This window comes from Lathyrus oleraceus, chromosome 2, assembly GCF_024323335.1.
Source record: "Lathyrus oleraceus cultivar Zhongwan6 chromosome 2, CAAS_Psat_ZW6_1.0, whole genome shotgun sequence".
NCBI classification, from domain to species: domain Eukaryota; kingdom Viridiplantae; phylum Streptophyta; class Magnoliopsida; order Fabales; family Fabaceae; genus Lathyrus; species Lathyrus oleraceus.
Window position 1 is genome coordinate 471,164,590 of NC_066580.1, and position 72,089 is coordinate 471,236,678.

The 72,089-nt window shown below is 35.9% G+C and overlaps 1 protein-coding gene across 1 annotated transcript; it reads left to right on the forward strand.

Moving 5' to 3' along the window:
• The first annotated feature begins 19,270 nt into the window (after window positions 1-19,270).
• LOC127120508 (receptor-like protein 44) lies at window positions 19,271-20,517 on the forward strand. Its single transcript, XM_051050958.1, has one exon. The coding sequence runs from the start codon at window positions 19,647-19,649 to the stop codon at window positions 20,472-20,474; it is 828 nt and encodes a 275-aa protein (XP_050906915.1). The 5' UTR covers window positions 19,271-19,646; the 3' UTR covers window positions 20,475-20,517.
• Window positions 20,518-72,089: the final 51,572 nt, after the last annotated feature.

The following is a 72,089-nucleotide window of genomic DNA, read 5'->3' on the forward strand; positions in this document are numbered from 1 at the left end:
AATTTCAGCCTTAATTAATAAATATAAATGTTGATTAACACCGGTAGAAGTTAAATCATTAGAGCCAATCTACCATTTAGCTTTAGCCAATCTACAATAATTTATATGTATCCATTTACAGGTACGATATGGTACATTAATATGAAAGATAATTATCCACACTCACTAGATTTTAACAGTTTATTTTAAGGATATAGTAACATCTAGTTTAGTAGTATGGTATTGTCAAATATGGAACTGTCACCTATACAAGTTTTGTTTGATATTGTCATAAACTTTTGCCAACCATGCATTGGTAAAAAATAACAAAACACTATTTTATACAGAGCACTTTTTAGGGTGTGTAAAGGAAAATATTTCAAAGGTTTAAAGGCTTAAAATTTATCACGATCATAAATATTTGTCATGATTAAATTACACTTAAATAATTTTTTTAATTATTTTATTATAGTAAATTGAGTTTATTATCAAACCAAAATAATCAAACATAATACTAAGTGATATTAGATCTATATCAGATGAATATAATAGACTCTAATCAACTATCAAATTTTTAATTATTTATTGACAAACCATCTTAATCATCCTAACATAGAGATTTATATGAATCAGATTAAAAAGAATACATCAATATTTCTATTGATGGACTATGCTAACACATGTCATCAATCATCAATATTTAATTATTTGTTTTATAACCAGTCATTAATAATTCATTTATTCTAGGCAACAAATTCAAGTGGCAGATCCTAACAGTTCTGATAAAAATGAAATTCTACAACATCAAATGGATTTCAATTTAACCCATATGTGTCAAGAGTGAATATTTTATTTTAACAAAATATCTATCCCTCCCACCATTATCTTTAATAATCCCATGGAACATAGCTTTGTTAAACCAAAACCAGATGCTTGAGAATTCAATGAAAAGATGATGCCAAGCTCTTCAAGAAATGGGAAACAATAAACTACCACTACCATATGGCTATCATGAAGAGAAAGACAATGCTTAATCAAAACAAAACCGTCAATTCTACACATGTAAAGGCATACCGATATAAAGTAAACACACAGCAATTTTGAAGGTCTTGGTCAACTGCATCATTTTCAGTCTGTAAGAGAAAATCAAGAAATAATGAAAAAACAATAACATGACACTATTTGTTAACCAATAACATAACACTGTTAATTAACATAGCAATTGAGTTTTTCACATTCCTTAAGCATCAGACTTATTCAAGGAAAGTCATCTAAAAAGTAGAAACATGAGAAAGAGAATTGTACTTGAATGAGTTAAGCAATATGAATATCAAATACGGAGATAGCTTCAAATATTGCAGTCCTTCAAATATTTCAGTCCTTTTATCAAACACAACCTGCAAAAAAGACATATTAAGAATGTCAAACATAAATCACTTAGAACCGTGTAAAATCCTAATTCAATCAAGTAAAAAATCCTAAACTTGTGTTATTCAAAACAGAAAAGAGAAAGGGGACAAGAAAATAACCCTACTCTAACAGTAAAATTATAAACCTTCTTCATAACATGGAGAGGGTGAATTTAGATGAAGTTGGTTCAGTAAAAAATGTTTGATTCAAAACGAAAATGAAAATGAAAAAACACTTGATTCAAAATGAAAATGAAAATGAAAACAGGAACTGAAAACACGAAAAAAAGAAATGAGACGAAAATCATACATACACTGAAAAATGGAGAATAGTCGTGGGATGGCCTCTATGAACAAGACACAACTGAGACGAAGATTGTTGGTTATGATTGACGGCGACGCAAAATCGCAGGTTCGTATTTTGGGTTAGGATTGAAATGAAATTCTAGAAAGCAAGGAACATGAAGAAAGAGAGAACAAATAAAACAAATGAAGAAAAAAAAAGTTGTCGTTTAGGATAAAAAGTTATTAAATAAAAAAATAATAATTACATGCGGGCGGGTATGGTTACCCGCGGTTTCAGTTTCTTGAACCGGCCCGCTCCTTTAAGCCCAAACAAAACCGCGTTTTGGGCCCGCCAAACCGTGTAAATCCGACCCAATTCGTGTTTTTTTTCCAGTTGGTGCGGATTGGGTCGGGTTTCGGGTCTCTGTCCAGCCCTACATACCGGTATTGCTTTCTTAAGCACATGAGAACGTTCGTATTGGACCCGCAGTAGTGTGCATGCATTGGTATATTATAATTAATATAAAATTAAATATAATAATATAAAAGAGTAATAGAAAACACACCGAAAAAACATAAAAACTAAACAAAATAATAAGTGATATAATAAATATAGAAAAATAGTGAAAAAAGGAAAAACAAAACAAAACAGTAATAAAAAGAAGAAAAAAAAGGAAAATATAGCTTTGAATAAGTTTCCGATAACATTCAACAAAATCGAATTCGACGAGTAAATAAATTGTTAGAATCAGAATTTCACAAAAAAATCAAATATATACGGTAAATTGCTAAACAAGTTACGAATTATACCAAAAAAGCAGCAAAGACAGACGAAAAATTCGACTAAAGAATACGTTGGTTCGGTTGAAATATGCATCGGAATAAAAAACTAGCTATATATTCATGATCAGCGCGAAAAATCGATTCAAATGGTATATGACTTTGCACAAAACGATTAAGGTATAATTTTGATATTTTTTCGATTTTGACATAATTACGGTTGTGTTGTGGTTTACTCTGTTTTGGTACAGGTTTTGACTTAAATTACGATTAGATAGAACATACAACATCAATGGATTGAATAAGATAAAGCATTACCGACTAAAGTGAAGCAAAATGAGCGGATTCGCTAATGTAATTCTTTAGCTACTTGAATTTTTATGCTACTTGAAATTGGATTTTTTCAGTTTGCTTAGGATATAAATAATTAGGGGGCTGTTTTGGATCATGAACGGTTTGTTGGTATCGAAGTTCTCTAATTTTCTCTATGGTGCATGATTAAGTTAGAAGAAAGGGGAAGGAGAAAAGAACCACATAGACACAGAAAGCTCAAAAACGGTAAATATGCAACGAATCAAAAAGGAGTTCAAGGCTTACCAACGGAGGGGAGGATTCCTCCAATTATTGTTGCAAAGAATCGCCAGCGAATTTATCAAAGAGAAATCCGGAAAGCTTCAAAGTAAGCTCCTTTAATTCAATTAACATTTGCTTGATAATTATGGTTGAATAATGAATGTAGAAGATGAATCTTGAATGTAAAATATTAATGAACATGTTTGAATCTTGATGAACTTTGAATGATGATTGTTGATGATAATGTATAAATTGTTGAATGTTTGATTGATGATATGTTGAAATTGGGTTGTGGTTAAGTTTCACCAAATTTAGAACTTCAATGTGAAGTTCTAGATGATGATGAATATGAACTTTGGTGATGGTGAGGGAGTGAAGAAAAGAGAGAATTATGAGAGAACTTGATAGAAATGGTGGAAAATGGTTAGAGGAGTTAAGTTAGTTTATCTAGTTAAGTTCGTTCAAAATTGTGAGAAATTATATGTTTATGTAAGTTTTATAAATGAATGGGCACCTTTGGATTGTGATCTAAATAAAGGGTTTATCAATGGTTAGAAATTAATTTAAGCTTTAGTTGCGGATCACTAATCTTAACTCTTGGATTGATTGTTAAGAATGGTTAGGATTGAATGGAAAAAATGGAAGTTGCGATTTGTGTTTGTTTGGTAGTTTTTATGTTAGTTTGCTAGTTAGAGTAGTTAAAGATTAATTGTGTAATTGAATTATTTCTGGATGCATAGGTAGTTAGTGGTAGAAGTTTTGGAATTTTGAAGAAGTATCAAGTTAGGATGTAAGGCAAAATGTCATTAGTAATTAACTTGAATTTAGATGTTTTTGCCATTGGTTTTTCACCACTTTTGTCTTGAATATTTGGGTGAATTAACCCATGACTTTAAGTGCTTTTGAGAAGTGATTTTGTGTTGAAAATAAGAACTTTTGAATGGTGTAGACTCATGGATCAATTTATGAATTTTTGGGCATGAATCAATATTGGGAAGTGTTTAAAAACTAGTATTGAATTTACTATATAATATAGAATTTTTGTGTAGTGCATAATTTTTTTCATGACTTTTTCATAGCATTTTGATGATTTTAATCCATGATATGAATGTTAAATTTGATGTATATTCTTCCTTGTAGCTTAGTGAGCATTGTAGTGTAAAAATAAACTTGAAGCAACATTGGAAAGTGAAGAACAAGTCATGGAAGTGAAGCTTGATGGAAGATATATTTTGTAGCAAATTAGCATTTATAACATAATCATGACATAAATCATTTTGATGAATAATGAAGAATCCTTGGATCAAATGCTTGTAGGATATGTTTAGGAAAATTCAGTAGTGAAAATCGAGTCAATGGTCAACCGTTGAATAAAACCCAACAATTGACCAAAAAGTCAACTCTACCCAAAAGATGTAGTTGTTTACCCTTTTTCCTTGTAATATATTCTTTTGATTTGTATCTCAAGCAATATGCATTGTACCTTAAATTTCCAATAAAAGAATGGAATCTTCTGTTTATTCCAATTTTGCCATTTTCTTTGAATTCAAGCAATCTTCTAAATTAAGTAACAATCATTCCAAATCCCCTGCTAACCATGAATCTCGAATAAAGAGATGATCTGCACCAAAAGTAATATGTGGAATAAATACGAATAATTAACAAATAATATCCGCCTTGAAAACTCACTTAAACTGGTTAACTACGTTATTATCATTGAACATTTAGCCCAATGACGAATTATATGAAATGTAATGAATGAAACGCTAAAACGAATGACCTAATTGGATAAATCGATTACCATGCACACAAATGATTTAAGTATGAGCCAAATGAAAAATTCAAAAAGAGAGGCAAAATTGGGATATGACACTACCTATTTTCAAATAAAAGAAAAATCTAGAACATAAATGATCACATCATAAGCTCATTACTTTCTTTAGATTATGCATGAGCTCATTACTTTCCTTAATGAGCAAAAGAATAGGTGGCATGTACTAGAATAATCTACAAAATAATTTTATATTTTTTTTCTAGTAATATAAATAGGGGAGTCACTACCCCTTATTCTTCACTTCATTCATCCATTAGAACAAACTAATTTTATGTGGTTAAAATTCTTTTGGGTGAAATTCTAAATTAGCAAGACTCCAGTAGTATTTTTCTTCGTTATCGATAAGCCGTTATTATTCATAAATTTTAGTATTAATTTATTTTAACTATTATTTTATTATCGTTATAATGTTCAAATATTTTTATTTATTTAAAATGTTATTAAGATCATAGTCTCGGTAAATTTATAAGTTGTAATTAATTAATTATATATTATTATTTTCTAACAACCCGACGATCGGCGGAAATTAGGTTCTTTTCAAGATTTAAAAGCGTTGTTGAGTAAATTTTTGCAACAACAAAAGGTGGGGGGAAAGATTCCGTACACGTTGGGATGATTAGCGTGAAATAGTTTAATATATATGTGTAGTGGTGATCCAAGCCCTACTATAGATAAATAATTAATGAGAGCTAATGATTTTCACAAATCACTAAACGAGGTTACATCCACCTTAATTATTTATCATAGGAATAATCTATGAAATATTGAGATTGTATTGTGCTTGCATTATTTGATTAATTTTCTAAATGTTTATTCATTGATACTTGAATGATTTTGATTGTTAGACTAAGAAAATGATCTATTACTCCTTGAGGCAAGAAACAACAACATTGTTAGATATTAAGTGTTAGATTCCATAAAAGAGGAGAAGTTGGAACATTGAGTAGTTGTATTCGGTTGGGTTTTGGCTAAGGAAAGACTTGGTCGACTATATCCTTTACCACCCGCCTCTCTTTCCTGGGAAGTCAATCATACTTTATTCATTGTACGGACTGAACTTACTAGGTATATGTAAGGTTGTGAGATGAATTAATAATAAATACATTTTGAGGTTGTTAATAGTAATTGGAACTTATTGAATGCGGTAAAGAAGCAAGCAAAAGTAAGTATTTTGATTTTTATCGTCTCCACAGGGATTAGTGTGATATCAATGTCGTTCAATAGTCTCTACGATTTTAAGCTTATGTTTGTATGATTTGATTTTAAAGTTATGCTATGTAAAATGAATGAATAAATAAATGAAGCTTCAAAGAGATCTAGAAGCTTTACATGATTGAATTTCATCCACCATAAGAACATGTAATTTACCAACCAGTTATGCACAATCTAAACATTCATTAATATTATCATGTATCACTCATGTGATACGGTGAACTGACTTTGTGTTTTTGCTTTGAAAAGCTATGTTGCGGATAGCAAGAGTCGCCACCGACTTTTCTTTTATCCAATAAGGAAAGGCGGAAAAGAACAGGAAAGACCTTGATTAGATTTTGGGTTCGGGAGGTACATTATACAAAGGGAAGGTGTTAGCACCCTTTGTATCCATGGTTATCCATGGGCTCTTAATTGCTTAATTCACTTATGTTTTCCTTGTTTGAGAAAGTGTTTGAGAAATGTGGTGTGTTTAGAAAATATTTTGAAAGGAGAGTTTAACTTTGTAATGATTCTTGTACGAATGTATATAAAGTGTTTATCTCGTTTGATTTTGAAAGATGTTTAGAAAAATATAACTCGGCGATGATTCTGGTGCGAATGTATACCAAGTGGTGATTTTCTAAAAGATGTTTTGAAAGGTGTGAGGTGTGAAAAGTATTTTAAGTTGTGAGCAAGCATTTAAGAGTTATACCTAATCAAGGTCTTTATAGGTATTTCCTATCCTTAGGAGGGTAAAACTGTCCTTCCTATTGAGAAGTAAGTAGTCTTATCCTTTGGATGTAAAGGGACATCGTGGGGTCAACAATTGGTCATTGAAGGCAATATTTGTAAGGATACCTTAGCATTTGAAGGGACAATCATCATTTAATCATAGGCTACAACGAAGGGTCATCGAGGGACAAAGTCATATATTCAAAGGCAACGTTCGAGGGACAAGGTCATATATTCGAAGGCAACGTTCGAGGGACTATGATTTATCTTGTAGGGACATTGACCTTTTGATCGAAGGGACTATGACTTATCTGTTTAGGGATGATGATGATTTAATCGATAGGGTCTTTGCTAAGGGTATCCCCACATTCGCGGGACATGACCGTAATATCGTAAGGCAACAAAGAGAGGGTTACCCTAGAGGTGCAAGTGTGGAAATGATTGGATTCAGATATATTATCTTGAATTAATGTATCTAAGTTCGATTATTTATCTTTTCATGCAATCCTATTAGCATACATGTAGACAGTTATATTCACAGTATGGAAAAATTAAAGTGCGAAAAATAAGACTACGCTATTACATGGCTTCGGGATGGGGTACATAATTTAAAAGGGGATATAAAATATCTAAATCTTAATTAACGAGTACAAAATTAAAAGGGCATACAAACTAATAAAACCTAATTAAACTAAAAAGAAAGAAATAAAAAAAATTAGATTTTTATTATTCAAAATAGCCCATTTTAATTAATTAAGTGATATATGAAAATTTAATTAATAAATTAAATTAAATTATATCCTAGTTTAAATAACTAATATAATATATTAATTAGAAAATTAATTAATAGGTTTTATTTTAATAATAAAAAAATAGTGGTGAATTAATTATAGTGGAAAGGGAGTAAACATAGTAAGAACACTGAAAAGCTAGGACCTCTACATTGTAGTGAGGGGGGAGCTACCAACGAGCCATGTTGGTCCATTCGTTATTTATTCGCCTTCATTAAAATATATATTAATTCTATATGGATTTTTCCATTTTGACACAACACCACCATGAATGTTACAACTTTCTCTCTTACGGCAAGCTACTTTATTTTTTCTCATGCTGTTTCTTTCATGTGAATATAACAAACCTGTAACTTCATCTTATATCAAACCACACACATAAAATAAGATCATATGTAGTCATCATGCAATAATAAAAATAGTCATGCACAAATCAAGAAGCTTATATTATTTTACTCATGTATTAGCTCTCTTTACTGCAAGTGATAATGATAAAACAAACCTTACACATACATGTTAAAAACAACCAAGAATTTATATTATCACTATTATATCATCATCATCATTATTATGTAATAACAGTATGTGAAATAAACATAGTCATACTAGAAACAACACTCATATAATAATAATTAAATGACAGATATAATTCTTTAATCATGCAAACAGAATTTCTCCAACATGCTATGACATATCAAGAACAGATGCATACTTGAATAAAGCAATATCAACATCCACCAAACCATGAATACATCATCTCAATATATATATATATATATATATATATATATATATATATATATATATATATATATATATATATATATATATATATATATATATATATATTAAACCAATATTATTCATGCATGAATTAAGGAGTTTTGCAAGGTAATCATGCTGGATGCAAATTCCCTAATGAACACTTACTGGGGATTTGATTCTTCTAGCTTACTCAATGTATGTGTGTTGTTCTTATTCAGGCTATGAGTGCTTTATGGTTGCTTCTCTTTTCCCTGCCCGTGAACCTTCTTGCTTCTGCCTTGCCTTGTGTATCTTCTTCTGTTGTATCTCTCCTCTTTTCCGTCTTCCTTTTCTCGCTTCAGCCATATGAAGTATTTAACCTTGCTAAATATTTGGATCCCTTCCTATACTTTAGGATCTCACCATATAATTTATGAGAGTTAGCTCTAACATTTTGCACAATTAAAATTTAAATTTTTGTTATTAAATTAGAGCCAAAATTATTTTTATAAAACAAAACCATCATATGATAAATAATACTATGATTATTTATATATTTTTGGTTTGGATTTGGTCTTAAATATCTATTATTATAAATAAATATTTATACAAATATTATTATAAATAATGAATAATTTAAATGACTTTTAACAAATAAAAATTAATTTAAATTTTAGTTACATAATTGAATTAAAATTTAAACCTATTTCTATTTTTACTTTCATCATTTAAAAAAAATCAAAATTATTCTTACTTATATCAACCAAAACTATTTTATAATTTATGGGCTTTTTTTTAAAAAATGTTACTCTTATAAATAAATTTTATTAAGTAAAAAACGTGAATTACTAAATAAATACTATTTATAAATAATGAATAAATGGAACATGAGTCACTAAATTATAAAAAATAGTTATTATAACTTAATGAGCTTTAACAAATAAAATTAATTTAAAATTTTAATTATACAATTAAAATTCAAATCTATTTTTATTTATCATTAAATTAAAACTATTTTATTTATATATATATAATTTATTTATATCATACAGATAACCAAAATCATTATTATTTTTTATATCTGTATCACATAATAAATAAATTAAAATTTATAATTTATATGAGAATGTATGCTAATGAATGAATGCAAATGTGAAATGAATGTCATGCATGAATCAATTTATCATAAAAATTAACAGGCAAATTTTGGGGTATGACAACTCACAACAGAGTTCATGTCTAAAATTTCGTCGAGAGTTCTACCGTATTGTTTAATCGATGATCTCTTAGCCTATCAAGCAATACGGAGCATTAAGATTCGATACTCACATGAATATTAAATCTAAATCTATGTTTAGAGTTTAGTATCTAACAGATGATTATCCTAGATCTATATTCTAAGAGTATTTCTCAATAACAATTCAAATCAATAGATAAATACGTACACAAGGATAACATCAATATAGATTCTTGAATAGATTATACATAACACCATGATTAATAAAAATACATATTATAAAAGTGAACTTACATACAATCCCAACAAGAAAGAGATTACAAGGAGAAGAATGAAAATGAACAAACATTCACTGTGATTTCCCAACGGTAGAGGCAAATCCAACTCCAGATCTTCAAGAAGCACCTTAACTTATTGTTTTCTATGTATCTATCTCTCCTAACTAAAATAATGATGTTGATGGAATTTAGGTTAAAATTTTCCAAAACCATACCTAAAAATTTGAGTTGGACCTATTTATACAAAATTGGGATTTTACTGTCTCGCCCGGCGAGCAGGATCTCTCCCGGAGAAATCACCTTTAAGTGCCTTCCACCTGGCTCAAACGCAGCAAACCGTCATTGGGAAATATCTACATTCGCCTGACGATCAAGGTCTCCCCCGACGAACTCAAAATCTCAAGCCCTCGTCGGGCGACTAGCACAAGTTTTACCCCTGGAATCCATTTCTATGGTCTCGCCCCGAGCTCACCAAAGCTCGCCCGACGAGCTCACAAAATCTCACTCGGCGAGCTCGCCAAAGCTCGTCCCGCGAGCTCGCCAAAGCTTGTGCCGCGAGCTCGCTTCCTCTTCGCTAATGCTCGCCCGACGGCCAAGTCTTATTTTTAAAAAATTTGCTTTGCTCCTAACTTCTTGGTTTTGTGCCTTTATTATTTGGTTTCCTACACGCTTAGCATACACATCAATAATACCAAAGCCAAATTCAAAATATATAACATTCTATAAAAAATTGGGGAAATTAATCATTGAAATCGTAAATTATAGCTGAAAATGCCAAGTTTTTATGTGCAAAAATAGTCAAAATTTGCACTTATCAGAACTCAACATAGGTGTTTAGCATATGTAAGAATTGATGAATCCTTGAAGATTAAATTGCTACTTGGGGTTAGAGTTACCATAATCGGATTAAGAGTACATGTAAATTGCATTTAGGAATGCATAAGTCCACTGTCGTGTGTATGGGCGCACGAGGTTGATCAGTTGCCTGAATCCTGACGAGGATTATCACTATGCACTTGGCAAGATAATTAGATCTTGGTCTGTTTTCTTAGGGGAGATAGACTTATAACACTTGGGCTCCATGTGAACTCAGGTGACATTGCTCTTGGTAAATGGGGGGGTGTTGGTGGCATGTGGTCTTGTGATATCTGATCTTAGTAAATGGGATAGATATCTTTGACAATGTTTGGCCTAAGTCAACATATAATTTAGAAATACATCAGGATAGATATAAACATTTGAATATGATACACTTGATTGATTACTTATGTATGACATATATATTATTATTTTACACCTCATTCCCACTTTTAAAGTTGTACGAAAATATTAGCCCTACATTATTTTTATCTTGCATCTTTGGATTGATCTATGGCGATCAGATGAAGAACTAGATTCCCTCTTACATTCTAATAGTCCAATAGTGAAGGCCAAGGGGTGACATGGAGTTGGATTACGACGACATCAAGATTAAGGGTTGCTAGCATTTTGTCAAACGCTGATCACATCTCTACTATTACGTGATATTATGTATAGTCAGTATAAGTGTCAGTATCGTTGGACTTAGGAGGTCCTTTTTGTTATGCTTTCTTTTGGTTTCTTTTATGTACTTTTCTTTTAAGTTTTATCTACATGGTAGTTCCACTAGTCTTAGTTGTGTCAAACTCTATGTAAAAATTGGAAGTATATATATATATATGAAGCAATATGTTTTAGTCAGTTAAATCTTGTTATTTAAAAGTTTCAAATTTTTAGTATGGTTATAAAGGTTTCTAGTTTTTTAATTAGAATTCCAATAATGAGACATAGGTTGTCTCAGGGTGGGTAATGGTTGCAGCTCCAAACAACTTGGTCACATCAAGCTGTGATTTAGTGCCAAGGACATCTGCAGCAATGCTCATTTCATCCTTCGATTCAGGTCTTGCCTCCTCAAGACCGTCCTCATTTCTTGAAGAAGTATCCTCAAAATCCACAGATTCTTCAGAATCCTCTGAATCCTCAGAATAAACATCTGTTTTCTCCCTCTTAGAAGTTGTTGGACCTCTAGTTGAATCTTAAGCATCATCATATTTGTAGGAGTCTTGATCTTCTTCAGGAGTTGGCACAAGGTTGTTTGCTGGCACAAAGTTGGTCACGTAGTCACCGTCTTCACCCACATCGTCGTCTTTTTTGTCCTTTTTGGGTTCAGGATCATTTTCTCCAGTCATGGTCAGATGCACAAATTAAGAATTGGTGTTGGGAGTCATTGACTAATCGAAACTAGAGAGAAAAGGGGTTTTGAGATCCTTATCGGGAAGAGGACCCCCATGCAATAAGAAAGAAATTAGTTAGTCAATACAACTGAAAGTTAGCATAAAAATACCTTGAGGAACCCTAGACATACCATGGTTTGAGAGGAGGAGTCATTGGAAGATATTTTTCTTAAACGTAGTGTTCCCCAATGGTATCGGGAAAACGTTGGGTCTAACTTTAGTACTACCTCCTAAAGTATGGGCAACACCTTTATCTTGAGTATTTGATTGAGAAATGGTGCCAAAGCCAGAATGAAAGGCTTTCTTGAGTTTTTTTTTCTTCTTCTTCTCGGTCAGTTGAGACCCAGAGGCAACAACAGAAGTCGATTTGGGTGCAAGGACTTCCTATTGGGTAGGTTTTAGGGATGACTTGGCGTCATCATCTTCCTCCATCGTTTGGGTTTCCTGGAAGAAGAGGGGAGATAATTTAAGAACAAGTGGAGAAGCAAGAATTAGAGGGGGAACATAGAAACAAAATCTCAAAACTGAGGTTTCTTCGACGCTTCAGCATACGCATCCTTCTTGGCCTTCTTTGATGGAGGAGGAGCAGATGCAGTAGTCACACGCTTCTGACCCCGAAGAAGCAAAATGTTTAGTCACATAAAGAAGTATATGAGCTTCGAAAGTATGAGTAATGAGATGATGAGAAAACATGTGTTGTTACTTCCTTTTCAACAACAACTTCTACCTTTTTCTTTGCCTTCCCTTTGGGGGCAGCAACAGTCGAAGTAGTTTATTTTTTATGGCCCTCTAAAAATAAAAGTTAGACGACTTTCATCAAATTTCAGAGGTGAATAGGAATGTTGATATTACTTGTAGTGTTGGGCCAGCCTGGCCGCTGATAGTAACATCCTTTGTGTTTTTCTTGATGGGGAGAGTCGTAAAGAAAATTGACATAGCTAAGCAAAAAGACATAAAAGGAAAGAAAGTATAATCCAACGGACCTTGATGCCTCACCATTAGTAATGTTGCATAAGATTTCGATATGATTGATGTCGATATGAAGGTGGCCCCGATAGCTATGTATGTCGAGCATGGTCGGAACCACTCTCTGGGAAGGTTTTTTGTAAGAATTTCGTAAGTCATTTAGAGAGTTTCCACAAGTGAACCATCTTGGAAATTTAGGAAAAAATGCCATGGCCATTTCACATGAAGGTAAGGGTGAAAATTTTGGTTTGTAAATAGAGCAAAAAGATATCTATCCTTTACATAAGGAGTTATATTTACTTGTGGGAGTTTTTCAGTAAGCTTTTCTTTTAGGGTAACAACTACCTTAGAGATGGTTCGACGAAGATCAAGAGGGTTTTACAAAGTCTCGAAGTAACGTTAGAAAGCAAAAATTTCTTTAATGTGTGTGCTGGTACCTTTTTAAAATTTTATCTACAAGGAAATAAAATCCACTGTTAGATGAGTTGCCTTGGTCATCACGTCGAATAACTTGTCAGCTGAATAATATTTGCACCAAGAGTTGAATTCATGGGTGAAGTAGAAAGACCTTTGGAACTCGAAAGGGGTAAGCTCCAAGTTATTTTCATCAACAGTTTGAAATACGTCTCCTCATTTACTCCAACAATGCTTAAGCATAAGTCTTTCTTGCGCTGGAAACAAGAGTTGGGTTTGAATTGGAAAAGAATAAATTGTCGAGCCACAAGGTTGGGTTGATACCAAACAAAACCTATTTAAGTCTTCTTGGATGAAATTCTTGTCGATAACAACTTCGGTGTAAGAAAGGCTTTCCTAATTTTGTTGGATTTAGCTTGATGAGTGGGGTCGCATGCAGGAAACTCTCTTTTAAACCATGCAGATCCATGGCGTCTATCCGTGAAAAGGGCCATGGGGGTAGCAAAGTTGTACCTTTTTGAAAACCTCATATAATATTAAGCGAATCTCTCTGATGTCGAAAGTCCTTTGTCAGCAGGCATAAGTAGGGCTAGTTGATTTCCTTCAATAGGCCAGTCTTTAGGTCTCCAGCAGGATGATCAATTTTGTTAGTCATAAAAGATTGCTCAAAAGTGGCATTAAGCCAGAGTTGGAGGAGCCAGAAATGACCAAATAGCAGAAGTGTGCCTTTGGGATTGTTGGTCGAGCTAAATGTTTTCATGGCATCAAAAGCCAAAATTGAAGCTTCATAAAGTGAAGCCAAAATGAATTGGCTTAGGCAGACGTTCCTTCTAACATGGAGTTGGTTGACAAGAGTGATAGGATTTTTCCACTTGCAAAGAACTCAAACAAAAAATGAAGTGTGACAACCATAAAGATAAAAAGGCTACATGTTCTTTGTTGAAGACTTCTATGGTGGCCCTGCCTAAGTGATCAACAATAAAGTTGGTGAAGCTGGCTCGTTTTGATTAAACCCAATAATGTCATCAGTTTTGACAAAAGGGTCGAATATTTCTCCTTTTGGTCGAAGACCAGTGATGACGACTATGTCGAACAATGTTGGCGTAAGCATGCCACAATGCAGTTGAAAGGTGTTCGTCGAACCCTCCCAAAAGTGGAATGCAACTAACAACATGTTCTGGTTATATGTGGGTTCTACCCTAGATAATTGAATCATGTCGGAAAGACTTGGATCCTTCCAAGGTACTTTCTGGGACTCTTCCTTATTCAACAAATTAAGGTAATTCGATTAGTTGGTGTAAGGGTCATAACGAAAATTACGAGTAGTCATATAAGTAAGATATAGGGGTTGGTCCATGGCTGCTAAGGGTTTTATTCTATGGTAATAGGGGGAAAATTCATTAATCCTATCTGCTCAAATCAAGGAAAGATCTAGAGAAAACATGCGTAATTTTAGCAATAGTGAAAGGAATCAATTCCTGTGATTTCAAATAAACGCTTTTTCCTCTTGAAGTGGAGGCTCAGGAATGTACAATTGTTTCCTAGTGAGAGTGGGCGTGATGATGGATGCAACTACATGAATATCTGGTTTTGAGTTTGATTTGGGAGCCATTTGGGCAAGTAGAGTTTGAGTTTCTCAGAAAGGAAAACTTGAAAGCTTTGTTAAAAATGGAGAAACTTGGAAGAAAGTATCAAAATAGAAGAAAGAGACTATTTATAGTTTAGAAAAAGAAACTGCTCAATTTCTTTATTTTTCTTTAAAAGAAAAAAATAAAATTGAACTTTTTGACAAGTGTCCCACTAAAAATGATGAAGTGGGAAGTTGGACATTCAGCATAGCCTACATCTTCTTGGAAACTCGAAGCCATGATGACTTTTCTGAACCCACACGTCTCAAAGAGACATTATAAGGAGTAGCCATGATGACGATGACGTCAGTGCACAACCTCGAATAGTAGTGGACTTCAAAAATGGCAACTGTCTCTCAAAAAATGAATCAAAAGTGGCATTTGGGGGGGGGGGGGGGGGGGAATTTGTTAGCCAAGAAATTCGATGGAGAAGCCAACTGGAATTTCTACAAACATAAGGCAAGGTCAAAATTCCTTTCGATCAATGACCTGAGAAGAAGGAACAACAACACTTTAATGTGGAAGAGCCTGGTTTGTGACTTAGTAAAATTTTAAGAAGTTGGTCATTCATCAAGTTTGATAGGTAAAGAGTTCGACCGAAGGCATATTCAAATTTCAAACTGAAGTAACTGTCTTTTGGTCTTATTCAAAATGCTAAAGACACATGGAGATTAATTAAATTTCAGTCACGCATGCAAGGATGACGTGTCGAATGAAAGGGAATTTGAACGTTGAGAGATCGTTAGTTCATAACACTATAAATATGAGTTCAAGTGGTAGGATCAGGGGTGGGAAAAAATATTGTAAACTTTAATATATACTCAAAGTACTCGCGTACAAGATAGAAACAAGTTTTTCCTGAAGAAATGTACTTGTCTACCACTTTTACATTTATGCAAATAAATCTCTTTTCTGCTTAAGTTATCCTTTATTTATTTTTCCTTTACCATTAAAGCAATTGATTTCAATATAGACGAAATCACGTAGCCTATTTACTTTTTAGACTTGATAATTTTACTAAAACATCCAATATTCATTGAAAGCAATCCAAGAACAATAAATGGATACCTTTTTCCCTAGAAAATTAACACAAACTTGCCCTAGGATTTACTAGTTTGATCTTTCGAGCAATAAACTTAAAACTACGTGATTGTTTACAAAAAAAATGGTGAAAAATCTCCTAACTAGATTGTCTTTAGTTAGCAATCTATTATGAAGGGTCCTCCATACTAGACACGATACTTTCGACGGTACCTCTTTGTGCCAAACTTTTGACCAATAAACATTAGATTGAGGATTATTTTCTAACAATAATACCATGTAACACTCTTTAACGGAATAATTACCTATTGATGTAATGTCACCTATATCCACGTTATGAATTGTTCTCCACCACTAGGAGCTATTATTCTCTCCTAGGCTCAGCCTACCATCGACCTCACCATATCGATAAGACAACGCTTTATACCGTAAACCCTTCCCCTCAAACCTGATTTTCCACTCCCATTTACTCAATAGAGCTTCATTAAAAACCCTCAAATTTTTTATTTCTAAGCCTTCCTCATCTATAGGTCTGCATATCCTTTTCCATTCACCCAATTGATTTTCCTTCGTCCTCTTCCCCACTCTAAAAGAACTGTTTGAACAAAAATTCAAGTTTAAAGACAATACCTTTCGGAGCTTTGAAGAAAATGTATATAAAAAAAGAGAAAGTATTAAATAAGATGAATTAATTATTAAATTAATTAATGTAAATTTTGTTGAAAAAGTCAATAATATGTTTGGCGTATTGTCACTATCTTAGAGCTCACATTTGCAGGTCATCGCTCCCCACAAACTCCAAAAGCCCCACACCACTCTCCCTACTTCTTTTTCACTTACACTCACTCCGTCAAACCTCTCCCCACCCTCTCACACACACGCATGCACGCGCTTTTACCTTTCCTCTCATAACGCTAAAGCATAAGTCTTTCTTGCGTTGGAAATAAAATTTGGGTTTAAATTGGAAAAGGATAAATGTTGAGCCACAAGGTTGGGTTGGTACCCAACAAAACCTATTTAAGTCTTCTTGTATAAGATTTTTGTCGATAAGAACTTAAGTGTAAGAAAGGCTTTTCGAATTTCGTTGGATTCAGCTTGATGAGTGGTGTCACGTGCAGGAAACTCTTTTAAACCATGCATGTACATGGCGTCTATCCATGAACGGGGCCATGAGGGTAGTAAAGTTGTACCTTTTTGCAAACCTCATATAGTATTTAGTGTATCTCTCTGATGCTGAAAGTCCATTGTCAATAGGCGTAAGTAAGGCTAGTTGATTTCCTTCAATAGGCTAGTCTTTAGGTTCTCCAGCAGGGTGATCGATTTTGTTAGCCATAAAAGATAGCTCAAAAGTGGCATTAAGCCAGGGTTGGAAGAGCCAGAAAGGACCAGATAGCAGAAGTGTGCCTTTGGGATTGTTGGTCGAGCTAAATGTTTTCATGGCACCGAAAGCCAAACTTGAAGCTTCATAAAGTGAAGCCAGAATCAATTGGCTTAGGAAGACGTTCCTTCCAGCGTGGAGTTGGTTGACAAGAGTAACATAGGATTTTGCCACTTGCAGAGAACTTGAACAGAAAATGAAGTTTGACAGCCATAAATACAAGAAGGCTACATGTTCTTCGTCGGAGACTTTCGTGATGGCTCCGTCGAAGTGATCAATAATAAAGTTGGTGAAGTTGGCTCATTTCGAGTTAAACCCAATAATGTTGTCAGTTTTGATAAAAGGGTCGAATGCTTCTCCTGTTGGTCGAAGACGAGTGATGGTGCTTATGTCGTATAATGTTGGCGTAAGCATACCACAACGCAGTTGGAAGCTGTTCGTCAACCCTCCAAAAAGTGGAGTGCGATTAACAACATGTTTTGGTTATACGTGGGTCCTACCTTAGATAATTAAATCAGGTCGAAAAGACCTGGATCCTTCCAAGTTTGCACTTTTTGGGACTCTCCCTTATTCAACAAATTAAGGTAATTTGATTAGTTGGTGTAAGAGGCATAACGAAAAACATGAGTAGTCATATAAGTAAGATATAAGGGTCGATCCATGGTTGCTAAGGGTTTTGCTCGATGGTAATAGGGGGAAAATTCACTAATCCTAGCCACATTTGTGCTCAAAACAGGGAAAGGGCTAAAGAAAGCATGCATAATTTCAACAATAGTGAAAGGAATCAATGCATGTGATTTCAAATAAACGTTTTTTCCTCTTGAAGGGGAGACTCAGGAACATACAATTATTTCCCAGTGAGAGTGAGCGTGATGATGGATGCAACTACATGAATCTTTGGTTTTGAGTTTGATTTGAGAGCCATTTAGATAAGTAGAGTTTGAGTTTCGCAAAAAGGAAAACTTGAAAGCTTTGTGAAAGATGGAGAAAGTTGGAAGAGAGTGTCAAAATAGGAGAATGAGACTATTTATAGTTTAGAAAAAGAAACTACTCACTTTTTTATTTTTCTTTAAAAGAAATATACAAAACTGAACTTTTTGACAAGTGTCCCACTAAAAATAATGAAGTCGGAAGTTGGATCTTCAACATAGTCCACGTCTTCCTGGGAACTCGGAGCCATGATGACTTTTCTAAACCTACACGTCTTATAAGGAGTAACCATGATGACGATGATGTCAGCGCACAACCTCGAATAGTGATAGACTTCAAAAATGTCATGTAACACTCTTTAACAAAATAGTGATATGTTGATGTAATGCCACTTATATCCACGTTACAAATTATTCTCCACCATCAGGAATTATTGTTCTCTCCTCTGCTCAGTGTACCATCAATCTCACCATATCTACAAGACTAACACTTTATACTAATTTTTCACTCCCATTTACTTAATAGAGTTTCATTAAAAACCCTCAATTTTTTTTATTCCCAAGCCTATATCATATAGGTCGGCATATCTTTTTCCATTTCACCCTATTGATTTTCCTTTGTCCCTTCTCCCACACAAAAAAAAAAATTTGTTTGAACAAAAACTAAAGTTTAAAGAGAATACCTCTTAAGAGCTTTGAAGAAAATGTATAAATAAGAAGAGGAAGTATTAAATAAGATGAATTGATTATTAAGTTAATTAATGTAAATTGTAAGTTGTTGAAAAAGTCAATAATATGTTTGGCGTATTGTCACTATCTTAGAGCTCACATTTGCAGGTCATCGCTCCCCACAAACTCCAAAAGCCCCACGCCACTCTCCCTACTTCTTTTTCACTTACGCTCACTCCGTCAAACCTCTCCCCACCCTCCCACACACACGCATGCACGCGCCCTTCCCTTTCCTCTCACTACTGCCCCTTCCTTCCCAAACAATCCTTCCCACTAAATAATTACTAACAATAATCTCCAAATATTCAAACCATATAAAATCCGTTTTCTCTCTCACCCTCCAATCACTCTCATTTTCTCATCCCTCTATCAACAAAATGAAGAAAAGGGTTAAATAGTAAATACAACAAAAGATCCTTTCCTATTTCCACCTTCTCTTCCATAGAGAAAGAAAAAACTGGAAAGAGATTTAGATGGATGAAGAAAGACTAGTAAAGCTACTGTTATTTCTTTCTATCCTACTAAACGCTGCGTTTAAACAGTGTCTATCAGATCCAAGCGACGAAACATGTCTAACAGAATTAAGCAAATCATTACAAGACCCAAACAAATCACTCCACAACTGGAACGAACAAACCTTCGCTAAACCCTGCAACGAATCAACCTCAAATCTCCAAGGCGCAATCTGCAACAATGGCCGAATCTACAAACTCTCCCTCAACAACCTCTCTCTCCGCGGCACCATTTCACCTTTCCTCTCCAACTGCACAAATCTCCAAACCCTAGACCTATCTTCCAACTTCCTCACCGGACCAATCCCGCCGGATTTACAATCACTCGTCAATCTCGCCGTTCTGAATCTCTCGTCTAACCGTCTCGAAGGTGAGATTCCACCTCAGCTCACATTGTGTGCTTATCTCAACGTAATCGATTTTCATGATAATCTTCTCACCGGTCCGATTCCTCAGCAATTAGGTTTATTAGTTCGATTATCGGCTTTCGATGTTTCGAATAACCGACTCTCCGGTCCGATCCCGTTTTCGTTGTCGAACCGGAGTAGTCCGAATTTGCCGAAATTTAACGCGAGTTCGTTTGAAGGGAACAAGGATCTTTACGGTTATCCGTTACCGCCGATGAGGAGTAAAGGTTTATCGATTTTGGCGATTGTTGGAATCGGATTAGGAAGTGGATTAGCGAGTCTTGTTTTGAGTTTTACTGGTGTTTGTATTTGGTTAAAAGTTACTGATCGGAAAGTTGCATTAGAAGAAGGCAAAATTAGTCATCTAATGCCTGATTATTGAATGTTAATTATTATTATTATGATAGCATTTACAATTTTCCAAATCTAAGGTGTGTTTATGTTTGATTGAATTGATTTTGATGCTTCAACTGAAGAAAAAAAGTACAGTACCTGGTACTTTTTTTTTGTAGAGTTGTTGTTGATAAGAGTGAGGGTGTGGGCTAGCTTTATTTTCATATTATTGTCTTTTATCGATCACGGGGGTTATGTTTATTTTTATTTCTTTTAATTTTTATTTAGCTTTTAATATTTTATAATCTTTTCCCATAAATTAGTTTAAAATTTTCTACGTACCTGATTCTAATTGGTTTAATTATCTTATTAGTATAGTTTCTATTTTAGCTGTGTGTAAAATAATAAATTTGAATGTGGTTTTTGATTTTGTATTATTCGGTGGGTAATTGTGAGTTGGCAGTATATGTAGGATAGTAGGGTAGCTATGTGAAATGCTGCAATGCGCCGTTCAACTGTTGAATTTGTCTCGCATTATGCTAAAAAAAAGTGATTATTTAAAAAGTGTGTAGTATTGTTTTTTTTTATATATATTTTAGTGACTAAAATTCATTTTTAAAAAATTATTTTTATATATTGGTTTATCTATATTATTTATATACCACAAAAAAGTGCCTCGTTTAATCAGCTTCTCGAAGAAGTAGTGTGCTTTGTTAAGTTGAGCTGGTGTAAGGTGTGGTGGAAGACACCAATACTGGTAGTACACAGCACCCACGCGGATAATCGCTTTTTTTTTAATGAACACCTTAATTAATGAAGTCGCTAAGTGCAATCAATTACTACAACTTTACTATGTGTCAAAATGTTAATAGTCATTAAATTAGAGTAAATTGGAGAGATGGATGCTAAATCTATAAATAATGCTATTCAATTGTTAGACCAAGCTTCAAAGTAAAGATGTTTGTTTGTGTTTTTGAATTATGGTATCTATCCTTAATTTCCTCCTTAGCTTCGGATCAATGTTGAGAATGAATCAATATTTTAATGGTACCTTAATAAATGATGATGTTGGAGAAAGCATGAACAGAAATTAATATTTACAGGCATAAAGCAACGAGAGTTGAGCGGTTAACGTGAATGTAGTGCTTCCCATAATTATGGCTAGTGGGCTACTTGTTTATTTCTACTCATACTTTCCTTCTTCTTCTTCTTTGGCCCGTTTTTTTTTCCTTTTAAAAGCTATGTGGGCCTATTCGTCATGTTTTGGGTAGTTTTGTAATTTACTGTTATGTGTGCTGGAATCATTTCAAATGCTTCCTGTTCTAGCTAACGGACACTGCATTCTTGTTTTTTAACGACTTCACTGTATTACTAGGAAACAAGAAAGAAGGAAATAAAATGACAGTAAAAAGAAAGTAGTTTATTTGATTTGATTAATGTTCTAAAATATGAAAGAAAGTAGTACATTGATTATCTTAAACATCAACGAAACACTATAACGTGGGAGGTAATTTTGAAAATAAATAAATTGAAATTAGGGAATTACAAAATTAGTTTTTAAAATAAGGATCAAAACTTTCTTTTTAAATATAAAAGAATAAAATATTCCTTTGAATATTTTATCAATGTTGTATATCAATTTAAAATTTGTGAAAAGAAATATATTGTGTAAGTTGCATAGCATCCTAATCTTTATATGGTTAAACTATACTTTATTGCTTATTTTTCTGTCTTATTACAGGGATTATGAGAATATGAGTTTTGATTGTTTTATTTTAAAAATTAATTTTTCAGTTGTAATGTCACTTTTTTTTATAAAAAAATGTACACTTCATTTCATTTTGGAGTAATTTTTTATGGCGTGTGATTAATCTCTATTTTTATTAGTTTTATCTAATTATTTTAATTAATTTATTAATTACTTATTATTTTTAATTATTAATTATTTAAGTTTTCAAATAATATTAAATTTTTTTAAATGATTTAATGATTTTTTTTAATATGGCGTGTTGGTGAATTCTGACCTAACTTATAGGTCATAACAATCTATGAAATTGTCAAAAGAGGATAAAAAACAAGCTAGTGTTAAGCGTATGTATGCCCTGCCCGATACAATACGGCTTGATGAACAACAATTCAGAGCATACATACGCCCTCTTAGCATACATACATCCCACACTTTTGGTGAAAAACGTAATATGCAATAGATCGAGTGTGTACACTAATTCAATGGCAAGCAAGCTCTAGGGACATATGCAGGAAATTTCATTTTTCATAAGAGATTTAGATTTTGGATGGCAAAAGACACGTTTGTGAGCAATAAAACATATTAGAAGTTATGGGGAGCAAAAATTAATGGATTTCTAGATCAAAGTTTTCTCATTCTTATATAATTGTAACACTTATAATTCATTCATTATTAGAGTTTATTGATCGGATCATGGACCTCCCACCATTAATATCCACGCACCAAGTTCAAAAGAGTGATGAACGTGAATGGGGTATATTAGGAAGATCCTAAGTCTCGCATTGATTAGACATAGAGTTTGAAAAGAGTTTATATATAATGGTACTCATCACCTTACAAGTCAGTTTTGTAGGGATAAATTAGGCTAAACTACACATAATCTAGGTGATGAGGATCACAAAAACTCAGTGACCGATGCATGTAGGTAGTCTCGTGAATATCATCGTGTAGAAAGACATTCTAGACATCTAACTGATGAATGAGCCAAGATCGGGAGAGAGCAATGGTGAGAATAGTGTGAATGGTCGTAGGTTTCACCACAGGGATGAAAGTCTCATTACAATTCACTCCCGCAATTTGAGACTTGCCATCATCTACAAGATAAGCTTTGTAACGCTAAAAAACAGCCATTAGATTTATTTTTATGCTTGAAAACCCGCATATAACAAATAATGTTAACATCACAAGGTCGAAGACCTAAATCCCACATATTATTTCTAATAAAAACATTAAACTCCGACTGCATTGCAGATTTCCAAATTAGGTTAGAAAAGGCAAGTTTATACTTTTTGGGAAGAGGCGAGATGGTCAGATCATCAATGGTAACAAACATGTTAAAGAGTTTCTTGGGTTTGTAAATACCCCTATGTTGCGAGTGGTCATGGTCCGGGTAGGAGGTGCAGATTGGGCCTATGGTGTAGGTGAGGGAGATGTAACTAGATGATTCGAAGAGGAGAAAGAATTCATGGATAAGAGAGTGTCTGGGGAGGCTGGTGATATAGGCTGAGGGTCAGGTATAGGTGACGGTATGAGAAGGTTATCTGGTCAGGGTTATAAAGATGAATGAGTCTATTGATGTATAATAGATGGATCTAAAGCATTAGTGAAGCAATCATGTGTAAGGGTAGATGGGGAGGACACGCATGCAAAGGGAAACTGTGTCTCATCAAAGATGACATGCCGTGAGATGGTGATTTTTCTGTGCGAGAAATCAAAACATTTATAACCTCTGTGATTAAGGGGATACCCTAAGAAAACACATGAAGTCGAGCGGGTTGTAATTTTTTAATGGAAGTGGATGGAAACAAGGGATAACATAGACAACCAAATATTCAAAGATATATGTATGAGGGATCACAATGATACATAAGTTTAGTAGGAAAGATATTAGACAAAGTTTTTCGGGGAAGAACATTAAGAAGATATGTAGCCATTTGAAGCGCATGATGCCAAAATGAGGGAGGAAGAAAAGCGTGAGCGATAAGAGTGTGATCATGTTGTTAATGGTGGGTATTTTTAGTTCCTCCTTGCCAATTTATGATGAAGTGTGAGGGCAAGAGAAGCAAAAAATAAGGCCATTAGTAGTACAATAATTAGGAAAAGATATACTGTCATATTCTCATGCATTATCACATTGAAAACATTCGATAGTTTGAGAAAATTGTGTGCGAATTTGATTTGAAAGAGAAGTGGACATTTCAAAAACTTGGGATTTGTTTGTTAGAGGAAACGACCATAGAAAATCATCAAAAAATAAATCATAATAACGATGACTAGCAAAACTCAAAACCGATGATGTCCATAAATCACTATGTAAAATATCAAAGGACATCACAATAAAATTATTGGATGAAACAAAAGGAAACATAACATGTTTTCCAAGCACACAAGAAGTATAAACTGTCCTAGAATTCAAATTTGTATAAGTAATGAACTTATTGATATGAAGAGATTGCAAAGCTGAAGAACCGGGATGTCCAAGACAACTATGTCGGAGACTATAAGCAAGACTAGCAAAAGGATAGGAAGTAGTAACTGGATAGAGATTGCCAAGACTATCACATCTCATGATTGGAATCACGTCTGAAAGTCATTGATCGAAAAGCCAAAGGGATCAAAAGAAACATAAACATTATGTAATTGCATGTCCATACTTCACTCAGGGATATCTTATATCCGGGGGGTTTTGCTTGTCTTATCGCTTTCATCTTTGTTTTTATTTAGGCTTGTTGAGTCTCCTTCATGATTGCATTTCTCGGAATCGAGTTTGATTTGATTCATTTTTAGCATGCATAAAACTTTGGTTAGATTTGATCTTGATATAAATGTTCTTTGCTCAATAGCAAATGTTAGTGGAATGAAATCATTTTGTGTTTTGGTTAAAATTTGATTCAAAAATAAAATCTCAAAATGCTTTTGAAATTTTGAGATTTTACAAGATTGATTCGAATCATTCAGTTTTACACTGAACTTTTGATCCTGATCAAATTGGACAGAAGTGGAATTCGGTGATTTGATTCTAATCAAATTTTACACTTGATCCTGATCATTTTCTTGGGAATAGATTCTATTTGAGTTAATTTGAATTAATATTCGTGCATGATTTGAATCAATTTCTTTTAAAAAAAATTCATGGCCAGTTTTATAGCATTTGATTCGAATCAAATTTTAAACATGATTCGAATCATGTGGAATTTGATTTGAATCACACTTTGTCTGATCCGAATCAACTGACAATTTTTTCAAAAAAACTGTTATTTCTTCCATTCCACTTTATTTGTTCATTTGATTCAAATCATATTTTTCTCTTGATTCGAATCTAACTAACTTCTTCAACCATTTACGTGCTTAATCTCAAGCACATATAAAACCTTTTTGTTACCATCTCTCATATAACATCTATCATTCTAAACATATTTTTTAGTGTGATTTTTAGTGAAAATCAATTTCCTCTGTTTTGAGTGTTCAAAGTCTTGCAACGAAATTATTTTAATCTTCAACTATAATTGAGTTCAGATCTTGATAATGAGAGTTCTGAGATTGATTGAAGGAGACACGGACTTGAAACTAACCGTTCTTGGAGATCTTATTTGGTTTTTCAGATTGTTATCAAGATCGAGGGATTGTCAATGGTGGTGACAAATTCCATTGAAAAGAAGTAGGTTCTTCTCTCCAACATTGCCTTAGTAGTAACTGTGTGGAAGGATACATATAAGGGGAAGTTCTTCTTAGATCTTCGAAAAATTTCACCGCTCAAGGAATCAGTAGGATCATAGGGTTGATTTCTACACATGAAGTCTTGGAGCAGAATTGATGTCATTGGAAGATTCAAGAAACGTATTCGAGTAAAGATTACGTAGAAGAGTTTGACAAGTTTGTTGTATACAAGTCAAGATCCAAATTAGGAGATTTATTTTCTCAGTTATATTGTAGATTGGTGATTGTATGAACTCTTGGAAATATTTTTCAAATAATAAGGAACTATGCAGATTCCAATGATAAACAATTGAAGAGTGCACGTAGGCAAAGCGAGGGCGAATGTCGAAGCACTATAGATCTCGGTGTCATCTCTCTCTCTCTCTCTCTCTCTCTCTCTCTCTCTCTCTCTCACTCACTCACTCTTGCATTTATATTTGTAGTGATTACATGCTCAGGCTTTTCAATTCCTTCGTATTATATCGTTTTGTTCTTGATAGAGATTTATTACATAAGCATTAGGTATTGTTAGAATTGGATAACTTGTTAAGCAAGATTGTTGATTGATAAATTTGGAAACGAATTGAATTTAGAACTCCACAAATTAAATCATTGTGTACACTCCTTGTGACTACACAAATGAGTCAATTCATACGAAGCATTTTATCATTATAATCTATGATATTTATGAAACAAACTATGTTAGCTTGATCATATTCAACTGTATAATTTTCTGATTTGGAAAAACAGCGGTTGAAATTTTTATTTATGGTCTATTCACCCCTTCTAGATCGTTTTTATACTTTCATATTCACACCTAACATATTATTGTTAGTAGTGAGTTGTCGCACATAAATCAAGTTTTTAACAATTTATGGTGTGTGCCAAACATTGTTAAGGTTCAACGACCCGTGTTTATGGGAGGCGGGTAAGGTTGTGTGTAGGCATGACAACGAGGTGGGTCGGGGACGGTTTTTACCTCCCCCAAACCCAAACCTGAATCCCCAAACCATTCTCGTTCCCCGCCCCAAACCCAAACGGGGGTGGAGAATCAAAACCCAAACCCGTCCCAAACGGGTTCGGGTATCCCCGCCCCGCCACCATTCATTTAGTGAAATCAATTTTTTTAATAGAAATATTTATTTTTATAAAATAAAATTACATTTCAAATAATAAAATAAAACATTCTAAAAAAATTCCATACATACATTTCAAATACTTTAAATAATAAATTAAAATTAAAATATCAAAACATTGACCATATATTTAATATTCTAAATTATCAAAAATAAATAATAATGTACATAATAAAATAAACGAGGCAGGTTCGGGGACGGGTTCGGGGTGGGTACTAGTGTCCCCATTACCCGGTCCGTCCCCATATTTTAAAATCGGGGAAAATCCAAACCCAACCAAAGCGGGTTTTCCCCGTCAACTTCGGGGCGGGTTCGGGTTGGTACCCGCGGGTACGGATTATGTTGCCATGCCTAGTTGTGTGTCTAGAATCCTGAATTGGAATACCTTGTCCACTACCAACAAACAATTTCTGATTTAAGTGACTCAAATTAAAATAAGACGAGAGATAATCTTGTGACGCCGCTATGTGGGACGAGACACCCATGTGCATGTACCATGTGGCGTCCAAAGGAGTGAGAGACATGGTGTGCGTAACATCTACAATGTCAGTAGATACTGGTGAAGCCGTGGAAACGTAAGCTTGAGGACGCTGACCTAGAATGCTCGGTTGCTAGGGAGGAGCACATGGGCGAGTCCATAGAGAGGTATGATACGCGCACATAGGCATGACCCACAGTGGCCGAGTCCAACCCCACTGCTTATAAGGGGGATATGACTGCTGCAACTGCCAAGAAGGAGAGCTTGATGTGCTGTCAACGTGAGGACCATCATAGTTACAACGATTCCCACCCCGACTATGAGTGTTGTGAAAACAGGAGCGATTTCTAGAGTGGCGGTTGGTGCTCTAGGATGATTCGCTAGAAGCATGCTTCTAGGTGGTAAGATAAGTGCCAGGAGACTCAATTGGCGTCATCTTAGCCAAACCGACTTCTTCCAATGTGAACATGGAACGAGCTTGATGAAAGGAAGAAAGTGGATTATTATGGAGAATCAAGGTGGAAACACCCTAATAAGCACCAGTAAGGCAGGAGATAAGTTGAAGGACCAAACAATGATTTTTCACAGGAGCACCGACATCCTATAACTGGTCAGAAAGCGTCTTCGAACATTGATAGTATGCAAAGACATTTGGAAAAGCCTCAATGCAAATACCAAAGAATTCACGCTCAAGAGTGAAACACATGCATTCTAATTATCTTAGAAGAGGTCAGCCAGATGCTTCCATGCAGCCAAAGCTGTGGAGTCATGTTCCATGATGGTGGTTGGAAAGTCAACATAAATAGTGGAATATATCCACTGAATCACATTGACATCCAAGGTGGTCCACTGATCTAAGTGGGGTCAGTGAGACGCTGCGGATGCTTGTTATCCAAAGGCATAATATGATACAAAACGCGAAATAGCTCCGCCCATGTGCCGTAGCGATCAACTTTCATGTCAAGCACAAAAGAAATATTACTCATAATGTTGGAAACAACGAGAGGGAGATGGAATTTTGGCTTGACATGAGATGATGGAGGTGGTGTCGGGGTGTCCACCTTGGGAGGAGGAGTCTTCGTGTTGCTTTTGTTGTTGGAGGAGGAAGACATGTTGCAGGAGGAAAGGACGAAAAGAGGATGACAGTGCAGGAGATGTTGAAGCTGATGCAGGGCAGCGTTAGAGAGGTTGTGCACTGGCGGCGCGATGCAGAGAGATAGCTGGGCGGGGTGCGGGCTGAGGGAGAAGGTGATAAGCGCGATGACCGTGGCCTATCAATTCTGAAGGAGTGAAGGAATATGAGGGGTGCGGAAGGGAAGGGTGAAGAAACAACGACGACGACATTACAAAGGGAGAAGGCACGACGACAGCGACGACTGATGTTTGGGTTGGAGGAGAGGTATGTCAGAATCATTTTTGGAATGTGATACCTTGTAAGATATTTGAATTTTCTGTGTATTTCTCATTGCCGTAAAAAAAAAATATAATACATAAGAGTTGATCTAATTTTTTTTTAATAAAAACATAATTACAAGTAAATAATAATCACATATTAATTATAAAATAATTCAATCACTTTTACATTCTGCCCAACTATAAGCTCAGTTATGATTATATGTTATAAAGAAATTTCAACCGATAATATTTAATGAAAATATTCTCACTAATTATTAGATACACATGTGAATATCTTCTTGAAATTGTAATGTTTCTTATAATTAAATGCTTAATTTTATATATAGTTCACTAATAATCATATGAGATTAATTTAGAATTAAGTATTTGTTAACTAAAGAATTAAAGATAAAGAATCTAATAAATCATTAGTCATACCGAATAGTAAGTATATATTGATGAAAAGCAATGTCACTCTCAACCCTAGCCTATTTTGTCATATTAACTTCGAAATCAATTAAATTTACTTTCAATTTAAATTTTAGACATCAATCCAATTCAACCACCATTAACCTTTTGTTAAACTAAAACTTAAAAATATACTCGATAATCAGAAGCAGTCTTTGAGTTCAAAACTCAAGACACTTGTTAAACCACAATCAACGTGTCACATTAATTAATAACCAAATTAAACATATAAGTTTATTTGATTTGATTAATGTTTTTAAAAATAAAAGATAGTAGTACATTCATTAACTAAAACATTAGAGAAAATAACTCCACACTATGATGTGGTTAGAAAATTTGGAAAAATAAAATAAAATTTGAGAATTACAAAATTAATTTTTAAAATAATGATAAAACTTCATCTTTTTAATATAGAGAAGTAAAATGTGCATTTAAATATTTTATCAATTTTGTGTAACAATTTAACATTTTGTGAAAATAAATGTATTTAGTAAGCTACACAGCATCCTAAGAATTGAGATTAATTGTTATGCACTGTCAGTATAAAAAAATTTACACGATCTATGCATCACAATCATCCGTCCGTATTACTTTTCAAATGTTTAAATAAAAATTAAACTTTTCAATAAATTAGTGGTTGTGATTAACTGGCAGTGTAAAAAATCTTTACACTGTCAGTGTATATCAATTAAATTCTTAAAAATTTAGTATCACTGGAGCTACGCCACTTTTTATGTTTTAGACAATGTCTTAAAGCCTTTATTATTATTATTATTATTATTATTATTATTATTATTATTATTATTATTATTATTATTATTATTATTATTATTATTATTAATTTAATTGATATACATTGTCAGTGTAAAAGAATTTTACACCGTCAATAAATTATAACCGTTGGATATTGGGACAAGTTTGACTTTTATTTTTAAAATCTATAAAGTAATGCAAACGGGTGATGGTGATGAATCGATAGTGTAAAACTTTTTACACTGACAATGCATATTAATTAATCTCAATTATTATTATTATTGTTATTATTATTACACAAAATTCCCAATTATTTAAGTTATCCTCATATGACTCATAATTACTCGAGTCACTTGATTCCATTAGCTCTACAACTACAACCTTCACCATCCTTATCTTCACATGATGCATATATGAGATCATTATCTTCTTAGGACCAACTGTTCCACAAGACAGCTCATCAATGGTGATGTTGTTCCTAACATCTTCAGCTTCCTTGTGCTTATTTATCCAAGACTCCGGCATATTCGCAACATCATTGGGAACCTCAATTTCTTTGACAGGTGCACTCCCATCAGAAGAATCATCCGAATTTTGATTCATATTGAGATGAAGAGAGAGGCCTGTAATCTGATAGTAGGGTAAAGCAAGACGTCTGTTTTTATTGCTTGTAACGACAACCCAATTATACCATACTTGAGATAACAAAATAATCCACCTTAATTTTGTGCCAAAGTGGTCTTAGAAGAGATAAACACATTTTCTCTTTTGGCACAACTCCTTAGCATTAATTGTTATGGATTCTCACAAATGTAGACCATTTTTTCAAAGTGTGGTGCATCTAATGGCTTAGTGAAAGTGTTAGAGGCAAACGTCATGACATCATGTTCCATATTACACTCCTTCAACATTTTCTTTATCCATAGTACTTTCTTATAATAACTCCCTGTAGTAGTGTATTCATCTTCACCAGAATCACAAACATCCTTCAGTAGCTGAACAACTTCTTAAAATGCCAAAACTTCTTTTGACAACCATATCCCTTCATCCTTCTGCCATCCATCCTTTTCTAAATGTTGAACACAATTACCAAGACATTTGCTTCATCATCTGACTCAGATTAAAGCATTCTAGATTCTTCATAGTAACCAAGAACACCTTGTTCGTCCTTATTTTGTGCTGGGGACTTAGTAACCATTATGATACTCAAGATGTATGTCACATCTTGGAAAACATCTTCCTTATCATCTGTCTCATCCTTCATTAGCTTTTCTTGAAATTCAGGAAGATATCTAACATCCTCTATCATGCTTAAATCAAGGTCAAACTGCATCTGATGAACAACATCATTATCTTTCACAATGACTAGAAACTGAACATCCTCTTCAGAGATCAAAGCTTCTTTTAGAAGCATCATTTCCATGGAAATACTCATTTTACATAAATACTTCATCACAATATCCTCATCAAGGAGAGACAAGTTACCAATATCAACATCCTTAGTAACCCCTCCACTGACTGGTTCAAACCTATCATGAACATCCTTGTTCAGAAGAATAACATCCTCCTCAGAACTGATAGAGTTCTTAACAACATGATTAATGTTGTTACTCAAATTATTCTCCATGAAGTTCTTCATTATGCTAGCAAATCAAAGTTTTTTAACTTCCTCATTTAAGTACCTATTGAGAGAGGCACTATGCACATCCATTTTATATAGTTTGAACTTCCGAAAAACTGACAGTCTTGGTCCTAATCTGATGGTTCCAAGAAGGGAAAGGGAATCATGGATACTCTCCATCTTCATCAGCAAATATCATAAAGTTTCTTAATTTTACATCATCAATTTGCTCCATATCAAAATTCTTTTCAATATGGTCAGAACTATTCTTTGGAGTAGTCAATCTATACTTTTTGCTCTTTGTAACACATACCAGAAGAATGTTATCATTCTTACTTATCAATCCTTCACTTTGTGTATTCACATCTTCTAAAGTACTATCATGGTTACTAATACCACAATCATCATCCTCAACATCTTCATGAACTTGATCAACGTTCTCCTTATGCCCTTGAGTCTTTGTTAACATGTTGGACAGAATGTTTGGCACATCATCATCACCATCTTGATACTCAAAGTTGTTTTCTAAGAATTTTCAGCAAAAAGCATTTGAAAGTCATGATGACTTCTCATAGGTCCATACTTGAGTGGAACATTACTCATATCTCCACTAGTAGTTATATCATACTTAACAACATGAGAAATATTATAGAGAGAATTAGCAGTTCCATCTTTACCAATCATAGTATCATGATTTTTACCAATCATATGAGAATGAACTATTGAGATATATCCACTATTCTTGTGAACCACGGTAGGTTGTTCAAAATTGGGAGGACCTTCATCCTGACAATCAACCTTCCTTTAATAACAATCCTCCTGAGATAATTCATAATTCTGAGTATGATGTTGAGACATCTTAGATGATCTTTCTTCATCGATCTTGAATCCGCTTAAGCCCCTTATTTGTTCCTTAGATATGACCTTCTTCATACAAGCTTCTTGACCTTTGTTGGTGACATCACTTTTAGAATTTTAGAGGTTCATATTTCACATTTAATCACATATGTGGTTTATACTAATCCTTTTGGTAGATGATCCTTTTCTCAGTAGCACTTGACTAGGACTGACCAATTTCCCTAAGTCCATGATTCTTCCATTTTCTCTATTTCTAGGAGTGACATGAACTGTCTTTTCCTTATATATGTCATTGGTGTCACTATTATTCAAATACCTTCTTTCACTTAAGGAACCTTTGTGTGTAGTATAAGCTATGTGACTAGTTGAAGTAACATTGGATGACAACTTCTTCTTTTCTTGGACTTTCTTGCATCTTCTGTTCATCAGTTTAGATGGACCATCAAGCCGAGGATATCCATGCATATCGTAACATTAAGACTTTATATGCCTAAATTTACCATAATTGTGATATTTCAGAGGCAGTTTCCCATTACTACTATGAAGAGGTGACACATGTTTCACACGAAGTTGTGACATGTGGTCCGACCTTTGAACCTCAGTCTTTATTTCAGATAGATCACCCTTCATTGAGGGAATCTTTACACATTGATATTTCATGCTTGTTCCAAGATTTATCCTATTCATTTATTTAGATATTTCTCCATATACTACAATTCCATTAGGCATATTCCTTTCAGATTGAATCAAGTCTCCTAGTTTGGAGTTTAGAGAGGAAATCTCATTCTCTACACCTGTGCTGGTTGAGACAAGCTTCTTTGTTTCCTCCTGAAGCACTCTGATGGTTTTTTTCCTAATTATCTATGGTTACGCTTCTTCCAATTTGGAGAGTATGAGCCTGTATGATGTATCAAGATCTTCTTCAGATAGGTCTTCAGTACTGGATTCACCATCAGACTCACATCGACCAGAATAAGTAAACACAATGTTGGCAGTTTCTTCCTCACTTTCAGAATCATACCATGAGGTGAAAAGTTCCTTTTTCTTTTTCTTTATAAACGAAGGACATTCTTCTTTAATGTGTCCAAAGCCTTCATGCTCAAAGCATTGAGTACCCTTGTCACCATTGGGTTTGTCTTCACTCCTTCCTTTGATCTGGAGACTAATGTCATACCTTTTGTCTTGGACATTTTCCCTCCACTTTCTGTTTAGATATTTCAAGGAATTATTGAACTCTTTACTCAGGAGAGCTCTATCATCCGATAAGTTCTCTTCTACATCCCCTTTACTTTCTTCAGTATTAGAAACAGATGATATCTCTTTGTTCTTCTTTTCAAACTTTTCATTGATGGACATCTCAAAGGTTTGCAGGGAACCAATGAGTTCATCAAAATTAATGCTACTTAAGTCCTGTGCTTCTTCAATATGAGCCACTTTCATATAAAACCTCTTAGGTAAAGATTTGAGAATTTTTTTGGCCAACTTTTCTTCAGACATCTTTTCTTCTAAGGCAAAAGAAGTGTTGACAATATCACACAACCTGATTTTGAATTCACATATAGATTCATCTTCATTCATCCTCAAGTTCTCAAACTTATTTATAAGGAGTTACAACCTTGACATACAAACTTTTGAGGTGCATTCATGAGCAGTTTTGAGGATCTCTTGTGCTTCTTTAGCTATTGAACATGTGTTGATCAACCTGAACATGTTCTTTCCCACACCATTGAGGCTAGCATTCAAAGCCTTGGAGTTTCCAAGAGCTTCCTCATCTTCAACATCATCCCATTCATCTTCTGGTTTTAAGCTATAAGTTTCATCTTCATAAGTGATCACTGGATGTTTCCATCCTTTTATCACATCTTTCCATGCTTTGTTGCCTATTGATTTGAGAAATAACATCATCATAGCCTTCCAATAATCATAATTTGTTCCATTCAAGACAAGTGTTTCGTGACTAATCCCCCATCTTTAATTGTCTCCATTTGAGCAAAATTTATCTTCTTTGGAGCTTACCCAACAAGCTAGGGTGTCTGCTTTGATGTTAATTAAAATTATGTTCCTGAGGGGATAAATGTCGAACACGATATCCTAGACAACTAGTTCGACAATTTGAACAACAATCACCACAAATAATACATATTAAATTGTACAATACGATGGAGTAGAAAAGTAATAAAGAACACAACAATTGGTAACCCAGTTCGATACGAACAACACCTATGTATGAAGGGTTAACTTCCAACCCAAGAAAGGAAATTCACTATTAATAGCTTAATAAAATTAGTCTTACAAGCAACAACAAACCCTATGTTTCTCAATTCCTCTTCCTAACACTATCCAATGAATTTCTATTTAGGACTCCTCATAAGTATGAGAAATCCTATCACTTTCTTGCAATCACTAAACCCTAGTGATTGGTGAATCACCCAATTACCAATGTCAAATATTACAAATTAACTAGATAAACCTTTTATTCCAAATTATTAAAATATATAGGTGTACATAAATATGTTGAATATACAACTCAACTAGACAAACCTTCTACGCCAAATTACTAAAACATAGAGGTGTACATAAAATAACAAGGACTATTGTAAATCCTAGCACTCTAAAATCTTCAATGTGAATGCTTGTTTTCCAATGTAGGTTTGATATCCTTATATAAATAATAAATCTAGGCTTTTCTCCTTGGATATTAACTTTAATTTCATCCAGAAATAATGTAGAATTTGTTGGATATTATTTGTTCCATTAAATCTCTCCAACAAGATATGATTTGTTTCAATTTAAATTCAATTTAAATCTGAATCAATCTTCGTCTTACTGTCAAACAAATCAATTAATCACATTTCTAAACTAATTAGCAATAAAATATGATTCAACCTTTGACTAGAAAGTCTTCCAAAACGCAATAGCAATAACCTGTTGTGCAAGGCTAAGATGTCGTACCAACATGTTGTGACATGGCGTCCAACATGTGTCCCTTATGAACCTCCATACAACATAAACAAGCTAGATTAATCTTGAACAATTTGAATACTTTTCCATATTGTTATTTTGCAAAATGCAGTCAATCCACAAGGAACAACATGGTTGACAAGATAAATTGAAGTATATCTTGTCTTATAATAATTTGTTTCCTGTTTTGTTATATAAGAGATATAAGTGTGCTAGCTTGAGTTTGGATTTGGAAAAGATCTTATTTTATCAAGATTACATGTGGATTGCTTAATTGTTTAAGATTTATATCAATAAAGGATCTCATTCGTTCTAATAAAGATTTTTGATTGATCATGTGAGTTTTTGGAGGATGTGATCTGAGTCAAATATAGCAAGAATAATCAAGATTTTTTCAAATTTATTCAAGGAGATCAATCAAGATTGAAAATCATCATTATTGAAGATTGATCTCATGTACTTTTTTTTGAAGTCCAGCCAAATTCATGATGAGTTTTTGGAGCTGGACTTTATTAGCTCTATAAGGAGTTCATCTCCCTTGTGAAGACTCAGACCTTAAGAAAAAATATCTACTCATTATGAGAAGTTTGTCTTAGTTGAGTCTTTGTTTTTATTTGTATTTTATACACTCTATTCATGTGCTTCAAATCTAAATTATTTGAATAGAATATTGAGTTGTAAGATTGTTATATCATCCATCTTATTATTGTAATTGTCAAAACACAAGAAAAGTGTTTGAGAGAAAGTGAGATGAGTCTCTTATTAGGGGGGAACGAAGCTTCACGGGTAGTATTAGGAAAGTGACATTGAACTGAGAGAGTTCAGAGTAAGCTCATTTGTCCTTCTGACTATTGAGAGTGGAATAGTTCTATAGGGAGTCCTGAATAGAAAGATAAGGAAAGTATTAGGTAAAGAGGCATTGAACAAGAATTTTTATTTAAGGCTATTGTAATAATACTATTGAGAGTGCATTTTATTTCTTAGGTTGGAATCCCCCTAGACATAGGAGACGTTGCGCCAAATTGTGTTAACAATCATTTGTGTTTTTTATTGTTTGATGATTTATTTTCTTTTATCTATCAAATATGGTATAAGAAATTATGCACACATATCTTAGACATTATGTCCAACATCTCTCCATCTTAGAACAAAATTTTCAGTAATTTTATATCATAAATAAAATAAAGTTAAGTTGCTCTTCATGTAAAAAAAAAAAAAGGGGAGAAAACATACATTGTTAACTAAGTTAAGATTAGATCCCACTGATACTATTGCCAACAAATTAATTGCAAAACATGTCTAATCCATTACAAAGTGGTGTGATACTATTGAGCTCTAAAAGAATTTAGGTGGTCAAATATGCTTTAGTCTTTTTGAGTGAAAGTCAAACTTGTTTTCATTCTTTTGATTAATGGATTCTCCTATATTGGCATGAATGTCATCGTCAAAATGGGCCCTTTAGCCCACCCATGTTATTAATGCAATTAGAATATGTGAGTTAAATAAAATAATATTTAAGATTTCAAAGAGTTGAATGCATCCATTTCAAACAAAACTGTTTATATAAATAATACATTAACATGTGTTTTAGAGTATATGTTAGCATTAATCTAATTTTTATTAGTTATTTTAGTTATTAAATATATCTTAGATGATAAATTAAATTATTGAATATGTTTTTTATTAATTTATATAAATTGTTAATGAAAATACATTATTGATGTGTTTACAATTTTGATAGATTTTTGTCTAACAAACTTAATAATTAAAATTAGGATTTGTTTATTTTTATTTTTTTATGATTATCATTCAGTAATAAAAACTAGGATTTTCTTTTTATGATTATCATTGTTATTAAAGCGGATTGACATATTTTTATAGGTAATTTATTTTTAACAAGATATCTCAAATGTTGTTAAGGACATTCAAGTGAGACATCTTGTTTTCAGTTTTTCAATTATTGTTGACACATTTTTTTGTTTGGAAAATTTTGTTTTTGTTCATTTAAATCTTGATTTATTTTAGAGAATTTAATTCATAAAGATCTATTTTGCTCCAGTATCAAACATTATCCAATGAAGTCAGTATCTGTAGAAGTTAGCTCAAGCTTTCGAAGATGCTCAAGATGGTTGATTAAGCTATCCTCCTGAATCAAATTATCCTCCTGTAGATATTCTTGAAGATCAGGTCAACACTTTTGTTTCAAGTGAAGACTTTTGTTTCAAGGATCGCTGGTGGTTTAACCACTCAACTCTTAGATTATGGTAATCAACATATATAAGAATATCTCAAGCCTCATAAAAAATATTCAAGGCTCTTGTGTGATGTTAAAGTCAAAGGTAATGATGTCAAGACTTGAAGTTTCAAAGTAGTGAAAGAGAGTAAGTGTGAAACCTTGCCTGGTCGTGTCCATATGAGTGATCAGTGTCTTGCAATGACACGCAAATATTTTTGGAAATACTATGAAAAAGTCACACACACACACATGCACACACGCATACACACGCACACACACACACACACACACACACACACACAAATATTTTATGCATGATAATGATTTATGAAATGGTTAAAGAGAGTAAGTGTGAAACCTCGCCTGGTCGTGTCCATATGAGTGATCAGTGTCTTGCAATGACACGCAGATATTTTTGGAAATACTATGAAAAAATCACACACAGACATGCACACACGCATACACATGCGCACACACACACACACACACACACGTGCGCACGCGCACGCGCATAGACACAGACACAGACACAAATATTTTATTTAAACCACCCGAAAATGTTTTTATAGCCTAGCCAGTTGATTAAGGGAGTGCTTGATTGATTTGAAGACTTTTTCTAAATAATTAATCGATAGACCTAATGACCTAACCTATTATTTTCACAAAGTTGAATATGAAATCGATTGGGAGAGTCTCTTAATGATTGATAACGACTAAATATCAAAACCTTCCATTTGTGGCTTGAACAATCGATTATGATGTTGATTTAGCCCATTGATTATGTCCAAATTTATACCACACCTTATCCTATAAATATAGATCTTCTCTATCACTTTTTCACATCTAAAAAACAAGCTTCTATCTCACTTTCATTTCTCTCATCATTTTTACTAAATCTCTCATTTTTCTTACATATATTTAGTCATAATGCTTCGAGAGTGCTCTTGAGTCTAAGTAAGGATCATTGTTTTCACTGAGGGCTTAATTGTAAATTTACCAAGAGTGTATTATCTCTTGAGAAAATATTTCTTTCATAGGAAGATATTTTGGATGCAAGCTAAAATAGTTAAAATCTATTGTTTAGGGATTGTCTTAGGAAGTACCCTTTCGGTTCATGAGTTTCACCAAGAAGAAAAATATATCTTTTAGTTTGTGAAGACCAACCATTAAAATCTCCACAATGCTTCTTGAGCCCATCCTGATAAAAAGTTATATCAATTCGAGATTAGATTCGTTAAAATCTCACTTGGGTCTTGAGTTCATCCTGGTAAAAGCTCAATCAATTCGAGATTAGCCAATATAAAATCTCATCTCAGTTTGTGGTCAGCCTGTGCAAAACCCCGGTTCGGGTCGAAAGATTTCCAACTCAAAACTCCATCTTGGTTCGAGGTCAGTCCATAAAAAATCCCTATTTGCTTTGGAGGATAACCACTTTAAGCCTTGTTCGTTGTTTGGTTGAAAGTTAACCTTAAAACCCATTTCCTTGTATAAGGAGGTTCGTAGGCATATCCTTGTAAAAGCTCTCAATTGTATTGTCTACTCTCAAGAATAATTATTGGGGACGTAAATAGGTCAATTTAGGTGGAATATGTAATATCTCTAGTATATATCTATATTTATTATATCTTCACTTTATTGTCTTCCACTTGGTTTTTCGTTGCTTATTCACTCATTTGTTTTAAAATGTTTTCAAACTCTGATTTTTTTTAAATGATTTTATTTTAATCAAAGCTTTATAAACCTCCAAAATTCACCCTCTCTTGTGTATGGAGTCATATGTCTAACAAAAATTGTAAAAAATTATGTTAATTTCCATGCCTGCAAAAAAAATAGGATAGGGAGTGTAAGAACCCAATTTTGACCCTAAGATCCCTCATGATATCTCATCATTTGCATTGACTTTGGGATCACACCTTGGCATCCTCCTTACCCCTCATTCATTGGGTTTGTATTGGAAGAGATCACCAAACATATTTGATTGTATCATACTTTGTTTTTCATTATTTACTAACCAAAATACCAAAAATATGTATATGTATAGCTTTGTTTCTTTTGTAGGTAGTGTGTGCATCCACTAATGCCTCATCAAGCTCACAACTAGGGCTTGAGGCCCTCAATGCAAGGAGATCAATCAAGAGATGGTTCACATTGGTTCTAGACATCATATATGGGTCCCCATGATCTTCATTTATCATTTTGATCAAGAATTCATCAAGAGTTTGAAGCTTGTTTGCCTTGGAAGCCTTAATTCATCTAGGGATCTTGTGTGACTTCCTCAACAAGTTTCTTCAACATTTGATCAAATATATCAAGGTATAATTCATTATATATCATATTATGCATATATGATCCTTCATGAGTCCAAAATATCAAGAGAACTTCAAGTTTGCAAGTTGGTTCATGCTGGTTGACTAGAGAAAGTCAATTGGTCAAAACTGGGGTTCACTAGACCCTATCTTCTACAATTTTTGTCATATGAAAATTATTCCAAGAGAAACGTTACTCCTAATTACATTACAAACAAATTTAATGTTGAGGTAAAGAGCTAGATTTTCTTGGAAAGTCATTTTCTATGGTGAAAGATTATAGGTCATTTTGTCTGTGCCCTAGTTAGAAGGTCAACTTCCAAGGACCATAACTTGCTAAATTTTTATGATATGTAGGCAATCCAAGTTTCATGAACAATTTCAATATGTCCTTTATAACTTTTATTCTTTGAGAAACTTCAAATTCAACTTTCAAGGGCATGTTCCAAGAGGAAACATTATAGGTCATTTTGGGCCATTGCCATTGAACAAGCAATTTTCCTCAAATTCTAAAATGCATAACTCCTTCATTCCAAATTAAAATAAGGTCAAATTTGTGACCAAATTGAATATGTTTGAAATAGATACAACTTTGGTGAAGGAACATTTTCCATTTGAAGCTCATGGCAAAAGTTATTCAAGGTGGAAGAAGTGAACATTTGACTTGGTACTTAGAAAATTTTCAAATGCATGGTTACTCTTCATGGTTCCATTTGGATGAATATCATTACCACTTTCCAATTTCAAATGCATGGCTTCATGTTACACTTTTAACATTACTCATGATCACTTTTGGACTGAATTACATCATATCATGGGCCTATCACACGCCCATGCAAGCATGCATCCCACCTTTCCAATTTTGGCCAATTTTTGAAGTGTGCAAAAAGCAATGAGCAAGCCTATAAATAGAAGTTCATTAAGCTCAAAAATGGATCCCTCTTGCCCAAGATTCGTCCCCATTCTCTCCCAAACCCCATTGAAAGGATAATCTTGAAGATTTCTTGAGAAATCGAGTTTCAATTCTCATTCTGTTTTTGAATTGAAACTCCAAGAGTCCAAGCTTTTTAAACATCCAAATCATCTTCTGCAAGCTTCTGAAGTCAAGCCAAGCCAAGTTGGAAGCAAAATCAAGCCAATTTGAAGCTCCTTAAAGGTGAAATTTCAAAAACTTTTCTTCTTCGTTTCTCTCTTATTTCTCATCCATTTTGATTGATTGTTGGTTTGCAGAAGTCCTACCAATGTAGGCAATAAGATTGAGTTGCTTTGAGGTCAAATCAAAGCAACTCAGATCATGATCCTCAAAATTCAAATCCATGTATCTTTGAATATACTTGGAATTGGAGAGAATTAATGCCAAATTCGAGCTCCTGAGCATTTTCCCTTTAAAATCATGTCCTTACTTTTTATTTTGGTGGTGGTTTATGGTGGACAAGTCCAGTGAGGTCCATTGGAAAAGATGACCGGAGCTAGGGCTCCAGTGGTGTGTTGGCATGTCCTGAACCCTTTGATCATCATCCCACATTTTAATCTGATCCCTTGCTTTTAAATACCAAGTTTGCAACACGTTGACTGCAGTGCACCATGGAACGCGCGCGCTTGGCCATCAGATCTGCCACATCAATTAATGAGGGAGATCTGATAGCCCTCGTTTTTTCTATTTTTCTTTTTTAATTCTGATTTTCATTTAATCCCTTTATTTTGTTTAATTCATATTAATTTCATTTTTAATCCAAAAAATATGAGACTTTCACCAAAAATATTTAAATATTTTTCTCTTCCATATTCTGAATTAAAATCATTTTTTGGATTAATTTTGATATTTTTCATGAATTAAATGTTTTTGTGCATATTTTTAATTATTTAAAAATACTTTTGACTTTTCAAAAATAGTGAATTTTTTTGTCTAAGGTCCTTTGACCTTGTTTGACCTAGGATAAATCCCTTGGCCATTTAGTGTTTTAAAGGGATTTTAGATTTTGACCAAATTAAAATGTATTTTAATTCATTTTTAAATTGATTAAATGCTTGAAAATGTTGTTGAGGCATTTTTAGTGTCCTGTGTTGTTTGACTTTCTGTTTGGGCCTTGGTTAAGGTTGATTTGACTTTTGTTGGATCAAAACCATTGGATTTAGGGGATTGATGAAATGTACATTTCATCTCCCAAAATGAATGGGTGGTTTTGATTTGATGAAAGTCCTCCCATGATCAATTTGTGTTTCTATCCCCCCTCTTCATCTTCATCCGTATTCTTCCCCATTCCATCATTTGACCAATAAAATCTCTAATGTATAAAGGCTAATTGATTCATCAATGACCTTATGTCAGATGAATCAATAGAAGTATGACTGAGATAGGTCACTCCCTCTTGACTTTTCTTTTAGTGTTTGGTATTGTAGCGGTGTATTCGTCACTTTATGATTTATTGACTAAATCAAAAGCAAAGCATACAAAGATAGAGTCGCCACAACACTTCTATTTATCCAAAGGAATGGCTAGAAAGCGAACAAAAGCCTAAGAAGTTTTACGCAAAGAAAACTAATAAAAGGTCAGAGATCTGGGTAAGGGGGTAATTATGTTGTGGGAAGGTGTTAGGCACCCACAACATCCTAGGTACTCTTAGGGAACCCTTTTCACAACTTGTTGTAAAATTATTTGTTTATGAAATTATTTTGTGCAAACATTGATTGAAGGTATGAGAAAAGAATATACAATTTTTATTATTTTTGTGTTTGAATGGATGAACCCATTGCCTACGTACCTTTTCATGAAAGATAAGGATCAAAACGCCGTAGTTCGGTTAAAAGATTTCCAAAAAAAGTGAGTGGATTAATTTTAAACAAAAGCCTTAAGGTCTTTCATTATCAACGGGAGAAAACTCAACCTGAACCAACAATCCACCATGTGAGAACAGCTTCAACACGCTAGTGAGGGGTTAACCCTATAATAAGCATGGAAGTCTTACAATTCAATCACTAAGGATGCGGTGAGATTTACATCAACCACTATGATAATTCAGATCTATGGCTAATGCATGAACTTATCAAGAAGTGGACAAGGGCCACAAAAGCAATTGAGTGAGTGAAATTAACCAATTGGGAGTATTCACGAAGATGAGTCAAAGTTGACATTAAAGTTCAATTCAAAAGAAGTATTGTGAAAATGAAGTTTGAAAATCAAAGGCCTAAAGCCTAGGTTTCTAGTTTTGAAAGTAAGTGAGAATGTTTGCACAAAGTTTTCTGGTTTGGGTTAAAGATGCAAGTGGAGGTTGTAAGGAAACAAAAGGTGGGGATGGGGAGTAAAACTTCATTAGGAGTTCCTCTCTTGAGATCATATGTAGATGATCCAAGTAAGTACCATCCTTTGGAATAATCAACAAAGCAATAAGCAAGTAAGCAAGCTCAAGGAGCAACAAAACTGGAAATGGATTGCCAATAAATGGTCTTACATCCAACTCCGAAAACAAATGGGAGACGGAGTGCCAATAAATGGTCTTACGTCCAACTCCACAAAAGAAACAATATAGGAAACAGATGGCCAATAAATGGTCTTACACCTGACTCCTCAAAACAAAACAATATAGGAAACAGATGGCCAATCAATGGTCTTATACCTGACTCCACAAAAAGAAATAAAACAGGAAATAGAGTGCCAATAAATGGTCTTATATCCAGCTCCCCAAAAGGAACAGGAAACAGATAGCCAATCAATGGTCTTACATCTGACTCCTCAAACAAACACATAACAAAATGCAAAGCAAACATATGAATGATGCACAAATAAGCAAACAAGCAATCAATTATCACACACTATACGCAACCAAGGGGCTCATACAAGGCTGGGCTTTAGTCAAGGGGTCATATCGACCTTGACAAACAAGCCAAATACTGGAAGGGGTGACAGACTCTTAACCTCTGACATTGACCGTCAGGGTGAGCAGATGAAATGGGAGATGAGGGTTAGACCTCATAGCTCTTAACCCTGGCCGGGGTGAGCTTGAATCAAAGAAGGTGTGGGAGTCCAGAATGAGGAACTCTATTCCACAATGACTGACTCTATATACAAGATTTTTGGTGTTTATTCAAATGCATCAGCACATGGTGCGAGCAATATGAAAGACTCAACTGAATAGCAGGGGATGGATTGCACATCCCTTCTATCTGCCAATGCCTCTTCACTTAGGAGGTCTTACAATGTAACCATGCCTCACTGAGGTCTTTAGCACAAAATTAAACAATCAAGAACATGGCCTCTTAAGGAGGGCTTCAGACAGGTGCCTGCCAAAAATAGCAGGTCTTCCAGACTACATGGAGAACAGAAGGTTTACCTAAGTGGTATGCCAACCACAAGCAAAGCAAAGCAACTCAAATAATAAGTTAAAGCTACTAAAGTACCTGTAAGAAAATCAAACAAGTCAATATTCACATTCAGACAAACTAAATAGACAGTCAACAGTCAGACAACCAATATACACAATGTAAGTCAATAACTCAAGTGAGTTAACCATCCAAGGACCTACAACACAATCAACATTAGTTAAACAAAGCAAATTGTATCTCAAGCAAAGAGATCACATCATCCATTAGGACTTATTGCATGAACCTGAAAGGCAAAGCTCAAATTGTAAGTTCAAACCCCTAGGGCAAAGCCTAGGGTCAAAGGTGAGGCAAAAAGTCAAAATAGCAACTAAAATTCAACATGAATCACATTTAATCAAGTATGAACATGTCCTAAAAAGGACCAAGTCAAAAGCATTAAGCAAACTCATGTAGTGAGCAAGAGAAGACAAAAGGCAATTTCAAAGCACACAATTGAACATTTAGAATCAAAATTCCATATTAAAACAGAAATGACTCAAACAATTCTGGAAAATTTTATGTGCATACAATATGTCAAACATAATCATCATGCCAAAAATTAGAATCAACAGAGTTCATTTGACCTAGAAATGAAAATGCACAAGTATGACATCAAGAATGTGACCCCAAATGTTGCACAACAATGTCCATGTGTCTAAAACAAAGATGAAAAATGGTTAAAATGCACAATCAAGCCTCAATGGTCAAGCAACATGTTGGGAATCAGTGTGTAAAATTTCATGGCAATTGGATCATTATTGAGCATTTCACAAAAGAATGAATGAAGCAAGGTCCCATATGCACACATGTCCAATCAACAGTCCACAATTCAAAATCCAGAAATGATAAAATCATGAAATTACCACCAAAAAATAATAGACACTCATGTGAACATTTTGCAAAAAATTGGGAATTAATTGGATGTGTTTTCAATTTTATATGATTTTTTAAAGTTGGATAAAAAATGAAATAAAATGTGACATATGTACATGATGAAATTGGAGGGAAAGGCAATGTTGGAATTAATTTGAAAAATGTTGCCAGGCAGAATCGAACCCTGTAGCACTAAAAACGCGCTGAAATGAAATAAAATCTCAAAATGTTGAAGCCAAGGATCGAATGGAGGACATGCGCTGAAATGATGTAGTTTTATTAATGCGCTGGCGCTTACATCAGCAGGTCAATGCATATGTGGACGCGATCAACTAAACCAGAGCCAATCGCTTGGACATGTAAGCGCTCGCATGGACGTATGCGTGTACAAACCCTAGCCAGCTCACAAAATTACAGACGGCGGCGCTTAGGGCGGAAACCACTGTCTTCTTCATGAAGACGGTGGATGAACAGTAACATTATTCAAAAAAAAATCCAGAATCGTGTGAAACTTATACCAAACGAAAGCTCATGTTATGTAGGTTCCAAATCTATCATTATTTCACATCAATTCATCATGATAAGAGCAAATCGAACAAAAACATTATGATCTAACAAACTTTAACTCAGCATAACTCAGTCATTACTCAACCATTTCACATGAAATTTTCATCAGCATGCTCAGAAATCAAAACTCTACCACATTATACACATAAAATCAGCAATTAAGAGACTCGAAAAACCCACCTCTTGAAGATCAGTTGCTGAAATCTGCAGATTCAAGGCCAGGCAAGCATCCAGATCTACTCCTGAGCACTTGTCATGAAGCTTTGTGAAGAAATTGAGGCTTGGAGAGGCTTAGATCTTGCTCAAATAACAATTTCCATCTTCACCTTCATGAGCTTGATATGCTTGATTTCTGCTCGAATCTTCCAAACCAAAGCTTGATCTACACTAAATGAAGATCAGAGAACAAGAATATGGAAGAAAATCACTAGCTTATGTGAAGAAAATTTGAGTTTGGATTGAGAGAAAATTTTGGAGGGAAGAAGAATTTAGATCTAGAAAATGGTGAAGATTCAGAAATTCTGTTAGGATTTGGTATATATACTCAGTCTTAATCACATCCTAATTAAAATTAAGCATGGTTTAATTGAGATTAGTGAAAATGGGATGTGTGACCAAAAATGACAATTTGTGTGGTGCATGGCAAATTCAAACGTGAACAGTACCACATGCATGATTAATTTCACTTAAAATCTTCCAATGAACACAATGGCAATGGTATTTTGTCCATACAATGCACCAATTTTAAATTTGTCATTTTCCCTCCAAAATGGGCATGAAAGAGCAAATGATCATATGATGAAATTTCATGCAATGTGATGAATGATTTGGAAAATACATGTCATGAGAAGCAAAATGCAAAAAGAGGCACTAAATTTGGAGTTATGAGTCAAAAGTTATGGCCTTTTGAAGTTCCATGTACACTTGGCAATGATTTGATCATATCTCCTCAACCCTTCATCAGATGCTCATGATCTTGAACTTTTTGGAAATGGGAGAGAGAGATATTCAACTTTCATGTTGGACAAAAATTCATTTGAAGCTTCTTTGATGTTGGAAAGTTGAGTTGAAGTTGGTCAAAAAACTTTCCATTTTTGGAAACTGGAAATTATAGGTCACTTTCCATTTTTGGAAACTTTTGTACTGGCTTCAAATTCTTCAATATAAATGTTTGACATGATGAATAAGCATTGTTGGAACATGAATGGGATGAAGAAACTCAATTCCCACACTCAGAAACCACAGTTGACTTTCAGTTGACTAGCATAGGCCCTTAGATGACCTGAAAATGTTCTGATGAACCTGAGCTTCAACCACCTGGGGGATTTGCTTCACAATGAACCTCTAGCTCATATAAGCTCAATATAATGATCACATGACCCATATCTCAATGGAAAACCTCATCTCTTATACAAAGGATTCACTTGATTGCCTTGACCTGTTGACTGCTTAAGCTGCAAGTAACAAAGGTTAATGACATATTTTTGTACATTTTTTGGTTAGTGATTAAAAGAAAAGCAATGATATGCAATGCAAGCAATGCTTGGTGATCAAGAACCAATCTCAAGAAAGGTCCCACCCACAGGGAAGGAAGCAAGGTGTCCAATGATCCTTGAGGCTATGTAATGCTATGATATGATGCCATGAGGGATCTTAGGGACAAAATTGGGGTATTACAGGTATGTTTTAGGAGTTTGGTTCTTCATACCAAATCTCTAACATGCATTAACACCTATATTTTTATTGCCCGGCCTCAGATAGTTGTGACTTCTACATAAGTCCAATTATGATTGCTTAACATAGAGCTAAATTTGACCCTCAAGGCATAGCATTCTACTAAGTGAGATTCTAAGTCTCCCATTCTTTATGGCATTGTGTGGGGACTTTACCTTTTTTCCTTTCACGGGAGCTAGTGGCATACTTGTTGAATTATCCAAATTGGAGCCCTTCTCATGGAAGATGTCTTGGTTTAAGGATTCATACTTGTGAATGAATGGTTGAGTGTTATCCAAAGAATGACTCAATCAATTAAAAATCACCATTAACACTTAACTAACTTTTGACTAACTCATGTTAATATTGTTTTACTTTCAAGTCATTTACTATTATGCAATTTAAATTTCAGTCCTTTATCATTCATTGCCATTTATATTCCATATAACTTGTTTATGTTTATGTCCTTTTCACTTTGCTCATTTGAGCCATATCTTATGATTGTATATATTTATTTGTGTGTTTTGACTTTGTTTGTAGTCTTAGGACCTTAAAATACCTAATAACAACAAAAACCCTAAAAAAACATCTGGTGGACTGTTGAGCTTGATCTGAACTTATGGACTTAGGATTAGGCAACATTCCCTATGCTAAAAGGACTTGGCCAATGCCAACATTTGAAACTGAGTTATATTGAATTGTGCCTTCATCTGATGCAAGACCTTGAGGATGCCATTTGATTTATCTGTTGTCTTTGTGCTTAATTGTTATTTTGATCTTCTGTTTGATGCTTTGTTCTGAGTTGATCAAGGAATATTTCATCTGATACATTGGAAGACAATGAAGATTGCTAGATATTGGAGTTGCTTGCTGTAATACCCCAAAATTTTCCCCCCTCATTCATACATTCATTTTTAGGTCATTTAACATTTCATATTGCATTTCATCATATCAATCAGAATCAGATCCAAGAAGCTTGAATGTCATCGAAGACACTTTGTGGCTCCTATCTGGGTGATCAATCAACACAAGGGAATGGCTTGAGATACTTCCAACATGTTCAAAAGGGGTCTATTCATCAGTCAAAACGTTAATCTTGAAGGAGCAAAAGTTTGTTCATGAGCTGCCATGCTCGCTAGGCGAGCAGAATGGGTCGCCTAGCGAGTCCCAAGAAAAGCCACCAAAATCACCTATGCTCAGAGGAATTTCTTAAACTGTCATGCTCGCTAGGCGAAGCCCACGCGTTTTGAAAATAAATAAATAAAAATAAACGAAATAAATAAATAAATAAAATAAACGAAAAGAAAATAATAATAATAATAATAATAAAATGAAAATAAAAATAAAAATAAATAAATAAATAAATAAAATATAACAGAAAAAACTTGGACCTCTCTCTTTTGAGCCCAAAAAGTCACAAAAATCAGGTTATAAATTCTAGACTTCCATCTCCCAAAAAAACCCTGGGAAAAAGATAGTGAGAGAAGAGCTAACAGAGTTCAGAGCAACCTCCAGAGACTGAAAGGAACTCATCTGCAAAGAGCCAATTCCATCTCATATAAATCCTCAGATTGCTTTGCAAACCCAACCGGGCAATTCAATTTCATTCGATCTCTCCAATCAAGTTTGCCCTATTTCCGTTACTCTATGTTTTCAATTTGAATGCTCTGAATGTATGAGGTATTATGGGTGAATTTGGAAGAGTGGGTATCGTTAGGTTTTGAATGTGGGCACATGTTTTAGTATGTATGTCATGTCTTGATGTGTGGATCCTCGCCCCTGACTTTGAATTGTGATACCCTTTTGATGCATGTGTTTAACAAGAGGTTTAGGCCTCCTACGCTTGGTTGCTTTTTGTGAGCCTTTTTTTGTGAATTTTAATGGCATGATTCATGTGGTTACATTTTGATTTGGGGCAACTCTTGATTGCGCCCCATCTTGTCACTCTAACCTGTTTGTTGAGTTTTTTGTGAGGGCTCACATGACTCCTGAAAGGATAGCTTGCTTGGCATTCCATTTTATTTGTGGGATACCTCCTGGAGGTTTATTCCGATTACCTGTGCTGACTTGCTTTCTTTGGTGGTGCCAGCTTGAGAGATCTCTGGGTTTCTTGTGTCGTTAGCTGCTATTACTTCGGATCTTTATCCGTGTGGTACTTTTACATCTTTCCTGCATTTTACCGCTTTCTTAGCTGGAAGACCTCAATAGGAGGCAATGTTTTCTTTTGTTTGTTTACTTTTGTGCCCAAAGACCTCCATGCAGAGGCAATTGACGGATGAAAGGGATTAGTAATCAATCCCCCGTTATTCAGTGTGTCGTTCTTTATACTCGCACTACGTGTCGATGCTTCAGAACAAAAGCCCAAGATCTTTTGTCCAGTCAGTCAGTGGAGAGGGTTCCACCTTTCTGAATCCCCACTTTTTGTCATAAGCTCACCCTGGCCAGGGTTAAGAGCTATGAGGTCTTATCCTCATTACCCTTTTGATCTGCTCACCCTGACATTCAATGTCAGTGGTTAAGAGCCCATTTGATTACCTTTCCATGGCTTGTTTGTCGAGGTTGATATGACCCCTCTTGACTAAAGCCCTACCCATGTATGTTTGAGCCCCCCTGTTGGCGCGTTTACTTTAAGATACATGTTTTGTATGGTGTGATCGTTTCCCCATAAGATTGCTAGGCTTCGTACAGTCTCTCGTTTGCATGTCAATTAAGGTAGCACTGTTCCTTCGTCTAGGACTTCCTTTTGCATGAGCATTCCTAAAACACAAACCAACTCATTGATTTTTCTTCTCCTAAGAATACGTTGACTCCTTCTACTACAGGCGAGTAAGTCTCCAAAGGTCGAGCATCCGGTAGATTGCGTAGTAACGTCGTTCACCCAAAAACACAACCCTTAACCCGTAGGCAGCCGAACTACGACTTGCTCTGATTCTCATTCCAGATGAGATACGTAGGCATAAGACGCGATGTCTTAGCGAGCACACACCTCTTTAAACCCTAGGTAGCCGAGCTACGAAGACTCTGATTCTCATATTCAGATGAGATACGTATGCAGTGGATGCGACATCCGTGCGAGTCATTCTCTTTTAACCCCTCTTTTAGTAAATAGTACCTTAGATATACACGCACCCTTTAGACAAGAACAACAAAAGTGGATCCCGTAGAGTACTACAGATGCGTAGGGGTGCTAATATCTTCCCTTCGCATAATCGGATCCCGAACCCAAGATTTGGTTGCGAGACCTTGTCTTTTCCTTTTCTTTTTCCAGGTTTACTTCGAGCGTTTCCTTTCCCTCCTTTGGGATAAATAACGCACGGTGGCGACTCTTCTGCCATTTTTCTTTCTCGCTGGTTGTTTTTTTGCATCTCCTTTTTCAGGTTGCGACAGCTGGCGACTCTGCTGGGGACACATTTTCCCTAGTGGGCCTTTCCTAGCGTTTGTTTGGTTATTGTCTATTGTGTGTTATTTATTTATTGTTTTGCATACTTATCTGCTTGCATTGCATCCTATGTGCGCTTTACTATTTCATGCATACTGTGTTGGCTGTGTATCTGTTTCACTGTTGGGTGGGAGTCACAAGAGTTAAAAGACCCAATACACAGGCTATGAGTGAACTTTAAGACACCTAGAGTGATTCATGGGAAGCGGGTGGTATGGCGCCACTTAGCGGAACATGGTATCACGAGCAGTTCAGATTCTGATAGGGTATTATCGTTGCATACACCTGGTGTGCATATGATGATATTCTTGAAAGGATTGTTTATCCTGCGTTTCTCTTAACCTTACCCTGGCCTAGATTACACCCGTAAGTGGGGCGGGAATGTTCATTTACAGGTACTGATGGTGACCGTGTCCTGTTGGTGACTTTTGTTTGGTTCTTGTTGGTGACCGTTGGTTCTGAAGTATGGGTTCTAAGTCGATGACCGTGTTCTATGGTTCCCGGTTCCGAATTCATGCTGAAGTTCTGATCCTGTGCCTCGTGATATACAACCAACCCGGTTTTCTGGAGCAGAGTTTTGATCTCATAGTACATTCTTCAGTGGGTTTCTCTTCAGACAGTGCAACCCAACAGATATTCAAGCAGATACAGCAACCTTGATTTGCATGTCACTGCATTGCATCACATCATTCGCATTCATATCATTTAACACATGTTTATCCATTTTTGTGGGGTTTATATCTTCTTCTTGATTCTAGTCGTGGTTTTTCTGGTCCTTTTTAAAAGGGATAGTTTATCAAATGTGAGACTGGAATCAAGGGGGTAGAATACCTTTGGAATTGATAAACAAGTCATTACATTTGCATTTCCATCAGCATGTCTTGCATAACAGGTACTGCCGCAGTGTTCTCGGTTTGTTAGGTATTCCACTAGTAGGATAGCTGACTCAGGCATTCACCGATACGGTACCCGAAGGAATCAACGGAGAAGATGGGGATAGTAATTGCGACATCGATAATTGGGTGCGTCCGAGGATCCCGGGTGAAGTCATCAACAATTGGTCTTCGGAGGAGATTGTCCAAGTCACTTTTCCGGAGGAGTAATTTTCTTTGTTTATTCATGCATATCCAAGTCTTACGTTTCGCCCAGGGCGTAATGACTCATTGTAGGGCTCATCTATGTGGATACCTGCATTTTTTATCATGAATACAGGACGTCTTTTTGCATTCAAATGTTTCGCTCACTGTCTTTCAATTTTTGCAGTTTTCAAAAATCAAAAAATATTTGGCAATGTTTTGTTTAGTTTCCATTCCTTGTTTACACTCATAAGCACATACCATCACTCATGCAGATGCACATCACCGGATCCTATTGATAACAGTTCTGCTATGGCTCGCTTCGACTTTGAAAATCCAATCTTTCAAGCTGAAGAAGAGGGTGATGAAGACTGTGAACTCCCTGAAGAACTCACCAGGTTATTAAAACAGGAGGAAAGGGTCATTCAACCGCATCAAGAGTCTGTTGAAGTGATTAACCTCGGCACCGAGGACGCCAAGAGAGAAATCAAGATAGGGGTAGCTTTGGAAGATAATGTGAAGAAAGGGCTGATTGAATTGCTGCAAGAATATGTTGACATCTTCGCTTGGTCTTATCAGGACACGCCAGGGCTTGACACAGATATTGTGGTACACCGTTTGCCTCTCAAAGAAGGTTGTCCTCCGGTCAAGCAGAAGCTCAGAAGAACAAGACCAGAGATGGCTGTCAAGATAAAGGAAGAAGTGCAAAAACAATTGGATGCAGGGTTTCTAGCAGTCACAAATTATCCGCCATGGGTTGCAAATATCGTTCCAGTACCTAAGAAGGATGGAAAGGTACGGATGTGTGTTGACTACCGGGAACTGAACAGAGCTAGTCCTAAAGATGATTTCCCATTACCTCACATCGAAGTTTTGGTGGATAACACAACTCAGTTCTCGGTATTCTCCTTCATGGATGGCTTTTCTGGCTATAATCAAATTAAGATGGCACCAGAAGACATGGAGAAGACAACATTCATAACCCCATGGGGCACCTTCTGCTACAAGGTGATGCCGTTTGGTCTGAAAAATGCCGGAGCAACATATCAACGGGCGATGGTGACTCTGTTCCATGATATGATTCATCATGAAATCGAGGTTTATGTTGATGATATGATTGCCAAATCTCAGACAGAAGAAGAATATTTGGTGAATTTGCAGAAACTGTTTGAGCGTTTGAGGAAATTCAAGCCGAGGCTTAATCCGAACAAGTGTACTTTCGGGGTGAGATCTGGAAAATTACTGGGTTTTATCGTTAGTGAAAAAGGGATTGAGGTGGATCCGACCAAAGTGAAAGCGATACAGGAAATGCCTGAGCCAAGAACAGAGAAACAAGTCTGTGGTTTCTTAGGGAGGTTGAACTACATTGCAAGGTTCATCTCTCACCTAGCAGCCACGTGTGAGCTAATTTTCAAGTTGCTGAGAAAAGATCAGGCTATCAGGTGGAATGATGATTGCCAAAGGGTTTTCGAGAAGATAAAAAAGTATTTGCAGAATCCTCCAATCCTTATGCCTCAAGTCCCAGGGAGACCGCTGATTATGTATTTGATAGTACTTGATAATTCCATGGGTTGTGTTCTCGGTCAACACAACGAGACAGGTAGGAAAGAGCATGCCATCTACTACCTGAGTAAGAAATTCACAGATTGCGAGTCGAGATACTCAATGCTTGAAAAGACATGTTGGGCACTTGCATGGGCTGCTAAGCGTTTGAGACAATACATGCTGACTCACACAACCTTATTGATCTCCAAAATGGATCCAGTCAAGTATATATTCGAGAAGCCAACCCTCACCGGAAGGGTTGCTCGTTGGCAAATGGTACTGACAGAGTACGATATCCAGTATACATCCCAGAAAGCCATCAAGGGAAGTATTCTGTCAGACTATCTTGCTCAGCAACCGATTGATGATTATGAGCCGATGAAATCTGATTTTCCAGATGAAGACATCGTGTTCCTCAAGATGAAAGACTGTGAAGAGCCAGTTGTTGAGGAGGGACCTGATCTAGATGAAAAGTGGACTTTGTTGTTTGATGGGGCTGTCAATGCCAGAGAAAGTGGAATTGGCGTTGTCATTACTACTCCGAAAGGTGCCCACATGCCTTTCACCGCTCGTCTTACTTTTGAGTGCACAAATAATGAAGCTGAGTATGAAGCCTGTATCTTGGGTCTTGAGCAAGCCATTGACTTGAGAATCAAGACTTTGGACATCTTCGGAGATTCAGCTCTAGTGATTAATCAAGTGAATGGTGATTGGAACACTCTCCAGCCCAATCTGGTCCCTTACAAAGATTACACGAGAAGACTATTGACTTTCTTCACAACAGTAAAGCTGTATCACATACCTCGTGATGAGAACCAGATGGCAGATGCTCTTGCCACTCTATCCTTCATGATCAACGTGATTCGGTGGAACCACGCTCCTAGGATCGATGTTATGCGCCTTGATAGGGTCGCGTATGTGTTTGCTGCTGAACTGGTAGTTGACGACAAGCCCTGGTATCACGACATCAAGCGCTTTCTGAAGAATCAAGAGTACCATGCAGGGGCATCCAACAATGATAGAAAGACTTTGAGAAGATTGGTAGGCAGTTTCTTCTTGAACAAAGACGATGTGTTGTATAAGAGGAACTTCGACATGGTTTTGCTCAGATGCGTGGATAGACACGAAACAGACATGTTAATGCAGGAAGTTCATGAAGGCTCCTTCGGTACTCATGCCGGCGGACATGCAATGGCTAAGAAATTGTTGAGAGCGGGTTATTACTGGATGACCATGGAATCTGATTGTTTCAAATATGCTCGGAAGTGTCATAAATGCCAGATTTATGCTGATAAGGTGCATGTGCCGCCGAATCCTTTGAATGTGATGTCTTCGTCGTGGCCTTTTGCTATGTGGGGCATTGATATGATTGGAAAGATTGAGTCGACCGCCTCCATTGGGCATCGCTTCATCCTTGTTGCCATCGACTATTTCACCAAGTGGGTAGAAGCAGCTTCCTATGCCAATGTCACCAGACATGTGGTTGCCCGTTTCATCAAGAAAGAAATCATTTGTCGCTATGGGATTCCCGAAAGAATCATTACTGATAATGGTTCTAATCTCAACAACAAAATGATGAAGGAGTTGTGCCAGAACTTCAACATTCAGCATCACAATTCTTCCCCTTACCGCCCTAAGATGAACGATGATGTTGAGGCGGCAAATAAGAACATAAAGAAGATTGTGTAGAAGATGGTCGTTACATACAGAGATTGGCATGAGATGCTACCCTTCGCCTTGCATGGGTACCGTACTTCAGTACGTACATCGACCGGGGAAACCCCTTACTCCCTTGTGTATGGTATGGAAGCAGTCCTACCTGTTGAAGTGGAGATTCCTTCTCTAAGAGTCCTGTTGGATGTCAAGTTAGACGAAGCTGAATGGATTCAGACAAGGTTTAATGAGTTGAGTTTTATCAAAGAGAAGCGAATGGCAGCCATTTGTCATGGGCAGTTGTATCAGAGTCGGATGAAGAGAGCCTTTGATCGGAAAGTGCGTCCTCGATGCTTCCAGGTCGGAGATTTGGTGTTGAAAAGGATCCTTCCTCCTTAGACAGATCACAGGGGCAAGTGGACTCCTAACTATGATGGTGGGGCCTTAATGCTTGCAACTATGGATGGTGAAAACTTCACTTCCCCTGTGAACTCAGACGCAGTTAAAAAATACTTCGCATAAAATAGACCCGCTGGACAGTAAAAAGAATAGTCCAGGCAAAAATGGGCATCCCGACGAACCAAGAAAATGAAAAGGTTCGGGCAAACATTAGGGATTAAAAATGAAAAGATCGTACACCTGGTAAGTTGAAAACCTGAAAAGGAAACTTAGGCAAAAATGGGTATCCCGGTGGATTGAAAACCCGAAAAGGGCGATCCAGGCAAAAGTTAGGGATTAAGCGAATGACTGCATTTTGAGTAGTTCTGAATCTCATCCCATGTCGATAACTGGAAACTTCCGAAGGGTAGGAAACATTCCAATCACTCTTTTCAGAAAGCTGATCACCTGGAGGATCTTGAAGACGAGCGGGTCATAGCAGAATTGGAACCCGATAGAAATCCATTTCACGTTGCCATTAGATTAATTTCTGTTTTTATCTTTTGTGCGATTACCTCTTTCCAGGGATTGCTTCAGGATGTAAATGCCTATTCAGAGGCCATTCAATCAATAAAATCATGTTATTGAGTATATCTCTGTTTTCATTTTTCGTTTTACTGTTTTGTTTGCAAAAATGACGTCCGAATTTTTGATAAACATTGCATCATGAAACATAAGAGCTTTACAGGTACGTGCTCGATAAACATTGAAAATTGCTGTAAATTTTAAGTGCTTTAGATCGTCTATTCAGAACAGGTACACTCGGGGCATTTCCTTAGGGTACCCAGCAGATGATCGCATGTGTTTTTCTTCAACAGATGGTATTTGGTATCTTATCCCTGCAGAGCTGGTCCGAGCGTTGGATTCTTCAATCCCCAGTAGGCTCTCACTGTTATGCTTCCCCAAGCGTTTGGTTCAGATTATACACTCCCCAGTAGAGTTGACAGCGCCCGACTGTATATCCCCAACGGAGTTGACAGTGCCAGACTGTATCTTCCCAGCAGAAGCGGATGCTCCTCAGAGTTTGATGTCGGATCAATAATCCCAATGCCAGATCCATGGTCTCTTTCCTTGAAGCAGGATCTCGGTACCGTATCGGTGTTTGCTTCCCCGGCTAAGTCCTCTCTCTCGCAGATTATGGTTGCTAGAACCACTATCGCTTTCCCCAACAGCAGGTTTTCAGTGCCGTTCTCTCCCCAGTCAGAGTCTCGGTATTTTGTCATTGCTAGAACACCGTGTGGCGGGTCATTTCCCCACAAAATTCTTTGCGCTGTGCATCTCCAACAGCCTTGCCAGGGTCCAGAAGATGGTGATCATTTCGCCAACAGATTCCCTTGCCTCGGCTTGGCATTCTACCCAGTATTTCGCATCCCTGCATGTAGAATCATATTGCATTGCATCCTCCCAAATCGCGTAGCATTTCCATTTTCATGGAGCATTACGCCATTGAAAAATTCAAACATACGCATGTAAGCATAAAACATTCTCGGTATCCCAAGAAATAAGCTAGAAGTTGTTTCCAGTACTCAGACTGAAGATTGTTCATGACTTACCTTTATTATCCCCAGCAAGTGTCATTGGCCCATGCGCCGCCTCTATTATCTTTCCCTATTTCTGCCGATGCTGACAGGCATGAAGTTTCCGGTATTCAGACCGAAGTGGCGTTCAGGCCAGTTTTCCGATGTTCAGATCGAAGAAGTTTCCGACGTTCAGGTCGATGCAACTTGTGGCATTCAAGCCAGTTTCCGGTATTCAGACCGAAATGGCATTCAGGCCAGTTTCCGGTATTCAGACCGAAGTGGCGTTCAGGCCAGTTTTCCGATGTTCAGATCGAAGAAGTTTCCGACGTTCAGGTCGATGCAACTTGTGGCATTCAGGCCAATTTTCCGGTATTTAGATCGAAGTGGCATTCAGGCCAATTTTCCGATATTCAGATCGAAGTGGCATTCAGTCCAGTTTTCCGATGTTTAGATCGAAGAAGTTTCCGACATTCAGGTCGACGCAACTTGTGGCATTCAGGCCAGCCTCTCGAAGTTCAGACCGATATTAATAATCTCATATCTTCCGATGTTCAGATCGAAGTCATTTCCAGTATTCAGACTGATGAGCGGCATTCAGGCCATGGTTATTTCTGTGTTACCATTTATTTTGGTATCCAGGTTAACATTCTTTTTTGGTATTCAGACTAACTCTCACCGTACCAGACAAATCTTTCTTTCAAGACCACCTCTTTGCCGATTCTGACAGGCATTGTTACTTCACTTCACTTCAGTGCAAATTTTCAGGCTTTTATTTTATTCAATCCCTTGATACCTCGAAAGTGCGAAAGCCGCTGCTATCTTCTTTTCGGGTCTCTAGTTGATTGAATAGGGGCAGCTGTAATACCCCAAAATTTGCCCCCCTCATTCATACATTCATTTTTAGGTCATTTAACATTTCATATTGCATTTCATCATATCAATCAAAATCAGATCCAAGAAGCTTGAATGTCATCCAAGACACTTTGTGGGTCCTATCTGGGTGATCAGTCAACACAAGGGAATGACTTGAGATACTTCCAACATGTTGAAAAGGGGTCTATTCATCAGTCAAAACGTTAATCTTGAAGGAGCAAAAGTTTGTTCATGAGTTGTCATGCTCGCTAGGCGAGCAGAATGGGTCGCCTAGCGAGTCCCAAGAAAAGCCACCAGAATCACCTACGCTCAGAGGAATTTCTTGAATTGTCATGCTCGCTAGGCGAAGCCCACGCGTTTTGAAAATAAAAAAAAATAAAAAAAAATGAAAAAAATAAAAACGAAAAAAATAAAAACGAAAAAAATAAAAAATAAAAAACAAAAAAAAAACAAAATAAATAAATAAAATATAATAGAAAAAACTTGGACCTCTCTCTTTTGAGCCCACAAAGTCATAAAAATCAGGTTATAAATTCTAGACTTCCATCTCCCAAAAAACCCTGGGAAAAAGATAATGAGAGAAGAGCTAACAGAGTTCAGAGCAACCTCCAGAGACTGAAAGGAACTCATCTGCAAAGAGCCAATTCCATCTCATATAAACCCTCAGATTGCTTTGCAAACCCAACCGGGCAATTCAATTTCATTCGATCTCTCCAATCAGGTTTACCCTATTTCCATTACTCTATGTTTTCAATTTGAATGCTCTGAATGTATGAGGTATTATGGGTGAATTTGGAAGAGTGGGTATCGTTAGGTTTTGCATGTGGGCACATGTTTTAGTATGTATGTCATGTCTTGATGTGTGGATCCTTGCCCCTGACTTTGAATTGTGATACCCTTTTGATGCATGTGTTTAACAAGAGGTTTAGGCCTCCTACACTTGGTTGCTTTTTGTGAGCCTTTCTTTGTGAATTTTAATGGCATGATTCATGTGGTTACATTTTGATTTGGGGCAACTCTTGATTGCGCCCCCATCTTGTCACTCTAACCTGTTTGTTGAGTTTTTTGTGAGGGCTCACATGACTCTTGAAAGGATAGCTTGCTTGGCATTCCACTTTATTTGTGGGATACCACCTGGAGGTTTATTCCGATTACCTGTGCTGACTTGCTTTCTTTGGTGGATCCAGCCTGAGAGATCTCTGAGTTTCTTGTGTCGTTAGCTGCTATTACTTCGGATCTTTATCCGTGTGGTACTTTTACATCTTTTCCGCATTTTACCGCTTTCTTAGCTGGAAGACCTCAATAGGAGGCAATGTTTTCTTTTGTTTGTTTACTTTTGTGCCCAAAGACCTCCATGCAGAGGCAATTGACGGATAAAAGGGATTAGTAATCAATCCCCCGTTATTCAGTGTGTCGTTCTTTATGCTCGCACTACGTGTCGATGCTTCAGAACAAAAGCCCAAGATCTTTTGTCCGGTCAGTCAGTGGAGAGGGTTCCACCTTTCTGAATCCCCACTTTTTGTCATAAGCTCACCCTGGCCAGGGTTAAGAACTATGAGGTCTTATCCTCATTACCATTTTGATCTGCTCACCCTGACGTTCAATGTCAGTGGTTAAGAGCCCATTTGATTACCTTTCCATGGCTTGTTTGTCGAGGTTGATATGACCCCTCTTGACTAAAGCCCTACCCATGTATGTTTGAGCCCCCCTGTTGGCGCGTTTACTTTAAGATACATGTTTTGTGTGGTGTGATCATTTCCCCATAAGATTGCTACGCTTCGTACAGTCTCTCGTTTGCATGTCAATTAAGGTAGCACTGTTCCTTCTTCTAGGACTTCCTTTTGCATGAGCATTCCTAAAACACAAACCAACTCATTGATTTTTCTTCTCCTAAGAATACGTTGACTCCTTCTACTACAGGCGAGCAAGTCTCCAAAGGTCGAGCATCTGGTAGATTGCGTAGTAACGTCGTTCACCCAAAAACACAACCCTTAACCCGTAGGCAGCCGAACTACGGCTTGCTCTGATTCTCATTCCAGATGAGATACGTAGGCATAAGACGCGATGTCTTAGCGAGCACACTCCTCTTTAACCCCTAGGTAGCCGAGCTACGAAGACTCTGATTCTCATATTCAGATGAGATACGTATGTAGTGGATGCGACATTCGTGCGAGTCATTCTCTTTTAACCCCTCTTTTAGTAAATAGTACCTTAGATATACACGCACCCTTTAGACAAGAACAACAAAAGTGGATCCCGTATAGTACTACGGATTCGTAGGGGTGCTAATACCTTCCCTTCGCATAATCGGCTCCCAAACCCAAGATTTGGTTGCGAGACCTTGTCTTTTCCTTTCCTTTTTCCAGGTTTACTTCGAGCGTTTCCTTTCCCTCCTTTGGGATAAATAACGCACGGTGGCGACTCTTCTGTCATTTCGTTCTCGCCGGTTGTTTTTTCGCATCTCCTTTTTCAGGTTGCGACACTTGCTTGGATGTGGATATCTTTATTTGATGCCTTGATCTCCATGATGTCTGGATATTGCTCATTGCTTATTGATTATTGCTTGATTAAAGTCCAAAGGAAAATGGGTGTCTATATGACATTCTTGTCTGTTGGATTGCATCCCATTGGTCAGATATTTTCAACTCTTAACTTTTAAATTTGTGCTTAGGATAACCTCTTCATCTCCTCCCACTTCTTAAATTTCCAAATCCCTCCCCATTTTCAAAACTTTCTTTGCTTGTGATTTTAAACTTAGACTTTGTTTTAATAATTAGAAACTTTGGCCTTATGGCATTGAATTTTCAAACTCTTTCTTAAATCAAATTTGTAAATAAACTTAATCATATTATCTTAAAATTTCAAAAGACAAAAAGAACTAACAATTCCATTCAAACTTTTGGCCCCTTTGTGCTTTTTTCTTGTTAAACTTTTGTTAAAAGAAATTCATCAACTCATTTGAAGTTTTTACCACGAACTACGAGGTTTTGATCCCTCATTTTTATATTGGTACGTAGGCACAAGTCCGAAGGTTTAGTCGAACACAAAAATATAGTAAATGAATTTTTTTCTCATCCCCACACTCTTTATTTTATCAAACATCTTTTATATCAAAAACATTCACACACATAAAAGAGGGCTCCCTAGGAGTACCTAGGACACTCTGGGTGCTAACACCTTCTCTCTGTGTAACCAACCCCCTTACCTGTAATCTCTAGCATTTTATTAGTTTTGATTTGAAAACTTTTTATCTTTGGGTTTTATTCGTACTTTTCCCTTTTCCTTTGGAAACAATAAAAGCGCGGTGGCGACTCTGGTTTTATTGACGTCAAACTTATCCATAGTTTGATGGTCATGAACTTACCGCTATAGGGAGGACGAAAATATTAGATGGTGTGGGTCTAAAACGATGGTCTGTCCTGCAAAAAGTATGGGCAAAATGGGCAAACCTGATTGGATGGACCCATTTTTCCACCCTAGTTATAGCCCTCCGAACGTAGGTGACAATTACAATAAACTTGGTTATTAATTCTTATTTATTTTAGTTGTTATTCATTTTATTGTTAAAAAATTATTTTCATGTAATCTTGTCTCACACGTTGTTTCAACATTGTATGAGACATCTTATTATTGATCAAACAAAATTTCAATTGGCATTGGAGCAGACATTATATTCAAGTCTGGTGTGTTCTAGTGTATCTATTCTATTTAAGATGGAAAATACCAAAAAAGGAGGATCTGTTAATCGTCCACCAATTATTGATGGTACTAATTATGACTATTAGAAGGCCCGCATGGTCGCCTTTTTTAAGTCAATGGATAACAAGAGTTAGAAAGTGGTCATCAAGGGATGGACTCCCCCCGTAATCAAATATGACGATGATTCTAAATTCGTGAAGCCCAAAAAAAGATTGGAAACCTGCTGAATATGAAGAAGTTCTTGGTAATTCTCATGCTCTTAATGCTATTTACAATGGAGTCGACAAAAATATCTTATGGATTATTAACACTTTCACTAGTGTTAAAGAGTCATGGGAAACTCTTGAAGTTTCTCATGAGGGAAATTCCAAATTTCATATGTCAAGACTCTAACTCCTTACCACTAAATTTGAAAACCCGAAGATGTTAGAGTATGAAACTTGTACTTGCTAAAAAAGTACAAATGTGAGGAATCTCTATGCTGGTAGGGGTAGCCAGATGCTTTAGTATTTTCTAGTGGTTTAAAGCAAGCTCACGGTGATGAGAGGCCCCGTTTTAAAGGTATTTTTGGTGTAGAGAGAGCAAGCCCAGGAGGGTGATAAGCTTTGTATTTAGGGGTACTTTCTATATATTTAGAATGTCCTTTTCATTCTTAAGAAAATGGTATTTATAGAGGCTCTCTTGGGCCAGGGTGACATAGTTAGTAGATAGTTATGCCCTTGCTTCATGAACAAGAACGTGTTCAAGGGAAGACTCGATCTTCGTAGAATTAAGGAGGAAGTAATTTCCTCTTTTGACATACTCTCTTTAGTTAGTCATTATGGGCCTATGATGTCACCCATGTTTACTGGGAGAGTGGAGAATGGGAGCCTGATCCATGAGGCCGCACAACCCTTTTTAGGTGACCGTATGGCCCTTCAAGCGATCTTTAGCCTTGTAGTGTAGCTATCCCTTTTCCATTGTGCCTAAACTTCCTTCTTTTTCATGGACTATACCTTCTATGGGACCCAATAAAATTATATTAACACATAACCCCTCAAGAACGAGGGCTTGGTAAAGGGAAAAGTTTTTAACTGACTTTGTGTCGGGGGAGGTTAAGCTTGTAGATGATGCGCTCAGACGAGCCTGTCTACTAAGACTCTTAGTAGAGTCCTTTAAGTAAGACATTTATATGAACCTCTTCGACGAGAATCTTGGTCGAGTACCTCAAGCGATGCGTTTAGATGATCCTATCTAAAGAAACTCTTACTCGAGCCCCTCAAGAGAGGCGTTTAGATGAGCCAGTTGATGGACATTGATAAATTTTAAGTGAAGGTCAGAATCAAAGACCGTGAGGTATGTTTTTAGGTAATAGGTATTACATGACATAGACAATCATCAAGCTATTAACTTTAAACAAGCGCTTGTTAGGAGGCAAGTCAACCAAATTTTATAATTTTCTAGTTAGTATTTTAATTTTATTAAACATCGCGATGATGGAAGCAAAATGCCAAAGAAACCTAAAAGGAAACTCACTAAGTTAATTTTGGCACATGTCAGTGCTCGCCTAGTGGGAAACCAAAATTCAAAACATGAGCTCTCGACTATCATAGGCAAGCTCACCTAGTGAGAAACCCGTTATACGACTTTGGGAAACGTGAACAAAATTAAAAAAAACACCCACTCCAATCATTTTCACACGCTCTCTTCAACTATGTCACACACGAAAAACCCTAATATAACACAAGAGAAGAGCATCCAAAAACAAAAATATCAATTTTACACTTTTTGATCCAGTTCTGAAATTGTTCAGGTATGTCATTTTGCTCTTTATGCTTTAAAGTTTCTATAACTTTAACTTAGTTGGAAACACTTAGTATTTTTTTCTAGTTTAGGATTGAACTAGGAATAACTTTATTACTTCATGATGTCAACATAATACAGAGGAACTTTGCATGCATGACTAATTGAATTAGTACCATAGAATGAGCAATAAGAGTATTGTTGTTCTAAACTTCTAAATATTGAAATTTTGTTCCTTAGGGGACAAATGTTGGACTAGATGTTGAGGTAACTTGTCTAACTTTTCAAACTAGTTTAAGAAAATTTTGACAACAATAATAAACAATGTTGAAAGCCGTAAAAGAATACAAGAGATTGGTAACTGAGTTCGATGAAACCACACATACGTCTAGGGGGACTCTACCAAAGAAAGGAAATTCACTACTTCAAATTAGAACAATTAGTCATATAAGAACCCCAAACCCTATGAAGTTATATGCCTCTCCCTAATCCTAATGACTTTCTATTTAAATCTCCCCCTAAATATGAGAACTGACTCAGTTTCTTCAACCACTAACCTCTAGTGACCAACCTTAATAACAAGTCTATTGATTGTTAAATTTATAGCTCAACTAAGACAAACCAGCAACTATGTAAAGTTACTGAAACATGGATTGGTGTACAATGACAGATTCAACACCAATCCTTATGAGGTCATTAGTGTGGAATACCCGGAAAAAATACTCACAAACCGTAGGCACTAAGAACTCAGTCTAATGCTTAAACTCTTAAGTAAATCATAAGAATTGAGTCTTCTTATATAGCAATGTCTTATGGGCTTCTGCAAAGGGGACTCACCATCCAAATTGGACTTGGGGAGTGAGTGAGATGTCTTGATTGTTCCTTCAAGCCTTGTGGGATACTTGAGGATGAGATTGGGGTTAAGGTGGCTTGGGCCCACCTTAACATGACCAGATGATCCTAGGACTTTGTAGATGAATCCCATGCCTTGAGCTTGTGGATTATTATGACCATTGAGTAACATGCATATGACATGTTTATATGGGATGTATGCTTAAGGTTTAGGGTTCAAGAAAATGATATGGGGTAGGAAAATTTTGAGGGTATGACAGTTGGGTGCTTGCTGTGATGTCAGATATAATGTCTTGACATTTTATTTCTGAATGAGGCTTGGAGTGTGATAGTTTATTTCTCTCATGTCTTTTCTGTGAGGCTGGGTTTCTACTACTTATTTCTGCTGCGTGTGCCTCTGATATGTCTTGGTGTTATACCAAGTGTTTGGTTGTTTGGTTTTTGTGCTTGTGATTATTGTTGTTGTTTTATCTTTTTTGCAACTATATGATGCAAAGGTTCTTTTAGCCAAAATTTTCCAATGGGGGAGATTGTTAGTTCTGTGTTTTGTGATTGACAACATTTTGTTAAAACAAGTGAAATATCAAGATGTTGGACACAATGTATTGACATGCTTGTATGACATCAGAGACTGTTGTTGTTTCAGTTTCTTGGAAGATTTGTTTTTCAGCGTGTGTTTAGTGAAAATTCTTTGTTGATTTGATTCACGCATTTTATGGTTAAAAGTGCATATTTTAGAAGCTCAAAGATCGATTCCATTTGTGAAATGTTTCCTAATAATGGTTACCAAAAAATTTAAGGAAACATTAGATCAAATTTGATTTGATTCTGTAGAAGATTATGCAGAATAAATGTCAAAACATTTAAGGAAACATTTGATTTGATTATGCAGAAGATTGGGCAGACTGGATGTCGAAACATTTAAGGAGACATCCAATTTGATTTGATCAGGTATTCTGCAGAATAGATGTCAAAAGATTTAAGAAGACATCATATTTGATTTGATCATATTTTTGGTTTGTTTTGATCTACTATTTTTTTAGCCCTAAGCCCATGCTTACAAAAGGCTATTTAAAGAGAACTTTGCGAACCTAATTAAACAGAAGAGAGAGCTACGCTTGAGCATTGGAAAATTAGGGTTTTAGTTGTTTTTGTTATTTATGAGTCATTCTATTAACTCGTTGATACTTGAATTAGATTGAGTTTATTGAGTTGTAATTGTGAATCACTCATGAGCTTTAAGCTTGAATGTATTCTGTTTCATTGGAAGTGTGTCTTTCGTTCTTTGGTTATTTTCAGTTGTTATCATTGTTGTGTGATTTAAGGGAAGTGAGAGGGGTCTCATATAAAGGAGAGTCTTAGATAGAAATTCCAAGGGTAATGATTAGGTGAGAAGTTTGTAAAAACAGAGGTTGTTTAGAACTTCAAACTAATCCTATTATAGTGGATTTCCTTCGTGGCTTGGATGCCCCCAGATGTAGGTGACGTTGCACCGAACTGGGTTAATAATTGACTTGTGTTATTTACTTCCTGCTTTTTACATGTAATTGTTGCTGGTGTGACATGTCCTGATCCTGGTGTCGTGACATCGTATACGAAGTTTGTTATATCCTTACTATTTTTGTTGTGTGAAGTCCTGATATTAGTTCTTGATATCGCATACAACATCTAATATTTGCTTACCAGAATTTCAAAAATATAAGAGATGTGGTTAACATTTGGCTGGAATGGTTGTGAATAAATTCTCGCGACGGTCAAGGTTGGTTCTGACAACTAAACATTTGAGAGAAACAAAGCAGTCAAAGTTAGGAAGATGTTCTTAAAGACCAAGAATATCTCTCTCTCCTATGTCCATTGGTGCACAATAAATAACACTAATTTTCTTTTATCCCAAACTCTCTATATAAGATGTGTTATGTTACCAACAAAGTCATATTCCTCATTCTTCCAATCTATCTCTTCTCATCATAGATAAAATGAGCAAATAATAGAAGAAATCTAACGAGGAAATCTATTTTTAGATCCAATGATGTTGAAGGGAAGAAACACAACAAAGATGGGCTCAAAATTTTGAAGGTGCAAAGTTATAATCTGGTTCATCTAATGGAGCTTCTGTCGTAGGAAGGACTTCAGTCTCAAAGATGAAGACCCTAAAAATGAAGAAGGGTTTAGCTGATGACATTGAATTATACGTTGATGAGGACTGGATGACCTTTCTCATAATGAAAGGTTTTCATCCTGATGTAATCTGAGAGTTGTAGTTTTTGTAGTGCATATGTTTGCTTTTAAGAATGACTATGGATTTGTAATAATTTCTTAATCAATAATAAAATATCCTTTTACCATTGCAATTTTTATGCTTCTTTTGCCACTTACATCCGTTATATTGAGCAATTAGAATAGATGTTTCTGAGAAGTTTTCAACCATTTCAGCCAGTTTTGTGTTGTATGTGTTAAGAGTAATATAGTGAGTTAAAAAAATTTAATCACACAACCATTAAAAAATACTAGGGGGCGTCAAAACATGACTTAATTTTACCCAAGAAAATAACTCCCAAAGGCTACACAACCATTTTTGACACGAACAAGAATATATATGATAGATGTCACACTTCTTTTCCTTAACAAAAAGCGCTTGATTATACCCATCAATATAACTCAGAGTCCAAACGACAGAAATTTCACATAGGAATTCTGACTTAGGACCTTTTTAACTAGAGAACCTACTCACTCAAAGGACTAACTAGTTCAGATTCAAATAACCCAGAATCATACAATAAACTGAAGGAAAATACTCAATAGATAAAAACCACATGTTATAAGACCTTTCAGATTCGTGATACATACTTGGACATAATTCACAACAAGTTAAAAAAATCTCCATTTAAATGATATCATAGACAACTAATCTTATTCTGAGTATCAGAGGATGGGTTGCTTCAGAGGCTACTATATTCATCATAAGCTAGTCCAGAGCTTCTGATCATAGTAGCTTCTGATCATCATCAGACTCTGATCTTCCATTTAGAAGCAAGCACTAATCTTTTACAAAATTCATGTTCGATTTCTTTTTAATAGAATCAAATCTTTCAATAGTAAGAGGATTGATAAATATACCAGACCATTGATGATCAATATCAATGAACTATATATCTATCACACCCTTCTGAACATAATCTCTAATGAAATGGTGCTTTATTTCTATGTGCTTGGTTCTAGAATGTTGAATAGGATTCTTTGTCGAACATATATCAATAATATTATCACAAAAGATAAGAATACGACTTCCACTAATATGATAATATTCCAAATGATATTTCATCCAGAGTAGTTGTGTGCAACAATTTGCAGCTGAGATGTATTATGCTTCACTTGTAGACAAAGCAATAGTTGCTTGTCTTTTACTAGCCCAAGATATTTGGTTTTCACCTATGAATTGACAGTTTCCACTAGTGGATTTTCTCTTAATTCTATCTCCAATATAGTCAGCATCACATAATCCAACTAGCTTATAATCTAAGTATTTTACCAGAATCTAACCATCATCAGAAATTGCTTCATCAACAAAAGTAGGTTCATTCATGGAGAGTAGTCCTAGCATTGAATGTTCTTTTCTGAAGGCATACCTTGTCTTTCTAGGACTATCTTTCTTTTCAAGAATTTACTCTTATAGATGTGAATACTTGTACTTGAAGGTCTTCTTGGATTGTAATGCTATTGAGGAGTCATCTTGAGCTTTTTCATAATCTTCATCATCTGGACGAGCTTTTGAGGTTGGATCATCTTCTAGACCACCATCTTATGATATTTAGATAGCTTCTTAACATCCAACTTCTGATGGATTGTTAGCTTCTGAACTTCCAGCTTTAGGACATCTAGCTTCTGAGGTGACTTCAGACACACATGTTTTTGAAAAGCTTTGAACTAGCTTTGAAATTTTACTTTCAGGCTCTTTGTCATCAAATTTGATGTGTACTGACTCTTTAACCATTTTGGTTTTAGAGTTATACACCCTATATGCCTTTGAGATTTCAGAGTATCCTTAAAAGATACATGTACATCCTAGAATTCCCAACGTTGAGTTATTAAAATCGAATGCAATGAGACAGCATGCAGAGTTGTATAATATGAACAAGCCGGACCCCAGTCATGGGAGTGTTGGAAGAGTACATGAACAGGCCAGAACCAACTTTATGAAAGTGTTGGTAGATGATATGAGTAGGTCGGACTCAGTCTCTTGAGAATGCTTGCAGACGAAATGAACAGTCATGCATAACGATTACAAGGTAGAGCCATGATTTCATGTGAGTTACATAAAATGATGGAGGAAGTGTTACATGATAGTAAAAGAGGATGACATTCGTTATCAACACCATTTAAACATGGGATTCGAAGGGACACTCTTTAAATAGCCCTTGGCGGTAGGATATGTATGAAAAGGCTTCCCATCGAGGAAGAAAGACTAACAAAAAAATACCCCATACAGATTGGATGATTATGATCTTACCTAACTTGCCTCGGGGAGATTAACCAAGTAATGTTTATCAGGAAGATTTGACGCCCACTATGGAGCCTCGGTAAAAAATTCCCAACCTTCAAAAAATAACACATTCACCATAGCAATATGATGCCTGGATAATCTCCTAGAAGGAGTGAACCTCGTACCCCACCATACATGGCACAACCCCTTATAATTATGCAGAATTTGCGCTAGCAGAACGAATCTTTGTAAGAAAGTCTCCACACATTGCAGTAGTTACAAAGCACTAAGGAATATGAAGAGGAATATGAGCTTCTTGATCCTTAACCTCTTTCAGAGGTAATTTGGGGTGATCAAGTCCCAAAAAACTTCAAACCACCACCTTTACTGTCCTTCGATGGAGAAAGTGATATGTGGCAGTACATAATATTAATTAGCAATCAAAATGGAAATAGTTAGGGCTTCCGACTCCTTGAAATGCAAGCTTGTGGTAGGAACATTCAAAGATGTGACATTACGCTGGTATATGAGTCTGAACAGATTATCAATCACCGGTTACTAGGATCTAACTAGGATGATGGTGCATCATTTCTCCCCAGCAAACATACAAAATGTTAATACCTTAGGATTGGTATTAATTTTGTAAAACAAATAATGTAATCATCTCTGTTGTTTTAATATGTTGGGTTGAAGAAGTTCAACATCTGGACCAACATGTCATGTACGATGTCACGACATCATGCCTGTGACATCGCACATGTGTAGAAAACTGAATTAATTAATTCAGTATATATTCTGGGATTAGTAAGGATATTTGGTGAATATCCTAACTCCCATGTGGAGGTCTTAAAGACTCAATCAGAAGATATATATGCTCAAAATAAGGAGATATATATGGAGAGATTTTAGGATTGAAGACCTTGTTTGTAGCAGAAATTTTCTGCTGTATTTGTAACAGCAAAGAACAAGTTTGCTGCGATTTCTGAAGGCCCAAATCCAGTTGGGTGATTAGGTTATAAATAGCTCATTGTAACCTAGTTTTTGTAAGCCTCTTAGAATGAAAATTTAGGGGTGTGTGTGAGGTAAACCTCCCAATCTGTGGGAAGGTTACCATGTGTTTCTCAGTGGTCAAAGCTGGGAATATTTGTAACTCAAAGCCTGTAGGCAAGAGTGATTTTGTTCTTGAATGAAGCTGTGAAGCAAGTTCAAGGTGTGGTAACATTACATTGTATTTGTAGTGATAGGAATGGAAACTGGAGGTTTCTATCTAGGAGTTCCTAGGTATAGATTGCATTGGGTAAGGATTAAGTGAAGAGTTGTAAACGGGGGAGTTTAACTCTGAATTAATACTGCTGATAGTGGATCTTCTTCCTGGCTTGGTAGCCCCCGGATGTAGGTCATGTTGGACTGAACTGGGTTAACAATTTCCTGTGTTTGTTTTCCTTCTGCATGTATTTTTGTTACTGTCATAACTCAGCTGGTATTCCAGTCAGCTTATCAAGATGATAACAGACCTAGTATATAGCCTTCTGTTGGAATGTCAATCAGAATGTTGTACCATTCATCAGTGACAGTGTAAGAAAACAACAGAAGTGAGTGCTAGGATTGATCTCTGTTGAGTCTTTCTTCCTGATGCACAGAACCAGGTGTTCATCCATTCTAGGGTGACATAGAATGAGATGTCGTGACATCTGTGAACGTGTGCACATTAGTACAGTGGTTAATAACTGTCTTGCTGTATTAGTTACAATGTTAGATCAGATGTCATGACTTGTAGTAGAACATCTAAATTCTGACTACACCAGAATTTCAAATGGTATCAGAGCAGGCATCCTATTCTGTTTCTGGATGAGATCCACGGCTGATACTTTCTGGTATCTGGCAAGAGGTTATGTTAGTGCTGATGTTGGAACCTGTAGATGGTTCTGTGGTTTCCCTGAATGGTCCCTTGAAGTAGGTGGATGGACTATTCACGACAGGAACTGTGTGGACCTGCCTCTGGAGATTGGCAATTGGCCTTTGTGTGGGACAGGTGTGCAAGTATTGAATCATATTCAAACTTGGTATGCTCTTGGAGGCTGATCTGATGAAGTGTGTGTTCATTGATTGAGTTGTATTATGAATTCCGCTGCATAATACCTGGCAAAACTCAAACTCTGATGTAGTTTCCCCTCATGTGGATGAAAGGTTGTTGTATTCAAGACTTCATCATAACCTCTGAAGATGTCACAGATACTTGAGTCCCCTCAAGTCCATTCATCATGATGTTCTCACGTCAGGATAGTAAGAATGATCTGATCACTGATTCTTTTACACTCTTGGGTAGTGTATATGAAGACCTTGAAGACTTTCAAGGAGGGTTGTCCCAAGGAGGTGGAACCAATGTTCTATGTGATGTTAGAATATGTTGTTCAACAAGTATGCAGCTGCTGGTTGAAGAACCGATGTTTTTAGGTGTCAAACAAAGGGATACTCTTGTTTGGAACCTACTCCTGACCTGGAAGAGGAGACATCTGTGTGTGCTCAGTTGACAAGGGCAGGGTCAACCGGGTGTGTGCTCAAGAAGGTCACTCATAGAAGTCTGATCTCTAGAAGTGGAGTTGGTTGAGGTAGTGTGCTCTGGCAATGCATATCTACTATGGACTGGTGTTGATGTCTTTCACTAGTACTTAAGGTCAACTGAAGTCTGATTGGTGTAATTGGAGTATGTATAGGTTTAACTCATAGAGTTAGGTGCCACCGGTAGGGATGGTGTATGTCATGTTGAGACATGTCTGTACAATGCATGGATATTGGTGTGAAGCTTCCATGATTGTTAATTTGAGGGGGAGTTTTGGTTAACCTCCTCACATTTGGTCAGCCTAAAGTCTGGTTGGTTGTTGATTTGTGTCACAGGGGTTCTGGTGGTTGTGTGACACACTTGCAAGGAAGAATTCATCTCTCTCATTCCTAAGGGTGAATTTAATCTGAGAAGACTTTCAAAACTGTTGAAGTGCTTGCAAGCAGAAGATGTTGACACTAGAAGAGTATGTTCAAAGTAGTCTTATGGTGGAAGTATCTGAAAGGAATATTGGGAAAGGATTTAAGATCAATGTCAGCTTGTGCCAAGTACAAGTATTTAATTGATTATCCTTGGAGCT

Coding starts and splice junctions, on each gene's coding strand:
- LOC127120508 (XM_051050958.1), top strand. CDS start 19,647: ATGGATGAAGAAAGACTAGTAAAGCTACTGTTATTTCTTTCTATCCTA.